This window comes from Trachurus trachurus, assembly GCF_905171665.1.
Source record: "Trachurus trachurus genome assembly, chromosome: 6".
Classification (NCBI taxonomy): domain Eukaryota; kingdom Metazoa; phylum Chordata; class Actinopteri; order Carangiformes; family Carangidae; genus Trachurus; species Trachurus trachurus.
The window spans coordinates 1196163-1263332 of record NC_139897.1 but is presented as its reverse complement, the minus strand read 5'-3'; the positions used below and the strand labels follow the sequence as shown (position 1 = coordinate 1263332).

At 40.8% G+C, this 67170-nt stretch overlaps 4 protein-coding genes across 6 annotated transcripts in view; 1 reads left to right on the top strand and 3 right to left on the bottom strand.

Moving 5' to 3' along the window:
- Window positions 1-6314, bottom strand: part of taf3 (TAF3 RNA polymerase II, TATA box binding protein (TBP)-associated facto) — a 7687-nt gene extending 1373 nt beyond the window's left edge. The window contains exons 1-6 of one of the 2 annotated variants that reach the window (XM_083973696.1): window positions 5968-6314; window positions 5243-5485; window positions 1916-3741; window positions 1749-1831; window positions 989-1259; window positions 630-736 (exon numbers count right to left, since the gene is read on the bottom strand). In XM_083973696.1, the coding sequence (XP_083829822.1) occupies window positions 630-736; window positions 989-1259; window positions 1749-1831; window positions 1916-3741; window positions 5243-5485; window positions 5968-6133 (2696 nt within the window). In that variant the 5' untranslated portion in view covers window positions 6134-6314. The remainder of the gene's footprint in view (window positions 1-629; window positions 737-988; window positions 1260-1748; window positions 1832-1915; window positions 3742-5242; window positions 5486-5967) is intronic. The other variant, XM_083973697.1, reaches the window with a different exon arrangement.
- A 5716-nt stretch (window positions 6315-12030) lies between these two features.
- tasor2 (transcription activation suppressor family member 2) lies at window positions 12031-32439 on the bottom strand. Of its 2 annotated transcripts, XM_083974318.1 has the most exons (22): window positions 31438-32439; window positions 30987-31135; window positions 30731-30826; window positions 30568-30640; window positions 27049-27140; window positions 26396-26533; window positions 25983-26116; window positions 25844-25860; window positions 25419-25518; window positions 25226-25320; window positions 24968-25074; window positions 23248-23320; window positions 23059-23127; window positions 20773-22929; window positions 19652-20393; window positions 19044-19497; window positions 15057-18542; window positions 14526-14642; window positions 14283-14436; window positions 14067-14172; window positions 12976-13157; window positions 12031-12742 (listed from the first exon to the last, which is right to left on the bottom strand). In XM_083974318.1, exons 1-22 carry the CDS (start codon window positions 31469-31471, stop codon window positions 12645-12647), a joined length of 8673 nt encoding a protein of 2890 aa, XP_083830444.1. In that variant the 5' UTR covers window positions 31472-32439; the 3' UTR covers window positions 12031-12644. The 2 variants fall into 2 exon arrangements, with proteins under 2 accessions (XP_083830444.1, XP_083830445.1); XM_083974319.1 differs by lacking the exons at window positions 12031-12742; window positions 12976-13157; window positions 14067-14172; ... (6 more) ...; window positions 23059-23127; window positions 23248-23320 and having other exon boundaries at window positions 24967-25074; window positions 25226-25279.
- A 5707-nt stretch (window positions 32440-38146) lies between these two features.
- Window positions 38147-51819, top strand: LOC310987438 (ankyrin repeat and SOCS box protein 13-like). Its single transcript, XM_083973698.1, has 6 exons — window positions 38147-38588; window positions 40180-40379; window positions 40499-40649; window positions 41445-41579; window positions 50319-50510; window positions 50599-51819. The coding sequence occupies exons 1-6, from the start codon at window positions 38546-38548 to the stop codon at window positions 50745-50747; spliced, it is 870 nt and encodes a 289-aa protein (XP_083829824.1). The 5' UTR covers window positions 38147-38545; the 3' UTR covers window positions 50748-51819.
- Window positions 51820-54769: 2950 nt separating this feature from the next.
- On the bottom strand, window positions 54770-62213 carry LOC310987860 (neuroepithelial cell-transforming gene 1 protein-like). Its single transcript, XM_083974320.1, has 12 exons — window positions 61936-62213; window positions 60515-60581; window positions 60281-60340; window positions 59450-59557; window positions 59168-59335; window positions 59002-59064; window positions 58820-58916; window positions 58649-58725; window positions 57504-57761; window positions 57107-57277; window positions 56802-56988; window positions 54770-55610 (listed from the first exon to the last, which is right to left on the bottom strand). The coding sequence occupies exons 1-12, from the start codon at window positions 62079-62081 to the stop codon at window positions 55279-55281; spliced, it is 1734 nt and encodes a 577-aa protein (XP_083830446.1). The 5' UTR covers window positions 62082-62213; the 3' UTR covers window positions 54770-55278.
- Window positions 62214-67170: the final 4957 nt, after the last annotated feature.

Here is a 67170-nt window from a genome sequence, read left to right as displayed (position 1 = left end):
TGTTGCACCTGAACAGTTTGGCAGTGAGAGCCGTCGTATCACAAATGTAAATGAGAAACCAGAGGTGGTAGATTTCATTAAGATTGATCATTTTTGATGTATTACGGAACATGCATCTACTACAGAGCTGGACTCCGACAGAGACACTCACTGCTGATACTCCAAGACTAGAGAGAGTAAATATGTCAATTTGCTATTTAAACAGAGCAAAAACTGTCAAAGTTAAATTGTGCTCCTTCATCATAAATATAATAAACTCCTCTTAATGGACTTTTTTCCCCCATCTATGTCACATTTGCAAATATACACATTACAATATGTAGTAATAAGGCTGGAGCAACAACATTTCAGTTGTCTAATTGTCATAATTGTGGTAAATATGGGACCATTTTAAATTTGAGTTTTCACAATGAATGGTAAAATGTTTTATGTAGTCGTTCTTTATATGTACACAAAAGTGAATTTTGGCACGAACACAATCAGTGAATTATAGCTGTAATCAACGATAACAGCTGCAACTAAATTCTGCCTTATGAAAAACTGTAACCGTACATCAAACACAATGTGGCTTGAAGTGGGTTAATGGGCTGGAAAAGGAAGAGAAAGTACAAGGAGAACATGTCACTTACCAATGATACCAATCATCACAATCATCACATCCTATCATGGGACTGCCATCATCAGGTTTGTTACATCCAGGACAAATCCAGATCTGGTTCCCCCACTCATCTCGAATCTTTGGTGAATACAGACAAAAACAAAAAGCGTTACCAACAGACTGCTCGCTGACCTAGTGGTTGCTGTGGGAAAAATGCACATTAGTTAATAAATGGGCGAAATACAACATGCATAACCACATAGACCCATCTGTCTTGACATGCACATCTACATCTCTACATCTACATCTCTACATGACATGCAGACTGAATAAAAGCAATTAATCACAATGCAAATGTAAGAAATAAAAAAGTGGAGTGCAAGCACTCACCACATAGGTACTGACAGTCTCTGTGACTACGCTGCGGACCGGCGTTTTGAGGGAAGCGGCGGGAGACAGCAGGGGCCCCAGGGACAGCAAAGACGACGGAGCAGGAGCCATTGGAGCTGGAGGCGCAGGTGGGGGCAGAGGCAGCACAACTGGAGAGAGTATTGGTGGAGGTGGAGGCGTCCGAGGGCGGTTCCCAGGTCCAGACTTGGCGGCCGGGGTCTTGGGCGCTGGCGTCTTGGGCTCTGAATTTGGAACCACCTTGCTGATAACGCTGGTGATGGAAAGACAAATACAGGTCAGCACAGACACACAGTATACCACCATGATTCATATACTATTTGAATGAATTATCTACTTTGTATCATATTTCTTTCAAAATCAGTGTCTTGTGCATTTTCTTTATCCGTCTCCCTTGAATATGAGGTCTAAACACATCAGTGTCAACACCTTCAGTTAAGATCCCAAACATTACTTTTTACACATATCAAAAAAACATGTCTTGTCCTTCAAAAGTGTCTTTTCATGTTAGAAAGAAGCAAAGTGTTTTCAAATGTGGAGTGCAAGACCTTTAGATAATCAAATAGTATAAAATTGGCAACATTTTAATTCAGATCAGGACCTATTATGAGGAAATAAGGTCATGGTAAAACTGCCTTTCGGTTTTGTTTCAGTCTCAATTGTGTAACAAAAGGAGAACCTCATGCGCCAAGCAGCGGGTGTGATGGAAGAAGTAATGTTGAAACATTTGTTGGCTGCTTACATTTTGTCCTGGCCTGCTCCCACCCTGAGCGTCAGTCTGGGGATGACTGGAGACGGGAGAGCAGCCGGAATTTCCACTTTCACCTGAGGAAACGGGAATGAGACAGGTCAATCTACATGCCACACTAAAACTGAGACATAGTGATGAACTGAGCAAAATGAAGTTACCTTCTCCAATCGAATTCTCTCCTTTTCTTTCTCTTTTTCCCGTTTCTCCTTTTCCCTTTCCTTTTCTTTCCTCTTCTCTTCTTTCTCCCGCTCCTTTTCTTTGGCCTTCTCTCGCTCCTTATCCTTCTCCTTGTCTTTCTTCTTCTTCTTCTCCTTCTTGTCTTTCTTCTTGTCCTTCTCTTTGCTCTTTATTTCTTTATCCTGGAGGATGGGGGCCAGAGGAGGGAGCATGGAGGGGATGCGCAGGCAGGCGGAGGGGCTGAACAGTGGCGGGAGTTCACTCAGAGCGAAGGGGGCCAACGCCGATTGTTTCCGACTGTCGTCCTTATTTCTGTCTTTACCCTTCTCTCTTTTATCTTTGTCCTTTTTACTTTTTTCCTTATCCTTCTTTTTATCCTTGTGTTTTTCCTTCTCCTTCTTGGGGGCATCTCCATCTCTGGATTTTATTTTAAGGGAGCCCTCAGGTAGAGTAAAGTCTCTGGGAAGGAACAGCTCATCGTCCTTCAGTCCAAACTCCTTCCAAGGCATCTTAGCTTCCTTGGAAAACTCCTTGTTTTTATCCCTGTTCTTATCCTTATTCTTCTCTTTCGTCTTGCCCTTATCCTTTTCCCGGTCTTTGTCCTTCGGCTTATCTTTCTCCTTCTTCTTCATTTTCGTTTTGAGCTCCTTCTTCAGCTTCTTCTTCACGTCTACCGACGACACAATCTTGTTCTTCTCCTCAAACACCTTGAGAAGAGGTTCAGGGGTCGGTGGCGAGGCGGATCCTGATGAGATGTAGTCTCCTTGGCTTGGCGGGGGGGCTGCGGAGGGCCCCCCCTGGTTGACCTTTCGAATCACCTCGTTGATTGAATCATCCATAGTCCAGTTTCCTAGTCCTGCGTGTGCCTGCGGGTGAAGTGGCGTTGATGTGTCTTTTAGAGAGTTGCTAACCCCGATCGGGACTTTGGGCGTTGATGGCTCCATGATGGTCAGTCTCCTGGGGCTGGAGAACCCATTGCTGTCTGAATCAGAGCCAGATGAGAAAGCGAAAGGATCGGGCTCCCGCTCAGCACACGCTCTGGCGATCACAGCGTCGATGGAGTCGTCGATAGCCGTGTTCTCGGGCTCCAGTTTCTTGAAGGGCCCCTCGGCTAACTCCCTGTCCTCCACATTCTGACGCATGTGGATGTTCTCCTTGCCCATCCTCTCGCTCAGCGCAGACAGCGGTAACTTATGCACACTGTCCGTCTTGCTCGGCGGTTGAGACGCTTTGACCGAACCCACTTTGGGGCTCTTGGGGCTTTTAGGGCTCTTCGTCCTGCCTGGGGATTTCTTCCTTTCCTTAGATGGTTTGGGAGACTGGATGGGACTACCACCCACTGGAAGAGGAATGACCCCTTTAGGGGACTTAGTCCGTTGTCTGCCAGGGGACGAGACCTTGGGCTTTCTTCCCGGAGTGGTGAGGCCCTTTGGATCAGAGTGTTTTGGTACTACCGGCTGAGGTCTGAAGGAAGGCAGGACTCCGGGAGGGGTTTCGGGGGACAGGGGGTCAAGGCTATCGTGAGAAGGCAGCATGCCTGGGGGAACGCGTTGCGGGTTGAGAGAAGTAAGGGGCTCCCTGGGCTCAACCCCCCATTCTGGACTGAGGCCAGGGTACATGCGTGGTCTCTTAGACGTAGGCATCATGCCGACGGTTGCATCGGGGCTGTCGAGGTGCCTCTTCAGCGGGTGGTTCTCATCATTGACCGTCTCATCTTCCTCCATTTCTTCCTCGTCCTCTTCCAGCGCCACCTGCATAGCTTCAGCCGAGGTGCCCATGTCAGCGAGGACCTCCTCCTCCTCCTCTTCTAGAATGGAAAGGAGCAGAACATTAGTGAGTCACTGTGTACAATTCATCTCCCTGAATTCTCACCAACACAGGTGCCCTATTGACACAGATGTAAGTTATCAGAGTGGCCAATCAAATCTGATTACCTAACCCAAAGATATGAGATGCCAAGTTAATAGGTAAGCCTAGCTGAAATTAAACTTAATGTCATGTAATACAATTCTTCTCTCATGAATGATATTATGTACTTCAAAGTAAACTGTTTGAGATGGCTGCTCATTCAACTTAAAGGATAATTACCGTTTTTTACAATCTGGACCTTATTTCTAGCATAAAATACAATCATTTACTCACCCAGATAACTTTGGTGTCATTACAAATCGTTCTGACGAAATTAGATGCAGCCGAGAGCCGCGCATATCCGTATAATGCGAGTCTATAGGGCAGCGCAAAGCAGCTTCTAAATAACACATTATCTGCCGCAAAACTAGTTCATTTCACCAATATTTTATTATGATACACTAGTGCTATTCCCCTCTGAGTCCGGGGTTAGCTGTTATCAACATCCGGGGTCTGTAGGTTGACCTACTGACCTCTGACCTGGATGATGTCATCTCCGACCGTGGTGCGGCTTGTTGCTACCGTTAATGCTATGGTTCATTTCTGCGTGTTTCTGACTTGTCAGAACAAAATGAGCAGCTGGATGAAGTTCAGCTTCCACAGGCTTCCTCTCCTCAACCTGGACTCACTAAAGCTCCGGCTAGTTGAGATAAAAATGGACCCGAATGCTGAAGCGGAATCATTATTATCAGAATGAGCCGGGCAGCAGTCGGAGATGATATCATCCAGGTCAGAGGTTAGTAGGTCAACCTACAGACCACGGATGTTGATAACAGCTAACCCCGGACTCAGAGGGGACTAGCACTAGCGTATCATAACAAAATATTGGCGAAATGAACTTGTTTCGCGGTGGATAATGTGTTATTTAGAGGCTGCATTGTGTACCCTGTGTTCTCGCATTATATGGATATACGCGGTTCTCGGCTGGATCTAATTTCGTTGGAACGACTTGAAATGACACCAGAGTTATCTGGGTGAGTAAATGATCGTATTTTATGCTAGAAATAAGGTCCAGATTGTACAAAACGGTAATTATCCTTTAATGGTGGCTATAAAGCATGTAGTTTGTGCTCCAACTAATTCATATTATAATAAGGATGATAAGTGTTGATAAGAATTGGATCCACCATTAGTGATCATATATGGAGATAAAACAGTGGAGACAAATAAAAGAGAATATTATGGCCAACACGAACGTATGATAAATCAAAGAACTGTTGTACTGGACCACAATGGTCTTCGCTACATGAAAAAAAAAACACATACTGATAAACTGAATGGATGTTTGTAGTCTGTATTGCTGGGAGACTATTTGTTGCCCCCACAAACAAACTCTCAACCTATGGAAAACACCAATTATGCACAGTGTATACGTACATTATGTCTATGTATGTACTGACCTTCTTGTAAGGAGACCAAAGGTGGCATATGATCTGGAATGTAGTCTTTCCTTTCCTCTGCATCTCTGGCTCCAGCCTGGGGAAACTGCAGGACGTTGTTTTTGCTCACAGGAAAGAGTGGCGTTTGCTGGGCAAAGGCCACGGGCTCCAGGTTGTGGACATAGTCCTCCAGTTCACTCAGACTCACACCCAGCAGCCTGAAGGCCTGGCTGACATCATCCAGGACTGGATCTGTTCTTCCATCTAAAATGCAGCATCAAAACAAGCCGTTAAACCTCTGCACGCCTTCTGCATGTCTTATGTCAGTGTAGCCATACTTATTAAAGCCAATAATGACCTGGGATACGGGTTTTAATGCATTCTTGTACTGGTGTTGCACATACTATTGATGTATCTGGACTGATGTTGACATCCAAGCTAGTCGCAGGTAGTAATGCTCAACAGGTTCCACACTGATACTGACGCATACACAGATAATACAGCACTTAACTATCTAACACACGTGATGTGAGCTTGTCAAATTGTGTGACCACAGACGGAAAGCATCATAGTCACAGTACAAACAACACATGGAATCCGCTTAGCTATGTAGCAGCTACTGTACTTTTTGACACATCAACCTTTGCTAGGGGGCGCCAGCTACGAAACCACTCAACAACAACGACTACTTCAGGCTTACGGGTTTAAAAAAAAAAAGTAATCCAGATAATAAACGAAGCACTTACAGAGCTCAGAGTACCGATGGCAAACCCTGGCCAACTGCTGGATGTATCGATGCAGCACATCGGACAGCAGGTCGCACGCAGTGAGCTGAACCGCATCCCAGCCCAGAGCCTGGCAGATCTGCGCCACCGACACACGCAGCAGCGAGCGGGCATAGCTCTCACACATGTCGCTGACTTCGTTTAGGTCTTAATCCCAGTCAATTCCTCTTCCAAAACATGTTCCCGGTCTTCATGTTTCACGGAACCCCCGGGGGGCTTGAGAAAACCCGCTCCTGCGGTTAATTTTGGACATCTACTTCAGTAAATATATTGGCGCTTTTGCCAGAGTCGCCATCTTGATTCCATCGATAGACCCATCCCCGAAATCTAGACCGCGCGTGCGCAGAGGTTAGCGGCCGCCCACACGGCTGTGGTGCGTTCAGGCGCCTCATCAGCGCCGGACGATGCGCAGAGAAACGGTCCGAGACAGCTGCATGGGGCGCAGACTGCGGCAGACAGACGGTCAACCTGTTGGACCGATAAAATGTCCGCTGTAGTTAAAGTTGTGGCTCCTAATGTCTTAGCTTGTGTTTAACCATGACCACAAGACAACACACCGACAAATTAGGCTGTCTACATCCGCTGAGTCACGTTGAAACCGGAGAAAGGGCCAACGGTTTGAGACCACCGGATAACTCTCACGAGGGGGCCGCAGCTAAACCTGTTGTTGTCACGTTGGGCCATGCGTTGGGCCCTATGGTTGGGCCATTGTAGGCCCCTATTAAACATGGCGCCTGCTTTTTTATCGCTCTTCCTCTAGTTGGCAACAATGGACGAAAATTTACGTTTTTCCACATTAATCTTCGCCACCTTACCACTTTTTATGACAGTGGGCTAAGTTACTCAATATTTTGATTTTTATAACGGTTTGTCAGAAACAATGAAGCAATTCCATGATAAATGTTTATAATGCTTTATGTCAATGATATAACTCTGGCTTCACATATGGGTGGATGACGTGACATGGCAGTTTTGCTGTCTTCAGTGTCAAACATGTATGAATAAAAAATATATTTGCCAAAAACCTTCTCAATATTGTGCAGAGCATCATGCTTTATGTGAACACACTCAACATTTAAACAGTTCATCACTCATTCTTTCAGAATTTTCAACCAAACATAACAAAACTCATATGGTGTGACTGTCCGGCACTTGTTTCTCAAAGTGAGAACTTGAATAAAACTAAGAAAAATAGGTGCAAAAATTCTCAAAAAAATACAGAAAAATAATAGAGATGTCTATTTGTGAGCCTATACTCTTTTCACTGTCCAAGCATAATGTTTTGAGTCAGTTCTAATCAAAAAGATTTTGTCACACAAATCAAAATCATATGGTGTGACACTGTTTTGGGATATTTCAAAGGGCAAATGTTTTGATACCCTTGGGAAGGAGAGGACCCTCTTCAAGAAGACTGTACAGTAGGCTACTGGCAATGTATTGCTAGTAGGCTACTGTACAACCTGAGTTGTGCCATCATTTTTATTTTTTACAATAAATCAGATCTTGTTGGCACTCTGACAAAGGTCCCACTTCCAGATGTCTTTTGGTGTGACACATTTTTCATAAAAATGCAAAAGAAATTGTATTATTTTGTCATATTTACATGTAAACCTATGTTGCTTTGTTACATCTAGCATGTTGTTAGTATGCTAATGTGTAGCTACAAGACTCAAGGTTGTGCTAAGTGCAGAAAACATCATATGGTGTGACACTTGATCATAATGGTGTGACATGTCTGCCTGTCACGCCATATGATTTGATTGTCACACCATATGATATGAATTGTAATTTCCTGCAGTTATAACTATAAATAAAGTAAAATGTATGTTTTGTCCTTTTAAACATTTATTTGGGCCCATCCATCATCACATAAAGGCTGTAATTATCCACAATTTATTGTGTTTAGTTTAGTTTAGTTTTATTCGGTGATACAGATTTCTAGTTTATCAGACAGACACAGCAGACCCCTTCACAGAAACCTTAGAATGCTGTTTAAGTCTAAACAACGTTTTGTCTTCACCTCAAACCATATATTCCCTTTTCTTTGGTCAATTTGAGGCAGTAATGGTGACAAGTGCAGAGAGGACAAAGAGATACAGGGAGAGACTGAATTCTGACCCTGCAATGAGAGAGGAGTTGCTGAGGAAAAGAAAAGAAAAGTAGCCTAAACAACAACTTCCTGTTTCTATTCACTTACCAATAGGAAGGTCTGAGGGAGGGTTTTAGGGGGTGCTTTCACTGTTGATTCAAAAGGCAGATTTCTTGAAGCCTGGCAATAGGCTACATGATAGCTAAAATATCATAGGACTACAACACTGTAGGCAGTGCAACTAATATAATAGTAGTAATAATAATAAAAATAATAATAATAATACATGATAATAAGTAGGATAATACATGGTTTGCATTCACACATACCGACATGATCATATGGTGTGACACTATATCATTTGGTGTGACATTCCAAATTGTGAAAATTACTTTATTAATGATAAAACGTGAAAATGTTAAAGGGACAACGAGGAGTTTCTATTCGGTTATAAAAAAGTATCACGTTAATGTGGATGAATCTCCGCTACCCACACTTGTTAATGGGCCCATTTTCGATAAATATATCGTTCTGTCTCTATCGTTATTTTGTTATTATTAGTGGTGGCGGAAGTGCTGGTCGAGCCGACCAGCGTTTCCTTCGTTGCGAATCATGAGAATAACGCAGCCGCATCGCCGTTTATGGTCGGAACTCCGACGGTATGTGAACCTCTTTGAACCTCTGACTTTAATTATTGATGAATGAAAACATGAGTCCGTCTTGCGCCCGGTCAAAGAAATGTACGGTGCGCGCGGAGGCTCATAAATGTAGTGTGAAAACGCTTCGCTTTTCCAAAACTCCTCGTTGTCCCTTTAATGGAATACATATAAAATAGTATCAGCAAGAGTGACAAATATTTTTTATAATTTTATAGCAATGTTTGTCACAATGAATAGAAAATATGTTGAAAGACCGACAGCAAAGGACAGCCCGACAGCAAACACAAATTTAATTAATTTCCACAAAAGTATAATGGATCACAGTTTAGTTATGGTAAATGACTTTGATAAAGTGAGTAACTTAAGAGAGGTATAATCCATTTTCAGTTTATATACAATTATTTTCATGTCACACCATATGACGATTTTAGGCGCTAATAAAACAAATTGTCACATAAATTCTGATTCCAACTGAAAATCTAAAGACCACATATGTTTCTATAGAGATGAGAGTTAGAAGAACAAAAGTCAACCATTTCCATGCTTGTTATTTGAAATTTTTGAAAAAACACTTTTTTCTGGTATATGTCACTGACCCATATGCAATGAAATTAATCTTAGGGTGATATGACCCTGGTCCGATTATGGAAAAGTTTTCTTTGAGGGTTAAACAAAGAGCAGCTTGAGCAATTTGATAATACACAAGATAACGTTATACAGAGGCTATTTGATCAATACAAACTAAAACATTAAAGATCGTTAAACTAGATTTTGCCAAGGGGTCGGTCTGCAAGAGCAGGGTCTGATGGAGCCAGAGGAGTTCTGGCCCCTACGTCAGCAGTTAATGAGCAGCACACAGGTAGGCCACTAATCTCAGTGATGGAGCTCAGACCTCCTTTGTGAATGGATGGGGGGAGCTTACAGCATCTTCAGATTTTTCTAATTTTTTAGCAACTTGTCAATTTGAGCACACCGTGTTGCATTCCTATCGAAGTAGTATGAACACTGATGCATAGGTACAATATTTTTTCCCCCCTGCCCTGGTAGCCCAGAGCGATTGATATTGATAGTTATATCAATTGCTCTGTGGTGATTAGCAGCTGTGAGGTCTGTTGATCATGTAAGTTGTAACATCACAATGGACTACATTCTGTTAGTTTAGAAAGTAACATTTGATCCTGGGTACACAACAATCCAGGAATACAATTCATTTTACAACACACACACACACACACACACACACACACACACACACACACACACACACACACACACACACACACACACACACACACACACACACACACACAAAATAATATTTAACAATAACTAACATAGCCTACTGGTGTACAGATCAGATAAAACAGGAACATCTGGAATGACAGTGTAATTGAAAGTAGGCTACCATACCCTAAATGCAAAAGTATAAACTAGATTATCCAAGTTCACTGAAAGAAATCAGCACCTGTGAAGTGACCAAGCGAAACTGGAGTAGAGTGGACACTGTGGATCTTAAAATAGATCAAATGCTCCAGGCAGGTCAACTATAAGCCCAACTTCAGCATATGAAGGCACACATTTATTTACTAAGTGATGCCATGTGAGAAAAGTCTAATTTTAAATATCTAAAATGTCTTTCAACTGCATATAAATAGATTATTTTAGGACATATTATAATAAGAAATGTAGGTCTACTTCCACCCATAACTGTGCATGTAAGGATTTTGTCATCAGCAGCAGCCCAGCCTTCAAAAAGTTTCCCTGCTGCCTGGGAGATGAAGCAGCTGCATGGAATATGGACAAAAAATGAAAGTAGAACAGTTTTTGAAAAAAAAAAAAAAAAATGTGGGTTTACATGAAAGGAAAAAGTATCCATAATAATTTCACTCAAATCAAACATTTATTATATAATATATATGTATATATATTTATTATATATAATATAGCCTAATATTTTTGACTTGAGATAGGTAGGCTAATACTACTTCCACTCTTATTAAAACCTACCACCTGACTGAGAAACAGGATATTATGCTTACTATAGTCAATCATCAATTCACACCATTTATCATTTATTTCAGCAACTTGCATCAGTGGTCTCTGTTGAAATTTAGCTACTGTCCCACTAACGAGAATATGATAGCCTACATTACAGCGAATAGCTAATAAGGCAGTAAAATATTGAGGATTGTTTCAAAATAGAATTAAAATAAGGATTGTGTTGTAACGCAGACCAAATTGCGTTACTACACATTCACCACCAGGTTGCGCTATAGTTTGATGATTCCATTCAGAAATGACTCAAGAACAGCGGATGTGATCAGAACATTTTTACACAAACTGTCTGTTCTTCTCCCTAAAAGTTCGCAACTTTTCACGGCTCTTAAAAGAAAATAGTTTTCTTTTGACCATTTATGTGTGAATAATTGGAAAGTCCAAGTAAATTGCTGTTTTTAATATATTGAGCGTCTTTTTCCTCAGAAACGTAACTCCTCGGTGTCTTTGATGTGAAACCACAGAAGACGAGTTGAAACAGCGGAAGAAAGTGAAGTAAAAATGTCAACACGATTGCGTCTTTAACGTATCCAAGCCAGACGCCATTTTCAGGCTGTTACAGAGTCTGCGCGGCGCCAGGGCTGCTGGGTGCTGTAGTTCACGGGTGTAAAAAAAAAAAAAAAAGCAAGAGCCTCCATTGGTCTCTGTTTCACTGTCTGGGAAATAACATGGAAGTAACCAAATAACCCCCATTCTCTTCTAAAACTGTTTCAATTAAAAATAACAACAAACGCTGAATGGACAAAATCTGAGGACAGTGCATTGTGTATAGATACTTTTAGTTCTCAGGGTAGTTTTCATGGTTAGGCTTCAATAAATGGAAAATCTGAAATGCCTGAGAATGTGAAATGCAACATGGTATTACATGTAGGCTATTTTGTGTATGAATGCATACACCAAAACATCGAGATCACTATGATCACTGACAGGTGTTGTGAAAAACATTGAGGATCTGACAAAGGCTGAACTGTGACATCAGGACGACTGGTTCAGAGCACCTGTAAACCTGCAGGTCTGAAGTGGTCGGTAGGCTAAAAGGGGTTCAAGGAAGGACAACCGATGAACTGGCAACATGTGCACGGGCAACCAAGAATGACATGCTTTCATGACTTAAGTGGCAAAGGGAGGACCTGCACAATATTAGGCAGGAGTTCATAATGTTATGGCCGATCAGCTTTTATTTTAACTTACTGTTACTATTATAATACACACACACTCCGTACAGATCCTTCATCCAGCACTGATTCCTATGATGCTAGATACTGTAAGACATCTTTATTTTCAGGTATGCTGCACAGAATTATGCCTACAAAATTAAACATTCGGCATTAAGTAGTAATGTTTAATTATGGTAATAATCACTGTCAGAAACCTCAATAGTGTATAACAATAAATTTAAATATGTAATACAATTTAGCTTTGTTGCAAGAGCATGAAAAAACACTGCAACAAAGTTTAAAATAAAAAAAATCTTTGTCTTTTGACCACAGTCGTCATCATCAAACAAACAATAGTAATGATTGTGCGGCAGTTATATAAAGTCAGAATTATCAGCTAAACACGAAAAATGTATCACATAAAAATCACAATATTTAACAAGTTTACAATTTACAGCAAAAAATGCAATACAAAAATGAATACAGTATGTACAGTGCATACCAGTAGGCATTATAGTCACTATCTACAAACTGAATGATAAAGGATTTACAAATGAAGAACATAATAAATTATGATTATAAGTAAAACAATAGGTGTAGTATGGTTAGTATTGTTTTTCCTCACATCCAGTGAGTTGTTGATGTGAGCTGCTGTGTTTTCCCTCTGACTCCGACTGGTCAGACAGTAAATGTTTCAATTGGAGAATTTATCATGAATGAGTTCACAGTCATTGTTAAAATTCCATTTTTTCCAAATGCTCCGCCTGGTGTCGTCTCTGTCAGAACAAAAACAAAAACATTATACGTACTTTCGTATGACAAGAGAACCAAAACACAGGTTTTTGCTATAGGCTATGTATTGACATGGTTAGTTTTGTTTTATTTGCCCTTCATATAATATTAGAGATATGTATAAAACCTTGTAAATAAAACCTTCAAATAAATAAATCACAAAGTCCTATGACTTGCTAAATGTCAAGATAAATATATTAGAGCATTAGGGTCTCACCAGTTATAAAAATAGGATACCGGGCAGAGATATTCTGGACCTGCAGGCGGACCAAACATGTGAGATAGTCAGGTTGATCTCTTGACATGAGGTCACACTCATGGTAAGGCAAGACCTCCAGTATTCCAGCTTCCTGACAAACATTTAAAAAATTCCTCTTCTCTTTTGCCTCTGCACTCAACCTGCATATGAATGGAGAAAAAACAATACTCAGACAAGCACATCATTTTTATTATTCATTTATAAGAGACCAGGTTTTGAGAAGTGGACAGCCAGTCTTTTTGCTAAATTATGTCAAACTATAAATCAGGGGAAAAAAAAAAAAAAGTGACATATGTATGTAAAAACATTGTTCATCACATGTATTATCATGCACCAGACTTGAAAAATATAGGTCTGCATATACTTATTTTTATTATTTTTCTTCATCTTGCTCCTTTCCATGCATGGAATGTGTGAATTATAATCTATCATGATTTTGTCATAATGTATGAATTGAAAATGTCCATGCATGGAACAAATAAAAATGAAATGAAACTTAAGATATGACTGTTTTACTGCTCTTCCTTTTGGTTAACAGGTAGCTCCTGAATGTGATTATTGAGACAAGTCTCTCCGACCAAAGGATGTATCCTACTATATAGACACAATAAGCATTGTTCTCTGTCAATGAGTGTCAGACAAATACTGATTTTTCTGAATGAGAAGCATTGCATCTTCTAAATCTCTAACTTGAAGAACTAATTGCTACAAGGTAAACATTTATGGTTTACTCTAATTTTTAAAGTAGAAAACTGTTACATGTTAAGTACATTTTCTGACAATTTTTGTAATGAAAATGTTATGTGGCATTTTATTCATAGATTTTGCCCATTTTCTTCCTCTCAGTTCATTGGTTTGTCTCCCTTTGTGTGCAGGGATTTGTTTTGTTGTGTTACCTTCTTTATTGATTTAGTGAGACATATTGTCTTCTGCAGCATCATGTGTTTGATCTTTTGGAAAAGTTAAAACACTCAAATTTCCAGTGAAAACTTTCACACCATTGTCGGTCTTGATGTGAGAAACTAGTTGCTCTTGTAGCTGACTCATACCTTGCATTTTCTTTCAGACGGCGACTGTCTCTGTAGTGTAGCATCCATTTCCATTTTCCTGCTCTGCTTAACTCTTGCAAGATTTCTGAGAACCTTTTCATGTCAGCTAAAAAAATATATATCACAAAGTTAAGATCATTAATAACATTTAAACTCGAATGAATTTGTAGATATACAGTTACATATCAAGAGAGCACACAAGAAAAATACACGTACAGATGCTGAGGAGCTCCAGTGCTGCTCTGTCAAACATTATGAAACCACCCCGCATGAAGAGCTCCTGATGGGTGAGATTCACAACATCATCTGGTTCATCAATTCCAGCAAACTGCACACCAGGTGACTGCTTCAGCTCCAGCAAATGTGGGACCTGAGATAACAGAGAAAAGAGCCATTAATTCATGATAACGATTGATAAAGACTTTTTTTTTTTTTTTTAAACAGCAGCTGATCTGTTACCTCACAAATGTGCTCTGCGATGTCTTCATTCCTGAGGATGATGAGTAGGGGTGGAGAGCTACTGAGGAAGAACTCAGATGGCTGTACAGCAGTGTGGCCCTCTGCCTCTAATTGCGTCTTTCGAAAATAAAGGAGAAGTTACTAAAAGCCATTTTTACATGTAAGCCTTACACTGCTTTAACTAAAAAACAAAAAAAATGTTGGAAATGTTGGAAAGTTGAGGTGTGCACGAATCCAGCGCCAGATCATGACAAATAATACAATGAAAAAGCACAGACAAGTCCAACAAATGTGTTTCCTTGCAATAAATCCAAGTGGGCCACAACCTACAATCTCTATTAATGAGTAAATAACCACTTGTGAATGACACCTATTTGTTCAGGGAACAAATATTACTCTGACATGTGTGCAATTTGAGTAGCATATCACTTCAGTGGTTTCAGGAGGTCCATCAACAGTAGATCCCTGAAAAACAGTTTGTAGTAAAAAAAAACAAAAAAACATTTGAAGTTAACTGAAAACTTGTCTTACCTTCGTTTTCTCAAAGAGGGCATCGTCTGATGTCATTAATATGTAGAATCTGTACTTTGTTCTACACAATTTCTTCACAACTGAGTTGAGGTTATTTCGAAAGCTCTCATCCATCTCTCTCTTCATTTGATCACAGAAGTCAAAATGGTTACTTGGTTCAGTCTTTTTGTAACCTTTTTCTGTTCTGTAATGCTTAGGTCTGGATGGGACCTTTTTGACAGCGCAAACGTCATCCATCATCGCTTCATACAACCCAGAGCATGCTGCAGTCACACCAGAAACTCCAGCATGATCCTTCATGTTGCCTGTTGCTGGAGACACTTTTTGAGGATCTCCCTCTGTTGGGTGTACCTTGCCTTTCCTGTCGGACACATCAACCGTGATTTTTTGTCCAACAATTGATGGTGAATCCGAGCGTTCCATCGAGTCCTCCTGCTCTTCTAGACTGGAAAAGTGCACAGTCACAGGACTAGAGCAAGATAATGTCAGTTTCTCTTTGGAGTCCTGTTGGCTGATAGGTCCTCTCTTACTCCGTTTCAAAAGCTGTTTCATTTTATCTGAGAAGATAAGGCACTCCTGTTCCATTGACACCTGAGTGATATCATCTTGAAGGCACCTCTGAGAAACCTCCTCCAGAAAAGAATATGGTCTCTTCCTACTTGTGTTAAAGATTGTACATGTGATCGAGCTTTGGGGTCCTACAATGATATTGTCATCTACTGTGTTATTATCTTTGTGATCCCCAAATGATGTTGATGCTTCTGAGCGGTCCCTCTGATCAATCTCACTTTGGTGTCCGTCACTTTTCTCCGATTCAAATGACTGCATGGATAGAGATGATGAGGGTGGAATCTTGATGTCCTTTCCTTGGCACTGATTTGCAGCATCTAGAAGTGCTGATTTGGCTTCATCCAAGTTAGCTGTACTGTCAATAACATCAGACAGACTTGGCTCATCATTGAGCCAAGAAATTCCCTTGAGGCATTCTGTCTTCTCCAAGGTCATAGTAGTGCATGTGGTGTGTGTTTTATATTTATTTGGGGAAGGATATTCATTTTGACCATCTTCGGAGCTGGAATATACTTGACTTTCATCACTCTTAGATGGTTTTACAGCCATGACAGGACGCTGACTGTAAGAGCGGGGTTCATGATTTAAACTGGACTGAGGCGTTGTTTTATACCTGTCTTGGCCAACACTGGGAGCAATGGTTTGCAGACACTCAGTGGATGAAATAGATGTGTAAGAATGACAATAATCTTGTCCTTTAGAGGTTTCCTGTAACTCATCTGTTCTTTCAAAACACTGTTGTGTAAGTGGTGAGTCTGAGTTCTTAAGCTGCAACTTCACACCAAGTACTTCCTCTAATTTACTCTTGAATGGTGACACAAGCAAGTGATCTGAAGATTCTTTGTGCAGTTGCTGTGATGTAGAGGCTGACACCACCATGGGATTTGAATTGCTTTTCTTCTTGTCTTGACGGACTGAACCAGTGGAGATGTGCTTGCTGCTAAGGTTAGGGAGTTGAGCATGATGGTTTTTCTTGCCAGCTGTTTGAATTTGGCTGGATTTGTCAGTCTGTTTTGATTCAGAGAGGTATTTGTCTATACTTTGTAGAACTCGTAAAGTTCTTAGTTCAAGATCAGGATGAAGACCATATTGAGGGTTGGGATCACCGTTAACTGTAGACTGATGATGCTTTTGTTCAGGATACATCTCATCCATTATAGGAGTTGAGCTTCTGCTTAAGCACTTTTGAGAAACATTTTTGCAGGTTTCACCACTAACAGCAGAAGTATTGCTCCTGGGGCCAGAACCTGGTATACACTCATATGGCCTCTCATCCAAAGTTGGCGTAGGGCACCTGTCATCAGACTCACTTCCCAAGACATCTGGGTCGGTGGTTTCATTCATGCCAAGAAGTGATATTTTACCAACAGGAAGTCCTTCCTTTTTACTGTGCATTTCAGATGCATGACATACCTCTATGGGCAAGGCTGAAGGCAGAGTTTCTGTGATTAATGGTATTTCTTCCTTTGCTTGAGCAGCTTCTTCAATTTTGCTTTGTTGGATTGGTATTTGTGGTTCTACCATTTCCTCTACTGAAATGTCCAATCCAATAAATGGAATTTCAACTCCTCTGAGACTTTTTTCCAATGCTGTATTTGTTGCGTTCAATTTGGGATTGGTTTCTTTAGCCAATGCATCTTCTGCTACACGTTTTTTCAGTACCTCAATCTGAGATGAATGGTGAGGATGTGGTTCCTCTGGAAATGTATTCTCATCCTTTTCCTTTCCTACACTTGATTCTGTTTCACCTCTACTTGGACCAAAATTGAGGACTGCTGTTACAGTGTTTTGGCTTCCTGTTTCCGAATTGTCTTTGGTCTGAGGAACAGATCCAGCTAGACAAGATCCATCTAATGAACAAGTCTTCTCATCAGACATGGGCAATGTTGCTATCTGACAATGGGCCTTATCTGTTGAACATAACTTTGAATTTTCCTCTAATGCAGGTTGATTGGAAGCAACCTCCATTTCAGATTGAGTGTTAGGAGCTTTATCTGGAACAGCATGTTCATCTGCCAGTGCACTGCCTTTTACAGGCAGCTCTCTCAGCTGCAAATCATGGCAGGCATCCGCTTCATTGTTTGCTTGAGATGACTGCTTGTCAGATGGTGGTTGGATTGCACTACAATCTGTTGCACTACAATCTGTAGTGCAATCCTTCTTTACTGAATCATGGCTTTCACACGTCATAGATATCTGTTGTTCACTTGAATCCCTGTCAACTGCCACAGCTGAAATGTTTCTGTCTTTCTCATCAAGTCCATTTTCTTTTCCAAAGTAATCAGCTGCGATCACACTGTCTTCATATTCTGTACAAGAGTCCATATGTTCATTAACATGTTCAGCCTGCCTTAGTGAGACTGCTTGAGCATCCTCCCCTGATAAGTGCTTCTCATTTTCAAAACCATTTCCACTGCAGATGGCGCCTGGATCTTTTCTGGTAGAATCATCACCTGTATCAATCACTTTTGAAGAAGGTTCCATGCTTTCTTCCTGGCATGGGTTTTCTTTCACTTTCAGGTTTTCCTTGGATTCAGTTTCTTCATTCTCTTCTATATCAACCACCTCATCTGCTTCTCTGTTTGGCTCTCCCGCTTTGTCTCTGATGGATTCAGATGAATAAGTTACATGTTTTTGAACCAAGCACTTGTCTCTAATTTCAGCATGTTCAATTTTCTTAATGGAGGTTTTCACTTTGTTGCATCCATTTGACATATCGTCAATTCCTGAGGTAGTCTGAACATTCTCTGTCACTTCTTGTTGTCTCTTCTCATCTGCTTGAAAAGATGGTACATCAGTGTAAAGCAGGCAACCAGCTTTTTGCAAAGGACTGCAAATTCTCTCATTTCCATTGATGCTTTTGCCACTTTTCAATTCATTAATACTCTCTGCAGAGGGTACCAATGTCTTGTCAGACTGGAAAAAGAAAGAGCAGAGACAATATGAGAATTACACGTTATAAACACTGTTGCTCTTTCATTCGGGACAATAAAGTACAATCCAATCCAATCCAAGTTCCGGGTCCAACAAAACATTAGTTGCTGAAACTGGAAATGTAATGAGAACAGCACAGCCTTGTGGGTGTAAGGATATTCATAAATCCAATGTCAATACTGATGTGTCTGTAGTCCTTGGAGAATGAAAGAGTCCTCTAAATTAAGGTCCTAACCGTTTTGTTGGTGTCTTTGTGTTTCCCTACTGGAAAACAGCAGGTTATTCCTTTCACATAATTCTACCCCCTTCAGTAGGTCTCTATAGCATGAAAGGTTAGTTATGCCAGTGACTGGAGGCCTTAGCCTTACCATATTACATGACACACACACACACACCAAAAACTGGCAGTTAGATCATTATATCCTGCAGAAACATCTGATAATCAGGACAGTAACTTAAGAATTCAACATGAAATGTGCTTACCTCCTGTTGTCCCATAGGTGACATGAGTGCGCTGGATGTTTCAGTTGCCTCTGTCTGTTCGCCAGACACAGAAGTCTCTTGTTTGTTGACTTCTGGATCTGAACTGTGGATCTCTGAGCTGGAGTTTCTCAGTGACAAGTCCAAAATTGCAGGTCGTTGGTCCATGACAGAGTTAACTTTTTTACTGAGGTCCAAAGCTTCTGAAATTGAGGGGTCTTGAGTGCCAGCTACACTTGGGGAAGGATCAAATGAAGTTCCTTTGAGCTCAGGCTGAGCTGGTGCTGCTGCTTCCATTTCACTAGATGTTCCCGCAGAATCACCCTCTTTTGAACATGCAAAGTTTGAGTCCACATGGAAAAATCTTGGTGTTGACCGGCTATAAAATAGACCTATCCACATGTGGACAATGAGCCGTAGTTCTTCAGTGGTGTCTTGAATGGAAAAATCCCATGGGCTAGAAAGGATACAAAAATGAGCAGCTTGTAGTGAAATAACCTCATCTGATCAATGTTACTGCATATTGGTGACGTGTCAACTAGATACAAGTGAAGCATTGATATTATATTAAAATAAACGTTTTTTTCTGCAAATAAACACAATATACGTACCCATGTAAGGCTCGTACGATAGCTCTGTCTTTTGTGTCACTTGAAAACTTGCTGTCTTGATTAAAGTCATAGTTCTCCTTCCATTGCCTTGTGACTTGGACAGATGAACCTGTGTTAACAAAGGTGCGGGAGTAACTGAATTTTCTCCTGTGCACCACATGTTTTTTCAGGTTTCCAGGAGTCCTGTGGTTTCGTTCACCCCTGTCATCCTGACAAACAGAGGGGTGTAGTGTTTGTATGCCATCGCCATACAACTGCTGTTGAGGGTGCAGCAGTCTAGTGGAACCACTTAAAGGGGATACCTGGAAGGGTGTACCTGGCAAACCCAACAGCAGAGGAGAAGATGGGGGCAATGAGTAAGCATGTTCTTTAGTTATTAAATCAACCAATTCACTTCCACTTGGTGAAGGAGACTCAAAAAGCTGAATGAGTCTAGCTGCAGGCTGTCTAAGCAGAGCATGAAGAACTGACTCTTGTTCAGCAATGGCAACATCTTTTGTAAGGCCACACTTCTTCAAACTTGTCTCAGGAGTTGTTTCAAGTGCTGGGTCTGGTTGTGGTGGGGCCTGGTCATTATTGGCACTGAGGGCCAAGTCAGCAAGTAAGTTCAAAGCATCTGTAGATGTGCAAGCACTGTTCATTTTTTCCTTAACAGTCTTCCTGACAGAATTATCCCTAGTACATTCTTTGTTTCTGAGTTTGTCAGTGGAAATACAAGCTGGGCTTTGAAAATGCAACCACCCTGTGGAGACAAAACAGAGGAGAAGAGAGAAATTGCATGAAGATAAAAAAGTAGCACATTGAAAGCATTTGAAATATACCAATACATTACTCAGGAACTCGTAACTAGCATGTTAACTATCTGATTGTTCAAAGTAATTCATTTGTTAAGCCATCTTTGGGTTCAGATGGATAGTACTGGCAAAAATGCTGCACAAAGCAAGCAAAGAGCTAAGAATTAGCAAACACTGAACAGAGTGCAATGAAAGCATGCTGAGGAAAGTTGCAAAGGAAACAGCCAAGAAAAGGGTAATCAGTTTTAATGTCATGCACAATATTAGCAGGGATTTATTCAATAATAGAGAGAAATGAATTACAATTATTTTTGAAATACGACTTACATTTCTTTTTAATATGTTCTGCTGAAAGGCCTTGATGCTTCTTGAGTGTTTTTATCCTTCCACCTCTTGGGAAGATTGATGGAGGCTTATGTATGATTTGCGGTGGTTTGACCAGAATGGTTTGTTCTTGTGTCTCAGATGAATCTTTCCTTTGTTGAGAATCCTGCCCCTCACTTTTCTGTGACTTATCTGGTCTCTCTATAGGGGTCAGGCCTAGGGCATATGCAAAAAGAATATCTACCGATTGCATCTTTGAAACTTCCTTCACACCCACATTTGTGTCCTGGACAATTTCATTATTACTCTTCAAAGCCTCAATGTCAGAGTCTTTGCCCTTCTTGAGACAAGGCCCGGTGCTCTGGGCAGTATCTGTAGATGTTTTCTCTGGCACAGGGGAATCTGATTTTCTTTTCCCCCTTAAAAGAACTGATTTTAGTTTACTCAACAGAAATTCTCCCTTTGATGCACTCTTTCCGGGGGAGGAGCTGTCAGTGTGCTTTTCTTTAACTGTTTCTGAGGGGGGAGTGTCTGAAGAATGCTCAATACTCTCTGGATTCAAAGGCAAAGGATCATTGTCTGATTGTCTCTGAGGTTTATGGACAGTATTAGTATGACTGCCCACATCATTTTGAAGATGGCTCCCTTTATCCTTGGATGTTGTGGCCTCTGTTTCATCCACTGCTGTCTCTGGAGCAGTGGTCATGTGTTGCTGCATTTCTACTTTGTCAGGAGTATTCACAGAGGCATCATCCAACGTTTTTTCAAGATGCTGTTGACCACTTGCACACTGAGATTTATCTTTTAAATTCTTTATCTGAGCAGCAATATCTACAGTGCCAAAAGGAACTAAAATTCTCCCGCAGACACTAACAACCGGTTTCAAGTCCCAGCGCTCAATTTTCTTTCTAAAGGGAAAAACTTCAAGTTCCATTAAAATGTTGTCCTTCATGCTCTGCTGCCCAGGAGCTGATTTTTTCTCATTGGCTACTGCTAAACCAACAGTAGATCTCACTTTCTTATTTCTAGATGATAATTTTCCAAATATGCGTTTTCGCCTTGGTAATTTTCTCCGATCAACTTTCAAAGGATTATTCAGCTCTAAGTCCCCTGATGATTCCTTCACCTGATCGTCCTTCCGACTCTTGGAGATATCCACTTTGACAGTTTGTGAATTAAGAGTCTCAACACTGTCTTTAGATTCCTTTTTCAAACCTATGGAACGTCCCCTTCGTAGTTTCAGTCCTTTTGTTTTTGCAATATTGGTGACACCGGGGCAGTCTTTATTTTTTGTTCTGACAGTCTCATTATGCACAGCATTTGCTCCTGCTGATTGCAATTTACCTGCCGAAAAACTAGAAAGCTGAAAGTCATTTTCCTTTGTTGCTGACACAGTACTGATCACATTTAAACTCTCATTAGCAAGAGTTTGCTCTGCTGAGGTGATGCTGACAATCAGCTCTGCAGAAAGGTCTTCTGATCTAGGGGGAGTAAGGAGATTTTCTGTCCCCATGTTATCAGTTTTGACTGGTGCAGACAGGTCATATGGTTCATTGTCTTTGGTTGCATCTCCAGCCAGCGATTCATCTGCTGCAACACTATGAGGCACAGCTGTGAAGTCAACCTGTGCTTCAGTCCTTGTTACACCACTGTCTCCAGATGTCTCAACATTTACTGTACATTTCTGGTCAGCTGGCTGGTCCTCTGACCCCATGTCAACCTGATTGGCTGGTGCCTCCTCAGGAGATGACAGACAGATGTAGACATCATCATCAAGGTCTTCTCTTCGCTCTTCTTGCCCAGCTGCCAGAATTTCTGAAGACTTGGACACTGGTATTTGAAAGGAGACCGGTTTGCTCAGGTAAGACTTAAAGCCCGTCCATGCCCTGTCAGTCCACTCGGGAGATGAGTAGAGGTTTTTGTGTGCCTCAGGCACATCATACTGATCTGGAAAAATGCTTACATCCCTTGAGGGACTTAATTCCAACCCAGGATTTATTAATGCTGCATAACTCTGCATATGCTGCACCAACACTTCACAGAGTTCTTCACTTGGGTCGAATGGCTTCTTCTCAGCTTCCCCCAATGCATAACTTAGAACTGGGAGAACCCGCAGAATTTCAGATGACATAGTTGCTTTCCTCTGTTCAGATTTTGTACCTGTGATAAATCAAAAAATGATATTTGTTTTATCTCTTCTACTACAAGTGTCACTGAAAGACAGTTTCCTGTTAATTTATGGCATGTGAGAAAGATTGAATGAAACTAGCAAATGCATGCCAACTTTACCTCTGTATATAGCCCGGGAGACTGGAAAAACAAACATGCCTTGCAGGACCTCACTCGAATTGCTGGTGTCTATAAGAAACAAAGTTATGTTGGTAAAGCTGAATTGTGGTTGTTTACAAAACATATAGTTGTGGCAATTTTGTCATGAGACTGATAATATCATATGCTGTCATTGTTTTTATATCTTACCATCATATGTGAGGAAATGGGAGGAATTCAACAGGATAAGAAAACCACCATCATTCAGCGGAACAGGGAAAGCCTGTGCGAAAATGGGTTTGAGGTAGATTTTTTTAACATTACTTATCAAGTCAAACCCACCTTACGCTATATGCAGTGCTAATTATATAAAAAGGAGATCAACTGCTCTAAAGTATTGGACCTGAATTGACAGAAAAGTAATTCATAAGTAATAAGTGAAAAGTAATTACCCCTCAATTAAAGCGACCCCCCACCCCACTGTTTCCCAGTGTAATCAATATTGGCACCACAGTCCTAAAAGGGACTATACTATGTTTCACTATTGCTCATTAGAATGGTAACTGGCAGGAAATTTATTTTTTGTGATTTAGAATATGACGAATTGTTTCTTTCCTCTTGCTAGCTTTACTGTTGGCAATATGGCTACCACCATCAGCTTGCCTACCATCCATGACAAGAAGCAACCATAAGAATGTCAATCTGAACAAGTCTAATCTTGGTGCTATAACAAATGCAGAGTAAATAAGTAGGCATTCTTCATTAATGGTCTAGTAGAAATAATACCAAGTGAATATTGGTTTTGAACCTAATGAAGCTCTGGAGCTCTCTCCATAGTCAGACTGGCCATAGAAACTACTGGGTGAAAAACTGGGAGGCCAACACTTGTTTTACCGTGTGAAGAAGATTAGGCAAGAACCTTGTATGTAACTGAACCACATACGGTGTTGTTGGAGTGCTGACATCATCGACTTGCATTTGCATTCTGTCTGGCGTCAGCCAGTTCCAGTTTTTCATCCGTTTGCCTCTCTCCTACTGTCTATGCTCACACATACCATATTTTAATACAGCTGGATTCCCAATGAAGCATTTTCATGTGCATACTGTTGTGAGACAATGGAACAAGCTTGCAAAAATTATTGAATCTCTGTCCATTAAGATTGCAATAAAGTAACAAAGTACTGCTCTGCCTCTCCCATTTACTGTACAGAATGAATGCAAAGGGGGCATAAATGGTAACTCGCACCAAGGTTGGTCCAAAATTTGCTAGATTTGTGTCTACGTGCTCTTTTGAAAATCAAATCTCTGACTCTAGTGCCAAAAATGCTCTGTTGCCAACACTGCAATAACTGCACAATAAATGCCTCCTGATAAGAGACTGTTTGTGCCAGTTCACTTTGATAGCTGCCAATGGGGAAACTTATGGCATACGGCTAACCAATGGTGGAACTATGATCACTTAGCTCTATCACTCAATCAATCAGTAAGGAACTGAAAATCCCAATTATAGAACTGGCTCTACTGTTAAATTCATCCAAAAATCCATTAAGTTGGTCCTAGTGGATAAGTCCAGGGCTAACTTTCTCTCTGCTGGGTAGATTCAATTACCCCAATTGTACCATCAACAGCCATTTATGTTTCCTGAGGAAACCTATTGATAGCTAAATTGTGCAATCAACATTTACTGTCTATTGTCAGTTAAATTGTTGAATTGTTTGATAAAATACATTACTTCTGCTGGTTACCGTTGTAAAAAAAAAATGGGTAAGAAGTGTTTGCTTGGCTATCTGTACCATATCAGTGTAAACTGGGTATTTTAGGTTCATCACAACCAAACTGATAACACAGTTATAAAACACCACATTGGTCTTTCGGTTCATCATGATTATCATTTTTGATCTTTAATGGACAGAGTAATAAATACACTTACAAGATCTTTCTCCTTGATTTGCTGCAGAAGAAGAGAGAGTGATTTGGTTTCTTCAGCCTCAGAAGAAATCAGCTCACACAGACTGCAGTATAAGCCATCCTGAAAGACTAAAAGACAGCAAAATAGATAAATACATATACCCAAACTTGTTCCTATACATTTCTACGTCCACCAAATACAGGAATTATGTTGAAACATTTGTTTATAGTTTAACTCTTGGATGACAAGGATATTCTTGTCTGACATCTGAAAACATACCTTCACCCGAGAAGTAGTTTTCAAAGACAGACCTCGGCAGCAGCTGCATGAGATCTGACATGGAAATGGCTCTGTCAACTTTGACTACTGTAGGACTGTAAAAGAAACAAAGATAAAGAATATAACTAGCTTATAAAACTACGTGATCTAAGTCAACAAAGAACAAAGTGTATTTTGTGCACCGTTAACTCACAGTTTTGCAGGAATCAAGGCACCTCCTGCAGACCTCAGAGCAACATTGTAGAGCTGGGCGCCTATTTGAAGCTGACCCCTCCAGGGAAGGTAATGATAAACTGAAATAAAATCATCAAATACAACGACTATTAAAAAGTTCATTGCGTATTGTATTCATTAAAGTTCTTGTGTGTTAATTAAAGGTTTAGTACCCATGAGGTACAGTTGTGAAATGAAATAGTATGAATTTCATTTTAAGCTTCATAGATGTCCTTACACAACTATGTGGTATGTTTCACTACATGTTATTCAAAAAGTGACAACGGTGGGCTGAATCTGTGACTGAACTGCAGAATACTGAACCTTGTGACAGTGCCACTGTACGTCTTTGTGACAGGAAGCTTTATGGGAAAAACCCTGATGTGTTTCCTTCGCATTACTTACCCTGTTTTTTCTCCTCACTGAAAAGAAAAAAATTGGAAACAATTAATATAACTTAGTGTATTAAATGGTATTAGATCAGGAATATACTACATAATAATTATCAGGGCCAGGAGTATGTGTTGTTAATGTGTCACATTACCTTGTCTCCTGTTGTGCTGCAAGTGTTGCTTTGGTGTCTGTATATGAAAATGATACAATAGCGAAAGGACAGGCAGCACTGGGAGACTGAGCCGTTGATTTGCTTCCATCACTTAACAGCTCGTACATGTAATACTGTAAGACCAAAACAAAAGGCACGTGAGCTGCCTGACATTAATTTTTCCTTCTTATCATGCAGTCATGTACTAAGGTGCACAACAATATATGAACTGATGCACTTACACACAGTCAGATAAGAAAGAAACATAATGTCACTGACTACAACAACATCCGAGGACTGATACAGTACAATTAGTTGCATGAAGTTGTTGTTGCTACAATGACATGAATTCGCAAAACTAAGCACATCTACAAATTAAAATTGTTGATGGCATAGCACATGCTTTCTCTCACCTGGGTTCTCTCAAAAGCAAGAAAGGAGCTGGTTTGGGCTGACACTGACGGCAGCTGTTCTGACACATGGCAGTCAAACCCCTCAGTGGGTGCCGTGAAATTCTGGGTGTAGTTCTCTAAAACCTCTTTGACTCTCCCCTGGTGGTAACCATACAATGGGACAACGGTTATATTCATAAAATAATATCTTTTAAAGGGACAACGAGGAGTTTTGGAAAAGCAAAGCGTTTTCACACTACATTTATGAGCCTCTGCGCGCACCGTGAAATTCTTTGACCGGTGCAAGACAGAATCGTGTTTTCATTCATCAAGAATTAAAGTCAGAGGTTCGACGATCACATACCGTCGTAGTTCCGACCATAAACGGCGATTCGGCGGCGTTATTCTCATGACTCACCACGAAACCGAAAGTAAAGAAACGCTGGTCGGCTCGACCAGCATTTCCGCCACCACTTATAATAACAAAATAACGATAGAGACAAAACGATATATTTATCGAAAATGGGCCCATTAACAAGTGTGGGTAGCGTAGATTCATCCACATTAATGTGAGACTTTTTTATAACCAAATAGAAACTCCTCGTTGTCCCTTTAAGGCGATGGCCACTTCTCTCCATAAAACTTTTTTTTCCCATAATTTCCATTTTCAATACCTTTGTCAGCCTTATGATGGCAATGTATCCAGATTTCCCATGATACCAGCGATTCAGATCCAAACAGTCGGAGTACATTGATATGTAAACACCTGTGTGAACATGCAGAACTTTCATTATCAAATATCCAGGTAGAACTTAAAAACAGGAAGAGAGTGACATATTAAGATTTGCAGACATCATTAAAAAACTACAATGTTTAACGCAAAGCTTTGTAGTAGATTTCCACACAACTGCCACTCCTCCAGCTCAACCACACCCTGAGAGATGTTTAACAGCTGTCAAGGACACACCAAACAGCTATCAGTTATCTGAATGGCCTCACCCACTGTGCCTGCATGAACTCACAACAATGTTCCATTATGTTCTACAATATGGCTGAAGTTTAATAATTCTCGTTAATTTTAGAACTGAGTTACTTTCACTTTGTCTAATGTACACTGTTACTGATCTTTTTTTTTTAATCAGGCTTAAAAAGAGGAACATTTGGGGCCCTGTTTGCTTGACTGACAGCAGATGGCTTCAGCCAGTGGAAGGATGTGGGTTGTACACTTGCATATCGATTGGTCACTGTTATGGGCCTGAACATGTCTTACAACACAGTGCCCTTTAGGAGCCAGTTCTGAAGAAGACTGACTTTCAGTAGAGCTCTCTCACTCACCGAAAACAACACAATACAAGTCTGAATGGAGCAGGTAAAAGAAACAGCCAATAACTGGTTTAGCAAGTTAGGTGGGTTTTTTGTTCTTCCTCACATGCAGTCTACTGTCAAAGTGAGGAAAGTTACCAAAAACATATACGGTAATATAATGACAGTATAACCCGACAAAAGCCTCATTAATCTGTAAAGAAAATTAGGAATCCATGTGTTTGGTAGGTGAAGGTATTAAAGAGAAACTATGCAGGATTTTTCACATGGCTATGCTACATTTTTACCCTAACTAAGCTCTGGAGTAATTGTGATAGTTAACTACATGACTTGTGACTTGATACGAGTGAGAATGGAAGCTCTCTGCCTTCCACCTGGCGTCTCATGGCTGAAAACCAACATTGTTGCAACATCAGTCAGTACGTTTACATGACACTTGAGAAAAACAAATTTTTTGCCTTAATCCAACTATAACTGGACAACTGAGTGCATGTAAACGCTTTAGTCCGACTAATATTGGAATTCTCCAACTCCGATTAAGACACCCAGGTAATGCGATTGGAAATCGACTTTCTCTGGCATTTAGGCCTATACGCCTTAATTGGAGTTTAACTGGACAACGCATGTGCGCATGCTCCAAGCCGGTCGCAGAAACTACTGCTGTAGCGTTCCGGCTTTCTTGTCTGCCTCTCGAAATCACCATGACCACAAGGGATAGCGTGCATCTTATCTGCACAATAAGTAACGCGCACATTACGTACAAGATGAACAAAGCTGTACGATTAACCCTCTTGCTGTTGTTCAAAAATGCCCTGTCTGCCGCCTGGCTAATAGGTCAACCAGAAAACGGGCCATATGAACCCGACGCATCATCGCCACCTGGTGTTGAGGAGGAGGACACGTTCCCGTCAGTTATTCGATTTTCTCAGTTGCATGTAAAGTGGGACAAGGACAGAAGTCTGATTAGACGCCAAAATCTAATTTTGAGCATTGCTCGATTAAGCTGTGCATGTAAATGTACTAACTGTAGTACTTGGCCGCCGCCCTGGTGTCACCGCACACAGCGACACAAACGAGCTCCGTAACCTGCAATCTTTTGTTTATGACAGTTAAGACTACACAAACTTCATATATGTTATATAACATTATCCACCACTCCATCTATTGATTGTTCGCCGACTTCATTGTGTACAAATGCAAATGGCCAGGCGAAGGGTTAGCAAAACAGCGGAAAAGCGACCAGACTTGCATAGTTCCTCTTTAAAGGTACATTGTGTAGGAATTACTAACATCTAGCGTTGCGGTTGTATGTCGCAAGCAACTCAATCGTATTTTTCACGCTGCATTCACGTGAAATTGGGCAGACGGCAGACAGACGACAGCCGCTGCATGTAACGGCATAAACAAGCCTCTATGTAAACAAGTCGTTCGTCAGCACAAGGCAAAACAATACACAATATGTTGTCATGACAATGTTGTATTGTTTACCTGACCCACGTTTTACCGGCTTTCTCTCGACTTCTGTGACTAAAATGACATCTGGTTTTTTTTGTTTAGTTTTTTTTCCTTTTTTAATGGGAACAGGCATATACAATGTATAAACCGACAATACACTGATCAATGACAATGACATCTGGTTTGTTACCGACGGCCGTCTGCCCGACTGCAGGTGAATGCAGCATCAGTGTAACGCTCCATTCCTCCTCACTGCGTTACCGTGGTGACTTTTCACAGACGCCACCTCGACCTGAGCCGACAGCTCCGGTGTCTCCGCTGAGTTTCCGTGGTTTCCTACCATCACGCTGCCACTGAACGTAAAAACATGGCGACACCACATGGCAGCCAGCACCGAGCTTACCCGCTCCATGTAGATATGAATGATATGAAAGGCTAATTCAGAGCTAACCGGAACACTTCAGTTTGTTGATGGGGGGGATTACTGATTAATGAAAAACATACTTTTGAACCAAATAATCGATTTTCGTGAATAGATAACAGGAGAAGTTACACAATGTCCCTTTAAATAAGGTCTGCTAATTAAAACATGTACTCTGTACAGAAACTAAAACAGATCGAGAGAGGAACTGATGTTAACACTAGATTATCCTCATGCAACAAGACTACATTAAATCACATGTGACACGGTCTCTTTTTTTTGTGTTCCACGTCAGGGTGATTTCATAGTACCATCCACTGAAAAATAAAGGACTTTGACCAGCCAGTTACACCTTATATCTCCTACTCTTATCACAGCCTAGTGCTGGTAAAAAACACATACAGAAAATCTTAGTTAAGGCACTTTTCTAACTTAATGTTATAAGGCGAAATATGCAGATAAATAAGCAAATGCATATGTAACAGTTGCATTTCATCAGTGTAACAGAATGAAGTTAAACAGACAATAAAATGCTGTTAAAAAAAATGCTGCTGTCCTTCCCCCAACACCCCTCACATCCTGAATTTAACAAATTACACTTTCTGTTTCACAGCAGTCTTCCACTTTCATTTCTATACATTCATAGAGCTATTTAGCTTGCTTTCACTTTCAAATGCAGAGGAGCAGCAGGCCCTCAACAAGGATGATTCTTTACTCTATCTCTGCACAAGATTATTTCACTACAGACAGTGTGCTTGCTATGGACAATATCCTGGATATGACCATCAAGGTAATAACTTTGTTAATTACTATAAAAATGGCTTAATGAGTTATATGTTAGCGCAATTACATGCAAATCCAAAACGGGTGTTTTCTGCCTAGAAATAAGACCTCTTGTGCATTGCACAGCCCTAGCATACACACTTCAGGTGTGTTCACCACCGATAGATATAGTGACTGTTTAAGGGAGTAAAACAAGTCATAAATAATTTACCCTTCCATGGATCTCCCAGAGTCGTACATGCATCATTTCCTGTGCAGACACCAGTTTCCCCAAGTGCTTGGGCCTTTGAACATGTAAAAATAACAATATCAGCATGACCTTAGGATTTGTTGTCACATGTATTCTCAGGTGTGGCAGTGTTTCTTGTCTGTACCTTGTTCACATCGTCGAACAGTAAAAATCCATAGGTTTCTTTCAAATCCTCCTCGGAATATCCTGCTTCTCTTTTCTTTGCTCGGAAGTCGTTGTACTGAAGCCAAAGATTTTAAAAAAACAAAACAAAAAAATCAACACAATGAAGAGCTATCAAATACAGTGGCCTTTGTTGAGCTCCTTTCACTGAATTTAGGATAAGTTGTGTTTCCATGCTCGCATTACTCTGTGGGGCAAAAGTTCTCTGAGATACAGACCTTTTTTTCCAGAGCTGTGTTCTGGACCAGGACAGCGGACTTGTATTTGAAACACTGCTTTGACTCCTCATACAAATACGCACTTTGAAGTTGAGCCAAAATATTGTTTTGAAAGAGGTCAGAAGTGTCTGAAACAGGCACTACAAAACCTAAAAGTGGACAAAAACACTGACATGAGCATACCACACAAGCGACATGGTGAAAATAGAGAACATAGTTTTTTTTTTTTAGCCTATGAAAAAAAGTTTCACAAGACTAGGACTATTTGTCCTGGGGGACACAGCACACACACACACACACACAGACACACTCACACACCACTCGTCATTTTCTGTCGGCTCACAAACAACAATATATCTACACGGTGGTGGTTGCAAGTGTCGGAATAAAATGTCCAAACCACATTTCTGCCCTAAATTAAAGTTACGGGAAGGGGAAGAAGACTCGTCACCTTTACGCGAGGCACCACCATTTTCACTTTCCATTGCTGAAGTCTCTACGAAATCTGACGCTCTCCTTTTGCCCTTCGTAGGAAATGGTTGTCTCTAGTTTTAAACATCACAGTGGATTTACAATGTCCAATGTATCTGGTGTCCAAAAATCCTCTCAAAGTCACTCGAGCTTTCGCCGCAGTTTCGACAGACATATTAATGCGACAACCAGGAAGTTAAAAAATAGACGACAGTCCAAACGTCTAGGAGCCGATATAAACGCTTCAATCTAACTCTGTCGCTTCACCAGTAACAAATCCGTTTCTTAGTCAAAGATACTCTGTCTCCAGCGTGTTTCCATGCCTCGGTGGTCTGTGCATGCCCGATCCGGATCGAAAAAGAAACAGAAACCTATCGAGGGGACAGCATCCATCTTGAAAGTCTACACCAAACTGTGGCGGTGGTGTTGAGGCAGTTGTTAAAGCTATGACGAGCCTAGTTTGAGCCTGCGGTTTTCACTTCTCGTGTCTGCTTCCCTTTTCCATCGAAAAATGTAGCTACGATTGATAATGATAAACGGTCGGACGCTGTCAAACGAGCGCTTTTTTTTTTTATCCAAGCATGTGAATCCTGTGTCCGGTTTTGAGGGTTTACGCAGTGTATTTCGCAACTCGGCGTGGTTAAATGGGGCTGTATGAGGAAGTTGGGATCAGTTACATGACGTTCAGCCTCTCACTGGACTGTTTTTACTGTAGCTACTAATATAAATGCAGCAACTATGGGCCCCAGGTTTTATACATGTGAGCCATGGATCTATACATCCATGGAATAAACCTGTATCTGACATTATTCCAGTCACATACGTGTTTTTAAAAGTATGTTGTTAAATGCAAATGAAAAAGCTTCAAGAATATTTTTGACATGGATCTCAGCAGTGCCAAATAAACCCCAAAGTAACCAGTACCACTTCTATGTGGTTTAGCTTCCTGGCTAGTGGTCATGGTTGAGTCTCTGAGCTCTCATCGCCTATACATTTCTCCCTATGAGATATTTACTCAATAACTATTAAGTGAGATTTTAGATCATAATTTCGTATCATCTGACAGTTTTTCATTGATATACTCACAGCATTGTGGGATTGTTCGACTATTACTCCTGCACAACATTTATAAGCAAGTATGTAGCAATATAAAATTAAATCTAAACAAAAACAAAGTATTATCAACCAAGTATTGAACTAATAATGGATAAAGTTACTAAATGTAGAGGAATTAGGGCCACTCGAGTAAAGGGGAATTAGCGCCGATGGCTTTTTTACTGCAGCACAAAAAAAGTGGGTTGCGAGATTACCGTAATTTTCGGACTATAAGCCGCTACTTTTTTCACAGGCTTTGAACCCTGCGCCTTATACAAAGATGCGGCTAATTTATAGATTTTTACTGGCCAACGGCCTCCGGGGGGCGCTCTAGCAGGAAGCGCAAGTGAGACAGACATGTGGGGAAAGATTATGACCGAAGAAGACACTAGTTTTGAGCAAGGGGGCAGTTGTCGGTCTGAGAAGTGAAGCTCACTTCCGCATTCAAAAAGCTGCAATCCCCCCGGCTGTCGCTGGGGGCTGGCTCCAGAAGGGAGCAACTCCAATTGAGCCCCATGTTAAAATAGCCGATTTTACAGCTTAAAAAAACATATTTACAGCCTGGTACATTTTATTTTTTTGGTCTCAATCGATAGTTTCTACCCCCGCACACACTCTGAGGGGGGTGAATTTTTTTTAAACTCTACCGTTTTACTATTATTAGGTTTAAAGTTCTGGCCAATTAGGGAGCAGAACCGTTGAGTGACAGGTCCGGCGACCGCTGCTACGAGGCCAGTGGGCGGGCTCTCGGCCGGCCAACGGCCGCACCGCTCCAAATATGGCAAGTAGAATCCAACATGGCGCGGCTCAAACCCCCGTAGTAGCGGCACAAAACAGACTCCCCCAAACCAATGGGTGACGTCACGGACGCTACGTCCATTCTTTTTACAGTCTATGGTTTTGAGTTTGGGTGCAGTGTTTTATTGTCTAACCAGGCATGTTACTGTCGTGTTGCTGCCATTCAGGCACAGTTTGAAAAAAAAAAGCAAGAGGAACTAAGCAGGATTTCTCCCGTGGCTATGCTACATGTTTACCTTAATTAAAAAGCTCCGGAGTAGTGACTTGTTACGAGTGAGAACGGAGGCTCTCTGTCTTCACCTGGCATCTCACGGCTGAAAACCAACCTTGCAACATCACTACAGCTGCTGCCCCGTGTCCCAGCTCTCGTCTCTGCACCCCGCGACACAAACGCGCTCCGTAACAAGTAATGCTTGTAATGTTTTGTTCATGACGGTTAAGACTACACAAACACACCCGCCGTAACATCGTATGTTATGTAACGTTATCCACCGCTCCGTATTGATTTTTCGACGGCTTCGTTGTCAACAAATGCACATGGCTAAGAGCAGCGTAACTGAAACAGCTGAAAAGCGAGCAGACTTGCATAGTTCCACATCTTCCGTGCACTGTCTTTCTGTGTAAACATCTCATGTTACAACATGAAAAACCTGCGGCTTATATTGAAGTGCGCCTTATATATGTACAAAATCTATTTTCTTTTAAAATTTAGCTGGTGCGGCTTATATTCAGGTGCGCTTAATAGTCCGGAATTTACGGTACTCATCTTAGGCCCCGTCCAGACGAATCCGTTTTTTTCGAATCCGGATAAATACTTTGTCGGATTGGCCTCGCGTCCACACGAATCCGGCATTTTCAGGGGGTGAAAACGGTATTTTTTGAAAACGGGTCCCAGAGTGGGAAAATTTGAAAACGCCGCCCCAGCGTATCCGTCTGGACGGCCAATACGGATTTTTTCTGAAACGATGATGTCATGCCCCCCGCCGCCCTACCTGTAACCTGAGACACACACACACACACACACCGCTGCAGCAGCTGCACACTGACAGTCTATGCACGTAACAACAACAACGGCCGACTAACGTCGCGTCGCTCAGACGCTGCAGCTGAATCACGTCTGTTTAATCATCACTGATCGTAATATTTACTCTGACACGACTCCATGTCAACATTTAATCCCATGTCTGAGTTTGAATACAGCGAGGGACTTCTCCTATTGAATTACAGCGGGGACTTCCCGTCTTCTTCAGCTGTTTTAAGTGTTTATGTGTGGCAGCGCCACACACGCTCCACACACACACGCCTGCAGTATGTAGGTACTACAGCGTTTTGGGTCGTTTTCAGGTGATCGTGTGGACGCAGATATTTCTGAAAACGATGCCGTGTTTACGGAGATTTTTTTCAAAACGATTAAGAAAAAGATCGGATTTGGTGAAGCCGCGTATTCGCCTGGACGAGGCCTTAACCTGTTGTGAAAAGGTTGATGCTTTGCTGTTCCAGAGCAATACTGCCTCGGGGAGCATACATCAGTCCGACTGCCCACAAGTCCGACGGCTCATTTCTCCGACTACCCATTCTACAGTGTTAAGGTTAGGTTTAGGGTAAGGTTAAGGGATTAGGGCTACTTAAGTCGGAGAAATGGGAGGGCGGACTAATGGACGCAAAAATAAAGAAATGTATGGTCGGAGAAATGGGTAGTCGGACAGACGTCATGCGCCCTACTGCCTCAGGCCAGACACTAGCTCTTTACTGAGAATTTAATCTGAACATTTTCCTATTAGTGAGTTTGTGCACGACTGTGACCAAGGCCGTAGCTACCATTGAGGACACCGAGGTCATGACCTCGGTATTTTTTTCGGCCTAATGAATGAAAAAAAAAAAAAAAAAGTGCAAAGTATTAGGGAGGACAGATGGAAGGTGACTGAGTGACTCCTCTCTTGTCCAAACAATTCCGGTAGGCCTATAATGCTCTTGTTTATTGACGCCCTCACGTAGCCTACGCTGGTGTTTGTTTACTGGTCGCGGGAAAAAAGGCGATTCATTCGGAAAAAGCGAGTGATACAGCGCGCCGCGGAGCCTGTGTGCATGGAGGAGAAGGCTACTGAGTGAGTTGGCTCTAGATAAACTGCTTTTTCCAACCAGTTGTTACACTGTAAAAGTTTCGTACATGTGCACTTGAAGCGCTGTATTATTTCGGGACGGAACCTCATGTATGCGGAGAAAACAGCTGTTTAATAGCGTCAATTCAGCGCCGTTTACTGTCTGTGTCCTGCACTATGCACTAGTTGAGCTAAGTGGGGGAGAGAGACCTCTTTCCTGCAGATACTATACTGAGGGGGCATCTGCACTGTCCATTCTTCCATCAACTTTATGTGAAAAGCACAGTGACATGATAAATTTTATGTTTACAGACAGGGGCGTCACTAAGTTTTAAGGACAGGGGGGGCTTAGCCCCCAGGAGATGCACAAGATGTGAGCATATGTGGTGCACAAGCACAAATATTTCACAAACAAAGACTGTGAAATTGTTTCTAAAAAATGTTGGACAGATTTAACAAAGAGCATACGGTGTAAAGTTTAGGCAACCATTAGTTTTATTTCAGTCTTTTTTATTTATTTATTTATTTAAAGAAAGCTAAGACCGGTGAGATTACTACAGACATGTCTGGAGTAGGCTACAGTAGAAAATGTAAATTTTTCATCTCTGCCTAGTAAGAATACTAACAAAAATCACATTAGAGTAAAATCTACCTTTGAATCATGGGATATCAGGCAAATGAATAAGTAATGTGTAGGCTAACTGTGTAAAAGTAGATGCTAAAAAAATGAACCTGAGCAATTTTGCAGCTGTTTTATTATCAGAGATACGTATGTCCAGGTGGAATTTGACCTTTGGAAAACTAATTAGGCTATATTTCACTAATAGCCTGTGTCATAATATTCACTCCATCCAAATACAACTGTTTTTGGCTCATTTTGATTTCACCTAGACCTCTTCATATTTTCCCATTCAAAGAAGACCATACAACCGAAATGAAGTTTGACACCAATATTTTACTAATAAAAAATATGCATAGAAATGTGAAATACTACATAGCTAAACAACGTGAATAACCAATTATAACACAAACCAAAATTTGCTGCAACAAGGAGCAGTCAGATGTATGTTTGTGGTAACTATAAGGAAAAGCAAACAAACTTCCTGGGCCTGTTTCAAAGTGAGGAACACAGCTGACGCTCCAGAAGGAAGTCACCCAAAAATAGTAGGCTATAGCTATGGTAAAAAAAGAGTGCACACTTCACCCTAGAAACGTGTTCATCTTTATGTTAACAACCAGGACCATCACATTGCATTTCAGACTTTTTTTTTTCGAGCTGGAATTAAACTTTATAATATAATATTTTTGCTACTCTGTGGCTGCTACGAGTGTGAGGAGCTAGTCTCCTGTTTGTAATAGGTGGTGTGTTCTCATCAGAATTCAGTGAAGTTGGGTCTTCTCTGGATGATCACTAGTGATGATAATATCATAAAAAATGGCATTAATCTAATATGATGTGTGTAGTTTTTATCCGTCAAAGTGCACCAGATTGAAGCCTTTTTAATATAAAATTGCCCCAAATTTCTGACGCCACCCCCCCGCGCACCACGACTATGACCTCGGTATTTCAAAAATCCTGGCTACGGCCCTGACTGTGACTGTGACATTGACATAAGACTTAATGCCATAATACTGAATTCTGGCATACCAAATGTCTCTGCTTGATATAGGCTATGGTTACAACAACATTTGTTTACTCTGAAAAATGTGTTCACATTTTGCTGAAACCGAAAAGATCTACTATATATCAAGTGTTGATGCATTCTCAAACACTTGGCCAAAAGGAAGTTCTGCAATAAAGAAATTAGTTTGTTGTGTTTGACCCAGTCTGATGCCCCTGTCAAACCAGAATTATTTACTTGCATGTGGGTTATGGTACCCTGGCCTAGACAACGGCAAATGGAAATGTTTCTACTGTGGGCTTTATTGGTTGCCAAACATGTAATGCAAGTATGGGCATTATTTTGTTGCTGAGCAGCAAGAGTTACAAAAACAGGAAATAAAGAAGCACAAAGACAACACAAGAGTCACACATCTTGTGTTGATGCTTGCTCTGGGTAGCATAAAAACCTTTGTTTGAATTCAGATGTTTTACAATAGGTGGTAGCCTAATGATCAGATTGTGAGGGAGGTTATTTGCAAACAAATAGCTTATGTGAGACAAGACTGCATGCACAGGCCCAAACATGTTTGTTTGTTTTTTTTTTTTTACCAAGGATAACTTGGTGTTTTTAAGCTTCAACAAAAGGTAACTGCAGCAAACAATTAACAATTACGTGTAGGCCCTAGTGTTTGTTCTTTGTAATCCTGATGTAATTTTAGTCGGTGTACAATCCATTATCTTTCCCAACTATGCATAATTGTGCAATCTTTAAAATGCCCAAGTTCAATTTGTTTATCATATTTTACATAATAAATTAATTAATAGTCATGGTGACAGCATGTAGTGACTTTAATACTATGGACCCCAGGAAGAATAGCCATGTTGTTAATTAAGTATTGGCTAACAGGGATCCTAATACATAAACAATAAACTAGCTTTCAAGTTAGCCATTCTAAAAAATAAAAAGAATTCTTACCTGTGCCCTGAAAGATGTCATTGTCTGTGCATTTTTGTATAATTTCACAAGACTGCATTGTTGCAACTCTTAAAAGTTTTGTTTTTACAGGTTAGCTAGCTCACTAGCTAGCTCACTAGCTAGTATTTGCGCATATGCGAGCTAGCTAAACTTCGATTAATTTACACACTATGGAAACTCTGCAGTTAAATAAGTCGATAAATGAACAAATAAAGAACTTATTTTCTTATTTTCTTAATTTCTTAGAAGTAGCCCCGTTGGTTGGTGTCCTGTTTTTGTAGCCAGTTATTCAATATTTTCCTTCTTGTTGTAGGTCAGTCGCCTACATTTCCCAGAATTCCACACCATTGTTTATTTGGACTGCACCTCGGCCACTCTGACGGGGCAGACGGCTGCCCGGCGTGATTTTTTTCTTAGAAACAATGCGGACCCGTCAGTCTTTATTTCTTTGCAACAAAATGAATCACATGTCGGTCTGAATCTCCGAGGTTCAAAGAGAAGACAGCGGTAACATGAAATGGAGATCACCCGGACCAGACCGTCCTTGTATGGAGAAATCGGTAAGTAGCTTAACGTTACAGTCTGTGACCAACAATAACTCAAGACAACCGGTGGACTGCGTAGCTGGGTGGAGGATCGGATGGGTTTGATGGCTGCGATAAGACCAGCTGTCACCAGCTTTCATTTCATGGTAACTGTCTCCCAGTATATAGCTAGGTCATCGTCAGGTAGCATGCTTTCTCAAAGTGGCTGTTAATTTAAGAGCATGGCAGCAAGCGGTAAGCTCGTTAGTGAGGTGCATGTTGTGCAACTGTATCAGCGCCTGTTATCACCAGTGAATGGAAACAACGATCCCAGAGTCAGATTTGCTCTGTGACAGCAAATGTCACTAAGATTGTTGTTGCAAAGCATCGACTCTGTGAGTCAGTGGACCCAATACATAGGTCTTACAGTGTAATACTTCAGTAACACTGCAGTGCTGCCTTAGTGGTTTGGATCATAAAGGGCCTGCAATGATTTGTCAGATAAATGAAAACAAAATTGATTGTCAGATCAGTTTTACTCATTTTTTAAACAACGTTTTGTATTGACCTATTTCATGGTTTCAGGATTTGCCATTTGTTTGACTGCTGATCTAATTACAGCCACATAGTCAATGGGAATATTTATGTTTTTAGACATTTTTGTGACAAATTATCCATTAATGAGAATTCGGGCTTTGACCATACTGTAGCCTAATGAGGAGGATGTTCTTGATTTGCAAAACATTTTATGCTTATACTTTTGTGTTAAAGCAGAAGTAAGCGATATTTTTGTGTTAATAAGTCTTAAATAGTTATATCTTCCAACAGCAATCACTTACATAGAGTGTTTGGTCTGAAACACGGGTCTGTCAGTCACTCTGCTCTGCTCTGAGCCGAGGAGAAAACTTTCTTGTATCCTACAATTTTTATCCAATGAGGAGAGAGAACGGCATGAAGGGCTGTGTGTGCAGCCAAGGGATGCGCGTGAATGTGGTGACGTAGGGACGAGGACCAATAGATCCATGACGAGGGCGGGGGCTGCTAACTCCATCGGCTGACAAGACGTTATGGTGCGTTCAGGGCAACCCGTAACTCGTGTTTTTCCGACCTGTGAAGTCGTACCAGTTCGATCTGGTGCGAGTTCACGGGTCGGAAGTTACGAGTGGCCGTTATAGTGCACTTCCACAGACAACAGGTCGGAGAAACACGAGTAGCGGGTTGCCTGGAACGCTACAAAGTCGTAAGTCGTGACTTGAAGCCGTAACTTACTGTTTCAAAAACCTGCCTGGAACGCAGCATTAGCCAAAACGACCAGATCGCTTACTTCTGCTCTAAACAACAGTTGTTGGGGCCATTTATGTAGATACTGAAAATACAGACAGTCCACCATAATAAGGTCTTTCAACTAAAGTTAAATTACTATCAAATGCTAACTGTCTTGTATTTTATAAGGGAAAATCTCACTGTGGCTCTGTTTCCCCACATTGTGGGTAAGCTTGATAAAACAAACACTATTTCAGCCACGTTTGCACAATTGGATTTATCAATTGAATTTTAACAGTTGATAAGGCAACATTAAGAAAACTTCATAAATGGACAGGTTTGGTTTGGTTTCACATATTTGCAGCTCATGGTCTTGGATTCTGGACCGACCGGTCAGCGGTGCACGAGGCCGCTGCACAGGGCAGAGCCCACCAGCTGCAGCAGCTGATCGCGGCCGGTGCAGCAGTTAACATCGTGGCTGTAGACTCCATCACCCCGCTGCACGAGGCATGTATACAGGGACAGACCCAATGTGTCCGACTGCTGCTGGACGCTGGTGCGCAGGTGAGTCAGCGGGAGGAGCGTTTCAACAATAAGAAACGTTTCACAAGAGAATCAAGTCAAGTTCTTGGGTTTTCTCATTGTGAGTCAGTGTGACTTCATCCTGCCTCTGTGTCTTACAGGTGGATGCTCGTAACATTGATGGCAGCACCCCACTGTGTGACGCCTGTGCGGCCGGTAGCCTTGAATGTGTTAAACTGCTGTTGGAGTATGGAGCAACAGTTAACCCTCCGCTGTTTACCTTCTCACCTCTTCATGAGGCGTGCATGGGCGGTGCGTTTTTACATACAACATACAGACAGGAGAGCACTATGTATTTGTGCCTCAAGATGTCTTTGCTGCTCCACTGCTATCACATTCCCAGACACAGTAGGCAGGAGAAAATCTGGGAGAACTGGTTCTGTCTTTGTAGAAGAAAGGGAATACAGGTCATGAAGCTGTCAAATAAATTAGAGTAATGAAGGCTGGGCTCAGCTACACAAAGTTCCCCTGTGCTTCTTAAATAGTGTGGGAAATATACATTTTACTCACCACATTAACAGTCACACAAACACATTTGTCTCTTGACATGTCTCTTGTAATTACAAATATAGAAGGTGAAGGGTGAAAGATGAAAATAGAATAAAGAGCTGAACAGAGGAAACAGAATGCAAACCTCTACCAAGTACAAAGTGTGGGGCTCTCGGGACTCTTTAGCTCTTGATTTGTATTTAGAAGACTAAGATGCAACGACAATTACAATAATAACAGTAAAAAAAAAAACAATTACCAGTAAGATCTTGGTCCCACAGTCTTACTGGTAGTGACCGGAACCTACTGGGGTGAATGTAGCATTGATCTGAACACAGTAATGACCGCTGAGGAGAAAGCAAGTGAAACTTCAGACAAAATCTATTCAAGCTGGACAACAGCCACTGTCCTCTGTGAAGGACAAAAGCACTAACGTTTTAGAGCCACAGGAAATGACTCGTAGGCTTTTTTTCCCACCCAGTTGTGCTTAAAGATATGCCGCAGAGTAATATTTAATATGTTCTAAAAAGAAATACATTTGTCTTTCTCTCACAATAGGAAATTCTGCTTGTGTTCAGCTCATGATTGATCAAGGAGCTTTCATGGAGGCCCATGACTGCCACTATGGGACTCCACTTCACGTAGCTTGTGCCAGGCAACATTATGATTGCGCCAAAGTTCTCCTCAATTCAGGTGAGTGCACAATAGGGTCAAAGTCTGGATATAGATATTTTTATGGCAAAGGCATAGTGCCAACGACCAGTGGTCCAACTGTCCATAATAACTCTCATTCTCATTGACACAATACCTCAGTCAGACCATGGCTGATCTGAGTCACATTTTCCAGACCTTCTACTAGGACTCAAGGATGAAGTGACTAGATTTAAATGGTCAAACGTAAAACATCAAGGTGACCTCACACAACATGTCATTTAACTACTCGAGCAAAACCCTTGAAATCTGAAGAAAACTTGGACTTAATGACAAATTGGTTCGATTTTGGTGTTCAGAGGTCAAAGGTTCACACAGGGATTACACAATTTCACACAAATGGTTATGTTGAAATATTTTATGTGTAGGATAAATAGAGCTGTTCCCTGAAAAAGTGGGAGAGTCATGATTACAACAAGGCCGTAATTCTGGTGTGTAAATTTTTTAGTACGCTTGGTATTTCTCAATCCATCAGCGCTAATAGTGATCATATTTTGATGATCATAGCTGAGATACGTCAGTGAAAACGACCATGAGTCATGATATTACAGTAAAATGAGATGACAAAGATTGCAGAATCATTTTCTAAGTCACCTTATTTTAATATCTTAAAGTGACTACGAGGACTTTCGGAAAGCGAAATGTTTTCACACTACATTTCCCATGAGCCTCCGCACGCACCGTGAAATTCTTGGACCGGCGCAAGACGGATGAAAACGAAAGCATTTGCCAAGAATGTTTTCATTAAGCAAGAACGAAACTCGGAGGTTTGAAGATGATCAGATACCGGCGTAGATTCGACCATAAACAATGCCAACTAGCGATCCGGTGCCGTTATTCCCATGACCTGCCGGAAACCAGGAAATGCTGGGCGAGTCGACCACTAAATAACAACATCAAAATAACTATAAAGACAAAACTATATATTTATTGAAAATGCATTACCAAGTGTGGGTAATGTAGATTCATCCACATTAATATGAGACTCTTTTATAACCAATAACAATGCACTTCTCGGGGTCTCTTTAATGGATGTGATCTTTAATTATTTACATAACTGACAGTCACTGTACCCATTATTTCCATGTAACTGTACAATTTGCCACCAGCATTAGTTATTTTTTGGACGGGCAAAGTGATGCGTTGCAGTACATTTGTTATCTTTGTTTCGTTATCTAATGGTTGAACCAGTCATTTATTACACTAGTTAGTAATTAACAGTCACACAAATGAGGCCTTGGCCAAAAGTGGGTTTTCATGTTCTAACTACCATGTTAACAATTAACACTAAAAGAGTAACACTACACGGACTGATCCCACCTCCTCGTTCATGTGGTTTTGTGCCCATTGTATCTGTCCATTGATCTCACAGATACAGACCCCAGTCATACAAACTTAGAGCTTGCTCACTGTGGCGCCCTGCTGCTTCACTCAGTCAATTTAGCATTGCTTCACACTTCACATTGTTTTTTTTTTTTTTTTTTTTTTTTTTCAACTCTCTTTATTGATTTTTCTCATTTTGAACATAGAACACATCAGACACAACAGACATCTTACACATTTACACGTACACGTTTACATAAAAAGGGTCATTTAAATTGTATTAACTTATGTATCTCAAAATGAAAAATAGACAGATGAAGGGGATTAATTTAAAAATAAAAAAAGGAAATAAACAAGATTATACGTAACCAAATGTATACATTCTTCAAAAGTAAAAAAAAAAAAAAAAAAAAAAAAAAGGGGAGACAAAAACTAAACAGAGACAGGGAAAAATAAATATTTGTATATATATAAAAAATAGAATAAAATAAAATACAAAGTCTTTCCTTCGAGAAGAGCATTTCTATAGCTTGCCCTCACACTATGTTGTGGTTAAAATAATCAATAAACGGTTGCCAAATACTATAGAACTTTCTTTCCTGATTTTTCAGTGAAAATCTGATTTTCTCCAGCTCTAAATGTCTCATAACATCTGTCATAAGATTTGTATAAGTTGGAGCTGCCTTTTGTTTCCAATTAAGTAATATCAACCTTCGTGCAAGTAGGCTGACAAACGAAACCATGTTATGCTCCCTGTTGCTTTTCGTTATGCTTGAATCAATAATTCCTAGAACCGCCACCAATGGATCTACATTAATAGGTCTATGTAAGATATTTGATAGAGTCTGAAAGATATTGTCCCAGTAATTTGATAACTTCGGGCAACTCCAAAACATATGGCCCAGTGTTGCTGGTCCAAGTCCACATCTGTCACATGAAGGATCTACTGAGGGAAATATTTTATGGAGCTTTTGTTTTGACCAATGTAAACGGTGTATTATTTTAAATTGCAGGAGGCCATGTCTTGCACATATTGAAGAGCTATGAGTTTGTGTTAGGGCTCTCTGCCATTGATCTTCTGTGATCCCCCTGCCTAGGTCATCCTGCCATGCCAACCTCAGATGATCCATAGTATCTTTGCCAGCCAGATTTGACAGATTTTCGTATATCTTGGATATTCCTCCCTTTCTAGAAGGATCTTGCATAAGTATCAAATCCATTGAGGATCGATTTGGGATATTTGGATATGATGGATTATTCTTAATAACAAAGCTCCTTATCTGCAAATATTTATAAAACTGTGACCTTGGAATATTATATTTTACCTGCACCTGTTCAAATGTTGGAAAAACTTTATCTATGAATATATCCAGGAAGGTATGAATTCCTTTTTCAAACCAATCCTTAAATAATGTATTAGTGAATGAAGGTGCAAAGGTGTGATTTTCGATAAGAGGGCTTTGAAGTGAACAAGACTGCCAACCATAAGATTTCCGAATTTGAGACCAAATCTTGAGTGAGTGGGAGACGATTGGATTATTTAGTGAGCCAGGGTCTACAGTGGGCAGAGCTGAGAGCAGCATAGCTGGGAGAGAAGAAGGGTGACAACAGGCATTCTCTATACTTAACCATAGCGGAGGCCTTTTTTGTAGCCAGTAGGTCATCATTTTAATGTTGCTTGCCCAATAATAAAATTTAAAGTTTGGCAACCCCATGCCTCCTACTGATTTTGGTCTCTGTAAAAAGCTCATCCTTAATCTAGGTTTTTTCTTATTCCAGATAAATTCTGAGATTATTTTATCTATGCTTTGAAAAAAACCTTTTTTGATATATATGGGAATACACTGATATAAAAAAAGAAATTTGGGGAGGATGGTCATTTTGATTATGTTAATTCGACCTGCTAACGTTATGGAAATATGGGACCATCTCTGCAGGTCTTCTGTTGTAATGTCTAGTAATTTTTGAAAATTCTCCTTGTATAGATCTGCAAATGTTTTGGTAATATTAATACCTAAATACTTAAACTGAGTTGAGGTCCTAAAGGGTAATTTATCAAGGAGTTGTTGGTCTTTTATGGTCTTTATTGGGAATAATATACTTTTGCTAATATTTACTTTATATCCCGATAGTTGTCCAAATTTGTTCAAAATTGAGATTATTGCGGGGACTGATTTAGAAGGATCGGAGATGTATATTAATAAATCATCGGCGAACAGTGAAACCTTGTGCTCCTTGCCTCCTCGATGAATCCCGCTATATTCTTTTGAAGCTCGCAAAGAGACTGCAAGAGGCTCTATTGCCAGTGCAAAAAGCAGCGGAGATAGGGGACATCCCTGCCTAGTGGAACGTGTTAACCTAAAGTACTCCGATTTAATCTTATTTGTCTGTACTGAAGCCATTGGGGATGCATAAAGGAGCTTGATCCATGAAATATATTTTGAACCAAAACCAAACCTTGACAGGGCCGAGAAGAGATACCCCCACTCGACCCTGTCAAAGGCCTTCTCCGCGTCCAATGATAATAATATTTCAGAGAGTGAGTTGGAGTTAGATGTATATATAATATTGAATAGTCTGCGGATATTATGTGTCAATTGTCTGTTTTTAATAAAACCCGTTTGATCTACGTGAATTATTGTTGGGAGTACATTTTCTAGTCTAATTGCCAATATTTTAGCTAGAATTTTAGTGTCTATGTTCAGCAGACTCACTGGTCTGTAAGATGCTGCTTCCAGTGGGTCTTTACCTTTTTTGTGTATTAAAGAAATTGTTGCCTGATAGAATGTTGCCGGAAGAAACCCTGTCTCAGATGATTCGTTAAAAACTTTCAAGAGAAGAGGTGCAACCTCCGTGACAAAAGTCTTATAAAATTCAGGTGTATACCCATCCGGGCCTGGTGCTTTCGAGCTTTGTAAACTGCGTATTGCTGAGGTAACCTCCTCTAGAGTTATAGGCTCCTCCAACAAACTCCTATCATCCTGACAGATGGAAGGGATCTCCAAGTTATCAAAAAACTCTTGTATAGTTCCAGAATTAACTCCTGTTTCTCTTGTATATAGTTTAGAATAAAATTGTTTGAATTCGAGATTTATTTCGGATTGGTCTTTTGTTGTATTCCCAGAACCGGTGCGAATTTCAGTTATATGTCTAGAGGCCTCAGATATTCTTATCTGGTGAGCCAGTTGCCTTCCTATCTTCTCCCCATGCTCATAATATTTATGCCTGGAACGATTTATTAATTTAGTTGTCTCAGCTGTGGATAGGAGATTGAACTCGGTTTGCAGACTTGTCCTCTTAGCAAGTAGGTCGGGAGTGGGAGACACTGCATACTGTTTATCCAAATCAACAAGTTGTCCTGTTATATTCCTTCTTCTCTCATTTTTTGTTTTGATCAATTGGGCCGAATAGGAAATAATCTGTCCTCGAACAAATGCTTTTAGGGCCTCCCATAAAATACTTTTAGAGACATCAGGAGTCTCGTTGGTTTGCATATATAAAGCAATCTGGGATCTGATAAACTCTACATGGGTTTCGTTAGCTAGTAAACCGTTATCCATACGCCACGTTTTGGCTGAATATTTACAGGGAAAGTTTAGTTGCAATCTTAGTGGGGCATGGTCTGATAAAACAATGGCTTCATAATCTATATATTTTACTAGTGTAAGTAGTTTCGAGTCTATAAAAAAGTAGTCAATCCTGGAGAAGGATTTATGTGGCTGAGAGAAAAATGAATATTTTCGTTGGCCCTGATTCATATATCTCCATGCATCTATTACATTAACTGACTTTAAAAAAATTTGTAACAGTTTTGCTGATTTAGATAAAGTATGTTGTTTGTTCGATGATCTATCGAGCACTGGATCCATTACAAAGTTAAAATCGCCAGCTAGAATCAGGTTGTGGGTGTGAAGATTGGGTAAGGAAGCTAGTACTGAACTTATAAACCTCTCGTCATCAAAGTTGGGGGCATAGACGTTCGCTAGAATTATTGGAGTGTTATAAATTTCCCCAGTAACTATTACGTATCTGCCATTTGAGTCAGAGATTACATCTGATGTAATTAAGGGAATATTTTTATTAATTATAATGGCAGTCCCACGTGATTTGGAATTAAAGCTAGAGTGAAACACTTGTCCCACCCAGTTCCTATGTAAATGTTTATGTGCATGGTTTTTGAGATGCGTTTCTTGTAAGAAGGCAATACCGGCTCCCAATCTCTGCAGATGTGCTAGTACATTACCACGTTTCACAGCTCCATTCAACCCTTTGCAGTTCCAGGTAATTAGCTTCACCACACCTTCCTCATCATTCATGAAGGATCTGTTTGGGTTCTTATCAATGGTCTAATCTGGAAAAAAAATATGATGGCAGCATAGATGAACCTGCATCCATACAGAGGAAAGAGAGAAACAAAAAAAAAACAAAAGCAAACAAACAGAAAACCACAAGACATGTACGTGTAGTAACTTCTAACAATCTCACATCATCTAAACTTTCGAACTTTACATCTACCCAACCCACCCCCCGACCCTTCCCAAACAAGTGGTGGGGGAAAATTTTTCTTAATAAAGTCCAAAGGCACCTTGCCATTTAACACACCTCAAAAGAGGGAGAGAAAAGAAAAGAAAAAAAAAGACTTGGTCTCTAAGCTCCATTTAACTATGTTTCTGTATTTAAACCTCCAAAATCTAGTTTTTGTTGTGTTTACCACAAAAGAGGAGCAAATAACAATAATAACAAAAAATAGATCTGTAAGTGAAGTGACTCATATTCATCTCTCAAATGACCTTATAATTTGTGTAATTAGTTGTCCACCTTGTTAAATTATATTACAGGTTTAAGAATGTATACATCCGTAGCCCAAACAGAAAACGAACGCGCAGTGATGGACAGTGTTGATAAGAGAGAGGGATGAAGGGGAAAAAAAAAAGAAATGATCAATAAATCAAATACAAAATCAGTTACTTCGAGTATTTCCATATCCTGAGTCATTCACAATAGTTATTGATACCACAAATTTTAACATAAAGGGTATCAAACTCAGATCTCTACTGTTACTTGCGTTTATGGGGATCAGTCCACTTTGGCGATCTTCTGGTTGTAGAAGTCCTCAGCAGCTTTCGGGGAGTCAAAGGAGTGTCTAATCCCGTCCAAACTGACAGCGAGCCTGGCTGGGTAGAACAAGCTGTAGGTGACGTTGGCCTCCCGGAGCTTTCTCTTCACTGGGTTGAAAGCGGCGCGCTGTCTGCTGACCTCCGGGCTCATGTCTGGGAAGATGTACACCTGGTCTCCTTTGTATGTCAGTCGCCCTTTAGCTTTGCCCAGATCCAGTATCTTCTGTCTGTCTGTGTAATAGTGAAGGCGGACGACAATGGCCCGGGGTCTCTCTCCGTTGGTCGGCCGCGGGGCAAGTGTGCGGTGAGCCCGGTCTATAACCACCGGGGATCTGAAGTTGTCGGCTCCGAGCACAGTGGGGAAGAAATCCGCGAGGAATTGAGTCATGTTGCCTCCTTCTGCTCCCTCTGGAATGCCGACCAGCCGTAGATTTTGTCTCCTGCTTCTGTTTTCTAGATCTTGGCATTTGTCCAGCATTTTCTTGCATTCCTTACTGATTAATTGTTGTGACTTCTCCAGCGCAGTTACTCTGTCCATCGTTTCACCGAGCGCGGTTCCCATCTCTTTATATTCGTGAGCTGTCTCAGCCTGTGCCGAGTGGAGTCGTGTTAGCTCGCCTGCTAGCTCGTCTCGTATGGCCCGTATGTCGGCTTTTGTTTCTTCACGGAGTGAAACAATGTCCGTTTTGATTTCTTTAAACGATGTCGCGATCTCAGCTTTTATCTGGACCAGCACCGTTTCTCTGGATGTCTGTAACTCCTCTCGAAGCATCCTCAAAGAGAGCGTGGTCTCGGGCGTGGTAACAGGTGTTTTCTCCGGCGTATTCACTGCTGCGCTGTCGGCCATTTTTGGGCTGCCTCGTGTGAATGGAGTTATCGTTTTCTGTACCTGCTTTCCTTGCTGTTTCGATTTGCGCGAGCTCTTCCTCATATCAAGAGTTTGTTTTCAAGTGGTAAAATATTAAAGTTGTGTTCAGTTTTTGGAGGTTTTTCGTTCAATAAGCGTTTCTGTGTCGGAGCTCTTCTCCTCTGCTGCCTACTCCATCAAGCCGAAACCGGAAGTCCCTCCACATTGTTTTTTATGTGTAATCAGGGCCGTTGTATAGGGGAGAAAGGTGATAATTCTAGGGGCCCAGCGACCAGTAGGGCCCCAAAACAACCCTAGTAGTCTAATCTTTGTATGACTGATTTATTCTGCATAAGACCCTGACTAATACTCATAGTAATGCTGCATTAGCATCAAAACAAAGTAGGCTAAGTAAAAAATGATAATACATACATATAGTCTAACGGGGTGTTCCCACCAAACACGATGACGCTTCATCGCGCGTCGAGATTACATGTAAAGTCAATGCAAACACGCGATTTGACGCGTCATCGCGCCGGGCGATGCGATGGACGCGATAGCGCGGCGCGATGGACGCGTTGGCCACGAAAAATCGCCTCCATCGCGTCGCCCGGCGCGATGACGCTTCATCGCTCGAGTTGAAATAATTGAACTTTTGCGGCGAATTCGCGTGAAGACGCGCCGCGACAGCCTATCAGCTTTGAGATCGTCACCGACGTGCTGACGTACGGACGTACTGGTGTTCCCTTGGCAGCTTAGTCAGAGCGAGTCTATTGACAATATTAGAAGTTTTCTGGTTTAGTCTAGTTTATTATTCAGATCCCCATTAGCTGCAGCAAAGCCACAGCTCTTCAGTGTTGCTTTTCTTGTTTGGATATTTGGACCTGAAAGCCCGTTATCACTGCTGTTTTCAACCAGCGGGCGCTGCGAGCCGGCCGCCCCGTCCCAAAGCACTCAACAGGTGGTCAGTCACACAGTAATGTCACGGAGCTGTCTCCACTGCAGCCAGAGACCCACACCACTGTTCCTCTCCCATCTATAGGGACAGGAACAGTGCAGCGACGGTGGTTATCTCTGCCAGAGAATGAAATAGTGGGAGAAATGTTGTTGTTTGGGCGGGCTCGTCGCGCGACGCGATGCCGTGACGAGGCGTTTTTTGCATATTGAACCAGCGTCAAAACTGGAGCATCTAGCGCGACGCGATTTCATTTGACGCGCGATTCAATCGCGTTCATCGCGTTTGGTGGGAACACCCCGTAAGAAAAAAAAGTGGAAAAGTCAGGGGGTAGGGGCCCACTTTAGTATTCTTTCAGGGGGCCCAGCAACGGCCCTGTGTGTAATGCAAATGATATTCCTTTATATGTGCATGCGTAAACACAAACGCTGCAGACAACAGAGCTACTTCTGAAGCCGTTCTGTATTTCCTTCTCTAAGGGGCAAATGTTAATGCTGCCAAGCTACATGAGACTGCCCTTCACCATGCAGCCAAAACAAAGAACATCAACCTGGTCGAGCTACTTGTGGAGTTTGGGGGCAACGTGTATGCCAGGGATAACCTCAACAAGAAGCCCATCCACTACGTCAGTCTGGGATCTCCCTGTCACCATTGCCTTGAGTTCTATGAGAGTAAGTTTCCTCACATAAAGTGTCCACCGTGTCACTCTCTGTGTGTAAATCATCATCAATATATCCTCTGTTGTTTTGTCTTGTTTAGAGACTCCCCTCAGTCTACAGCAGATCAGCAGAGTGGTTCTCAGGAGAGCTCTTGGCACAAGAGCACGTGATGTTGTTTCCCAGCTGGACTTACCCAATCGCATCATACGTTTCCTTTCATTTACGCCACCTCCAGTTATTGAAATTTAATCACTATGAGAAACCTGAGGCGCAGCTCCAAGAGGGTTAAATCTAGACCTGTTACGCCTGCTCACTCTGTGGATATCTACTCTGAAAGTCACATGATAGGATGTTGACATTGGAAGAAGAGGAACGCTGATGAAAAATCTGAACACTGCCAGACTCCTAAGGTCGCAGATATTTCATAAGATGAAATACTCAGGCTGTTGATCCAAGCAAACTAAAGAAGACTTAATTTGCTTGATTCTCATAGTGCTACATTAATAGGTTTTCAACAGCTAGGGAGGAGGAAATTAATCCATCCTGAATCTGATACACCATCAGTTTATCAAGATATTATTGCCAACCCATTAGCAGACAACCGCTCGCTCGCACATCCAACAGACGCAGGGTACCGATGGCATCTGGCTGGAGTCGGGTTTCCCGGCCAACAGTATTTACCTACTCACCAGAAGCCATTCATTTACTTCAACTCTGCTGTTTCATGGTTGGAAGATAGTAAAAAAAATGGCTGTCTATGGTAGAGAGAGGACTGGAAGACCATGACAACCAACTAGTAAAGGCCATACACACTGCTGGTGATAAACATCCACAGGTGATTTGACTCATTCTGGCTGATCAGATATCCTCCATATGTGGGTGTTTTTATAGACTCCATTACCTTCTTGCTCATGTTACAGCAGGACAAAGTACAACTCAATCAAATAAGTGCAACACAAACACATAGAATACATATAATGATTCCCAGCATCGCCCAGCCCCCAAAGCATCGTCAGCCACAATGACTGAACATCTCGAACGGCGTCAATTCGACCACATGATTGAGCATTTCACATCACTTGTAGTCATTTGAGTCAAAGTTACTGTCAGTATTTGTTTGGTTTCATTTCTTACTGGAGCTTGCAATAAGAAAACATGTTCTTTGCCTGCTCAAGATGACCAACTAAGTGTGAATGTAAGTGTGATTTCACCATAGATCCTGTAATATTTTGTTTATCCTTAAGGGTACATGAAGTGGTTTGAATAGGATTTATATTTATTTGTATATATTCTGTAACTATTTATTTTTAATGTAAATTTGTAAATAATACAGATGGTTCTACCTCTAATAAATTTATGTAAATAAATAGACCAAAACTAAAATGTCTGCGTTGTGTCTTTTTGTGTAATTAAATTTAAAACTCCAGAATTCAAAAGTCAATTCAATTCAGAATGCAAATTCAAAAGTGAGACCTCCAGAATACTCAAGTAGCTAATCAATCAACTAATTAATTAATGATAACAGCACAGTCATCGCTCTCTCTGCTTTTCAAATAGTGGAGAGGTGGCAAGTAGACCGCTGGTATGGATATATGAGAGAGTTTGGAAAGAACTCAGTCAGTGACCAGCTGCACCAGCCCAGTTGTGAGATGTGTTTTACAGCAAGTTACGATTTTTGGTACAGGACTGAATGAAAAACCTTGTGAATCAACAGTGAAAAAATCCAAATCCAACAGGCCTTTAACAGGCATCACAGACTTGCTTTCTGGCACATTGAGTTGCCTTGGTATGAAATGCGCTATATAAATAAAGATGCCTTCCCTTGCCTTGCCTTGCAGTGAGAAGCACATTGAAAGATAAGAAAAGACGACCAATGTCCTTGCCAAAGTTACCACAGAAGCCACACCCAGCACGTCAGGGTCCTCGCTTACGAACTACTGAAGATTAGATGAATCTGCAGCAACAATCTAAAATGAAATGAGTGAGCATGTCTTAACATGAGCCGCTGCTATGAAAACTAACAGATCATTGATGACATGAATGCAAACAGGCTTTTACCAAATGTGGTGGAGTTCAGCCAGACGACTCTAGAATGAGAACAAATCATTTATTGAGCGTAAGCATTGCAAGCTGAAGCACAGCATAGGTATCGTTGAGCATGGCTGCAGCAGGTTTGGCGTCAGGCTCTGTCTCGGTTTTCGTTCCCTGAATGATCTGCTTTGCCAGACATTACAGGGAATGAAGCAGACCCTCCACAGAGGATCATAGAGACAGAGCCCACAGGTGGATGCTGGAGAGGAGGTGGGTTTGCAAAACCCCATAGGCAGCAGCAGCAGCAGCAGCAGAGCCAGGGATGAGCAGGTAAGCTGGGGGGTTTAAATAACCCGCTCTATTTGGATGAGGAGAGCATGTGACTGATCAGCTGATCAGGATGGGTGCAGCTAGAGTCGTTTCCTGAACTAGCTCAGCAGACTTCACATCATTAGTTTTGCAGGTTTGTCAACCCCTCCCCTACTTAACATATAGCTCAGGCCAGTGTGGTTGTTGCATCAGGATCTCTGCATCTAATTTGCCTTTGATCGTGTTTGGGAGACTAAATTATAGATTGCATGGAGGCTGTCTGGGGTGAAGTTATTGGCTGTGTATAGGCCTATACACATTTGAATCTGTTTCTGCAGAGTACGATCTGTCACTGTAAATTATGGGAACAGCTCGTGCCAAATTAAAGAGGAACCACAAAGCGCTGAAACAAAATTAGGTGTCAGGACAAATTTACGTGACAGATTTCAGTATTTCAAGCCCTACAACACCCAACGTCACAGCAGCTACCCTGAGCTGTTACTTCCTGTCTAACAGGACCAACTGCAATAATCAGATCAGAAGTAACAGTCCTTACAAATACACCATGATCTGAAACACTCAATACTGCAAGTCGAGTTGCATTCGATTTAAATTTCCTTGAGATAACTATGACCTGGACAAATGAGAATATTCACAGACTGAATAACCCATTCTCATTATCTCCTGTTGTTTTGATTTGTTACATTGTTTGATAGACAAACTTAAAAACCTTTATTTCAATTGTGACAACAAACATGACCATTTCACAGTTTGGGATTAATAAAGTAATTCTGATTCTGACAAGACTCCGGTAGGTGTTGCAACACGGTTTCAGATTCATGGCACTGTTTCATCATCAACAAGGTAGGTAATGATGACGACAGAAGTAATGCCAAGCAGGTTCGAAGTGAGGAACCTGCTTGGCAGCTCTTGTTATTGAATGCTCTTAACTTCAAGTCACAATCGGGCATTGATCAACAGGTTCCCCTGGTTTGTGAAACATCTGTAAAACTACCAAGGTTAACCAAATTATAGTAAAACTTCTTCTCTTTTTCCATCAAAACATTTTCACTTCCTTGATCTTGCCATATAATCCTACATGGTGGTGGGGGCCAATGGTCTTCTCGAGGGGAACAAGGAATGTGTGTGGGAAGTGGACATTGGGGTTGCCGTGGGGAACCACTATTAGCCACACGAGCAAGAGGAAGCACAAAGGGGCCACACTGAGAGACTGCATGGACTTTCTGCCACGACCAGCTCCTTTTTCAGCAGAGAGTGGGTATGGGCTAAAAAAAAAAAAAAAATACTAGAGGTTCAAACCGACACTTTGTTATCAGTACAACTTTCTTCAAGTGTCACTGTGGTAAAGGAAAGTCACATAGAACAAACCAGACAAAGACTGACATTACAAGAGCTAATCATTTAATTACACACAACAGAGCAGCTGGTAGCATTTAGAGACAGTGAGAAGATAGAAGATTGGAGTCAATGTGCCTCTGAATTCAAAATAATTTCCCTCTTGAAGATTCAAGTGGAACAAATGAAGATGCATGGATGCCTTTTTTTTGGCAACTGTATCGTTTTGAAGAATGTACACGATTACAACATAGATGGACCATTTTTAACTGGCTATGAGAGGAGTCAAGTTCGGTTTAGCCGAGCTTCTGTGTGCTTTACAAATGTTGCGACACACCTTCAAACAGCTCTGTCAACAGTAAAAGGAAGTGCAGGCGGGTCAATGTACAACAGAGCATGTGTTGTAATAAACAAGCTCGCAGTGAGTCACACTCAGGACTCTTCAAGTACAAAGTGTTTATTTTCAAAGATTGAGAGTTTTCCACTGAACACAAATGAATACATCAAGACTTGTTCGTTTTTTTTTTTTCCCAAAAAATGTTTTTACCTCTTCATATCTATGATCAGTGCTCAGCTCATGATCTTGTATCTAATCTCAAACATTTTTAGCTTTGCCTCACTCAGCAGCTTCCTGCTCTGACATCTGAGGCCATCATAATTTCTCCCTCTTGCTCCTTTATCTCTGCACAGATAACATTTACAACATACATCTGCTTGATTACAGCAAAAAAAAAGGAGAAAGCTTAAATGTGTGGCACTGAAATTAACAATGATAAGAAACTACAAGTGTATAAGGTTGTTTTAGCTTAGGTAGACACAGAAAACCCTAATTCTGCACACATTAAGCCGATGTAAACATACATTTCAGTCACAAACTAATAACACATTTTAAGACTGAATTTTGATATACATTTGGACGGAAATGATTGGAAAGGCTTTTTTCCAGTGCAGCTACAGGGACAAAGCAAGAGCACAAAATCAGTGGTTGCATGGAAATTCATTGACATGTGACACACAGGACACATGTTGAGCACAGACAGTCTGACGGGAACCCACTGGTGAACCATCAGGTCGGGTCAAACGTCTACACTCCAGTCTCCTTCCTCTTTACTGCGCCTTGTAACTTATGATCCAGTCTGGTTTTGGAGAGTGTCTGAGGCCTGAGCTTAGGGCCGGGGACAGGCGGACAGTTCTCGTCTGTCTCTTCATCGTTGACGGCGGCTGAGAGCGTGGAAGAGCGCCGTTTGGCTCGGACGGCTTCTACCTGCTCGACTCTAGGTGGAGCCTCCTGCTGCTGGGCCATGGCAGTGCGGAGGCAGTTGAGCCACTGCTGTTTGTGGTAGACGTCGTTGACATACAGGGTGTGGGACTGGCCATGGGATGGATCCAGGGAGCTCACACGGAAAACATTCTTCACTGGAGACAGAGAAAGCAAAAGGGAACACAGTCAAAACACAGATAAAACAAAGAACAGATCTCTTAAAGGAGCGGCGTTTGAGATTTAGCAGCATCTGCTGGTGAGGTTGAAGATTGCAACCAACTGTATGCAACTCCTTTTACCTTCCCTCACCACTCCCTCTCAAGAGGATGTAGGACAACCTAGATGTTACCTTCAGGTAACATTAAAACACTCTGGCCAGTGTCTGTCCATTCTGGGCTACTGTAGAAACATGGCAAATGCAAAATGGTGCTATATGGAAGAAGATATGTGGACATGTTGAGCTCATTTAAGCTAATTAACAAATCCAGCAATTCATGGTTTCAGGTGATTATATTCACAATCTTGGGTAAAAAATGGAAGATGGAAAATTAAGTATGTGAGTAGATTAAAGATAAAATATATATTCTGATGAGTATAGATACTAAGCTACAGTAACAAGAGCAGATACAGTGTGTATTTATTTCTCTGTCTAACCACTTGAGGGTATGTTTTCATGTTGGCTCAGGTTTGCTTGTATAACAGCAAATCTAATGTTGTAGGAAAGAGGAGATTCAAGTTAAGCTTAGTTCCACTGTTGAACACTGGAGCCACAATAAACCGCTCCCGTAACAGCTCAGGGCATGTTCACAGTGGAACAGGGTGAAAAGTTTGGAAAAAAAAAAATCAACGGATTGGGTGACTGGGATCGGGCAATATAAAAACAATCGCCTGCTTCAACGGGGTGTTGCAACAAATGATTGTGATTAATGTGTTAAGGCAAAAAAGAGGAATGTGGCACACTCCGTAGCCTCGGATGCAAAAACTATTTATTGAAGCTTACATACCAACGTTTCGACCAACAACGAGGTTGTTATCTCCTAATGATTTAATCTCCAAATATATTCCCTGAGCAAAAAGTTACATCAATTCAATTTATTTTCTCTGACCAACACCTAAAAGGTTGATTGATTTGTCTATCTCTGCATATAAAGGGAACAAATCAGGACAACTTAACCAAGATGCCTCTGTGCTTTACCAGCACACTCCTTTGACGAAACTGACACCACAAATGTACAGTGACACAAACCTCAAAAAGAGCAAATTCACCAAATGCTGCATTGATGAAACAAAAATAGTAAAACAATCTGAGGAAAGTACAAGATGAAGTACGACATCAATCAACGCACCTTTCTCTGTGTTGGTGAAAGCCCCTCTGAACGACCCCCCCATGCGGATCTCTCCGTCCTGCAGGTCCTCCAGGGCCAAGTCCCGGACGGGGATGGGCTGTCGGTACACCTGGAAGCAGCTCCTGTCGTTACGTGTCACCGGCCGGGTCAAAACCAGCAGCTCAGAGAAGAGGAACACGTGCAGCCTCTGGAGAGAAACACGTTCATACAGAATGAAAATCACTTTGATACAAGACAAACTGTTTGAAGACATGCCTTCATAGCATGTGGGTGATGATAATAAAGAGAGGAAGCCTAATTCTCACCGAGCCACTCTTGTTCCGCAGCTCTCCATGACAGAGTAGGATCTTACAGTTGTCTATGAGAGGATCCCGCTGCTTTTCATCCAGGTACTCCAGTTTGTCTATATAATACTGGCACTCAGACTCCCCTTTCCTCACGTTGATATCAGACAGAATCTCTTGGATTATACTGATCTGGATAATTAAACAGAGACTCATAAGACGGCTATTTGGGAAAACACAAGAGTTAATAACCAGAGAAATGTTTACTATAAAATTCATTATTATTATAAGCTACAGCAGTGATATGATAATACACCTTATTGGCTACAGATATGGGGTTTATCAGATTTTTCAGAAAAATACAGTCATCAATAGTTACATCTATGATATCAACAATGTGTAAATATTGGTAACGTACAGCTCTGTCCAGATTGACAACGTCTGGGTGATCAGGGGGAGTGTGTCGGAGGATCTCTCGTAGCAACAGTGGGTATTTGACCAGGCGTGACCGGGGGATGTCCAGGAAGCTCCAGAGGTCAAGCTTCCTGCTGAAGGGCGACTCCAGGCAGCGCTGCAGGAAGTCCTGCACCCGCTTGTCCTGCTTTTTCTGGTCTAACAAGGCTTTGGCTGCAAGCTGGTTGCTGCAGTAGTTTTTATAAGCATTCAGACCAGGAAGCTGTGAAGATAAAACACCAGGGTCACACTGTTGTTTTTTTGTATGTATGAAGAATAAAGATCTGCACTTCACTTCCTCCAAAAAGCCTTTCATTATATATATTTAAAAAAGTCTTCAATATTTTCACTTTTATGTGCCATATTAATTTTACAAAATGTTAAAATATTTAGTTTTCATCAGGATGATCAGAGCCAGGAGATGTTTTGCACCTCTAGGTTCTCAGTCCTTTTTAGTTTAGTTTCAGCAACATCCAACGAGCAGCTAACTCTGTTACAACTGCGCTGCAACTGTGATTTCATATTTTTCAAATGTCAATTCTTGCCAAACCTTAAAGGGATACTTCACCCAAAATCTATAATTCACCTCGAAATGAAAAAGTTGCTTGGAAAAAAAGAATTTGATCTCTGTTTTTAGCCTTGCTGTAGCAGTATGGCTGTGCGAGATTTGCTGCGGGATGGTTTCCTGTATTTACATCATACATCCAATGGTGTAACGAACATCTGGTAGCAAATCTCGCGTATGCGCACAAACGTCAACAGAGCCATTGGGAGCTACTACTACAACAAGGCTAAAAACCTGCCTTGCCTTGCCTATGAAGGTATTTGGATGTTTCATAGTGTGTGTTTTGGACAATTCAAAAGTGAGCTCTATCCACCGCCATGACGGTGAGTAGAAAATTGGAGAATTATCGATTTCCCTTTCCCCTTTAAATAAATCCATGATTTTTTAAATTGTTCATACATACATTTTATGTAGTTTATGCATGTCAAATCAAATTATTGTCATCTATTATATCACTCAGAATTACTGTTATATACTGCTAGGAACTATGTGTTATTAAAATGAGCCATAATGTGTGTAAGGTAAACATCCTCTACCATACGTACCCAGTCTATGACGATCTGTCCGATCTGAGCTACTGTTCCATCAGGTCCAGTTTCCACCGTCAGTTTCATCAGTAAGTCTGCAGATACAATACCGTACACATGGTTAGAAACACACATGGTTAGAACACATGAGAGCATTAAGATGAAAAATAATGTTTGGTAATATCTTACCCTCATGTAAGGGGATGTATGCATCCAGGTCCCCAAATATATGAGCTAGTTCCTCCTCTGTCATGATGGAGAGCTTAAGCATCGGATCATGGTACGCCTGAAGGAAAGAAAAGAGGTTGCTGACAAAGAAGGTAAATGTCTTATATTGTTTTATATAAATGTCTTAATTTTAATTTTAGAACCTTTCGTGCAAGTTGGAGATCTTCGATGAGATCCTGCTCTCCCCGGTAAAGCTCATGAATTGCCTGCACAGGAAATGTTAAAAGAGGGAGAAGCCATAGCAGAAGTTAATCTTTCCACTCCCTGTGTTTTAATGTTGAACATTCTCTCGAGACTGAAGCACACAACCTCTTGTCTCTTGATCTCTTTGGCGGAGAACGTGCTCTTCTGATGGACGTCTAGAGTCTCTGACCACAGCGTACTGTTTCTGCGTTTAGTGGGGGTGGGACCTGCTGCTTTGCTGCTGGCTCTGAGTGACATCCCTGGTGATTTGTTATCACTACGTAACGACATTGACTAGGGGAAAACAAAACAAAAAAAAACCAACCATATCAGTTACACTTATCTTACATGAATTTCTACCTAGCCAATTTGTGGAGTTTGTGCCACAGAAAAGTCAGTGTCTTGTACCTGGATGGTCTGGCCAAAGCGTCGCACTGCCCCATTCTTCGAAGGAGATATCAAATTGACGAGGGATGAAACTTTGGCCAGCGGTCGTACACGCTTGTTACTGGGCTCCTGTGAATAATAAAAATAAACTCATTATGCTGATGTATAAACTGCAGCAGTGCTGCAATATCATGGGTAATGTGGTATTCTTTAATACAGTGTTTTCAAGCAGAGATTAGGATATTCAAGTTTACATAATTTAAACTATTAAAATATACTGATTACCAGAATGGTTGGGCCCCAAAAAAAAAGATGAAGAAAAAAAGTTTTTTTTGACGATGATGTGATTTTTATTAGGCCATTTTGGTTTGTCAGGAGATTATGATTTGTAGGTCAGGACGTCTCTGTAGCAGCACAGTTATGGTGCTGACAACGCACAACAAGACTGTGACACATTTAACTATCAAAAAAAAAAAAATCTCCTGAAATTTGGAAATTTAACTTGGCCATTGTGTGCAATTTAAACCATATTTCGATTTATTGCGCTGCCCAAGTGTTTGTGTATAAAAAAAATGTGTAGTAAACCAATCAATGAGTGTTACAAGACTGATCGTGTCGAGCACAAATGAGGCTCAAATTTTCTCTCATCATTATTATTTCAGACACAAACTGCTTGTGCCAGTTTGAGAGATAGTGGGATTATCCTGAGCACACAACACATTAGAGCGTTCATGGCTGCCTGTGCTGAGTACTTGAGTCATGCAACAGTGAGAAGGATTAAAGATTGACTGATTAAAGCAGGTCTGACGCTGTAGGGTGATACACCAGACCTGCACCCAGTCCGACTCTCACCTTTAGGTCGAAGCTTGACAGACTGACTGTGTCATCGTCCTTCTCTTTACGCTTTCTCTTCTGCAGAAATATAAGAAAGGCATACACTTGTCACTTTCACAGGACCAATGAGAATATCAAACATCAAAGTCACATGTTGGCTCGTGGCAGTCATGTTTTATTTTCCATCTTCTCAACACAGAGTGTGTATGTGACCACATGATAGCATCATCATCATTCTCATCATTAACTCACTAGACTGAAGTCCCATGGAGTCCCTGGTGTCAGGAAGGTGAAGGAGCTGCCTCTCTGCAGGGGAGGTCTGCAAGAAAACCAGACTCATCATTATGGGCTGTTCACAGTGAAAAGAAGCTTATATATAACTACTTCACAGCTTGGCCAACTTTATGTCTCTGTTTTACTCCCCATCAGCTGTCTGTCAACAAAGACATTTGGGAAGGATGTTTCCTTGTTTTCTACTGATAAAGAAAATACAGACAGAGTCTGATAAGCTAAGATAAGTTATTATTATTTTAAATAGATGTTTTACAGATGTTAATGTGACAGATGGCTTTTGTGTCCCAGTTGTGTTTGAGTCACAGCTATGCTTCAAATATGTCAAGAGCTGTGGATTATGATGGAGAGATATTAACATTTAAAACCATATAAGGCGTCTGACTGCTCACTGCTGCTGCAGGAAAAAGTCAGTTATGGTGACAAAACAATGAAGCTACAGAGAGATACAATGTGTTCTTAGAGTTTGACTCCCAGAGGGTGATGTCAAGTCCAAGGCCGGCTTCACACACGGCTACACACAATCCACTTCTTGTGCTCATGCCTTTAGGACATGCTGAAAATAAGTGGCAAGTGAAGGATAAGAGAAAGTAATGAAAATAACTTCCTTAAAAGTTACATTGATGTACAAAAAAAGTGATTTGTAGGGCACATTGAAACATGTAGAGGAGTGATCACAAACTCAACATTTGGCACTTTGTAATCAAAAATGGGAGGCAAATACTAATACCAACATATCTGCAGTCTGCAGATGTCAACTCTGTTCACATTTTAACAAGTTAACATGCATCTACAGGCAGCTTATTAATGATACTGGAAGATTAATTAATTAATTAACATGGCAATGGTTGATATAGGAATAAGATATAGCTAATGTTATTGAATTGCCTTTGGCTAATCAAAACAAAATCAGCAGAAAAAGACAGATGACAGATGGCTGAAAGAAAATCAATTTGCAGTAAAGCTAAAAGGATTAACGTTAGCTCATTCACTGATCAGATGACTCCCAAAGAAACAGATCAGCTATTATGTTTAATGCAAAATAATATTCAACAAATAAATGACGATGAAAACAAATCTAAACTGAACTGTCTCCACTGTTACATTTACTTTTGATTAGTTATGACTAATTAATCACTAAACAGATTTATTTTTGCAAAACTTCACCACATGTCGTTTAAAACTTAAAACTTGTGTTTTCCGAGTCGCACCTGAAGGCATCCTTTGCCAGTTACAATATCAGTTTTACCCATGGTTTTACCAGTCACCCTTGACTAACCAGGTGACGTTACCGCTAATAAAGAGTGCAATCACCACATTATATTGACACAGAGCTACCAAATAAAGAATCGTTTGTGCATTTAGAGACGTGAGTTACGTACTTTTTCGAGTAGTTTCTCCGGAGTGTTTGTGGAGAGGGCTCTGCATCGTTGATGACACTGGCGATGGACGTCCTCGATGACACCCTGCGCAGTTTCTGCTTTTTATTTCCCACCGTTCTTTCACAAACCTCTTCATTTTCTTCCATTTTGCGAGAGGCTTCGTTTCAAAATCCCTTATACCGAGACGTTTTGTAACCAAAGAAGCAAAAGACGACAACCAGCCGTGTAAAACCCGGTCCCAGTGTGTACAAAGAAAGCAGGAGATCGATGACAACACAACTCACACTGTGGCGGAAGTTTGAATATGGCGGAATCTTGGAAATGGACCAATCAGCAGAGGGCTCAGAGTTCCGTTACCATGGGAGAGGGGGAGGGGCCAGTCAAAATGATAAAAGGACGTCGAATGACCGCGGAGAATAGTGAAACCAAACCATGCTCAGTCTCTGGTATGGCTCCAGCTACGTCCATTACTACTAGGCTTCACACACACACACACACACACACGCACACGTATTATTATGATTAGTACTAGCCGGCTACACAGTAGCTGCTGCTACATAGTAACATTGAACTACACCGTTAACCCTTACAGAAGCAATACTGGATTTACAGTCTGTGAATATGCATTAGTTTTGCATCGTTAATTGTAGTTTTTATTTAGTTCTCGTTTTTGGAAAAATGGTCATTTTTATTTCAGTTTACCAGATACATTTTTCACTGCTAGTTGAGACAGGGATGAAAATATGAATAAGAATAAATATAACCAGATGATTTGTACTTGGCCTGTCCACCTGCTGGCTTAAATCAACATCCCTTGTTTTTTAGTTTTTTATTATGTTTTTATCTGAACTTTGTATTATAAGTATTTTAAACTATTTATTGCACTCACCACACTTTCTTTCTTTCTTTCTTTCTTTCTTTCTTTCTTTCTTTCTTTCTTTCTTTCTTTCTCTTTTCTTGGGTATGTTTGCCATCATTACTGTTGATTTGATTTGATTTGACATCAGGATGCCCATTTGAAACTTTTTTCATCTCATGCATTGCATTTGACACATAGGCTACTTTACAACTCAGAACCTTATTTTCATTTCAATGAGAGAAACACATGTGAAATTTGGCAAAAAACAAACAAACAAAAAAACCAGCAACAAGTAATTCTGTCTCATTATTTGTGTTGCTGTTTCAGGAATGATAAATGATCCAATGGAAGTCTCCCCCCCTGCATATTGGGATCAAGAACAGACCCCTCCGGTCTGTTTATCTCCCAGCCATCAGTCAAACAGGACATGATGCTCCTTGGACCACAGCTCTGTCCTTGATGAGCACATCATCATCGTACCTGTCAGTGTCATGATATTACGGTGCATGACATCACTGCTGAAGCATCTTTGTAAAGCAGGGATGGAGGGGGTGCTTTGAAATGCACAATACCTTCATATGTGGCTCCCACTCCAATAAAACATCCCTAATAGTTTGAGTTTATAGTTGAATAATAAAAAACAAAAGATATAAAGTGAATTTAGTTTAGATGTCCTGGAACTTTCAGTGATAATGGATGAATTTTCCTCAGCAGGTAAATGCTTGTATTTCTAGTTCCCTGAGCTTGTATTGTCCATGTTTGCATTGCAAGTTGAACCTGAGAGTTAATCTTTTAAATATGAAAACATTATTTGACAAATTAGTGTCACTGCAAAGTCCATTTAGAAATGAGCAGCTGTTGACAAAATAACTTTCAAATTGCACTTGGATGTGCAACTGAATATGTATAAGTAAGGCAATACCTTTATTGTGATAAAAAAAAGAGTTTATTGTAATGGTGACATTTGACATCACAGAATTGATGAATAAAGGCAGATTCATGATAATAAACACATACTTGAGTCGATGTGAGACGCAGGCAGGGAGAAAAAGAAAGCAGAACAGCAGCTGTGACCAGTTATGGAGCAGGAGGGTACCGTTATTTACACAAATGTGACCTACTTTTAGGCACCATGACAACATGCTGTATTTCAGCTCATTCATACAGTCTGTACATGCTGATAGTCCACCTCCCAGAACACTGATTTCATATGGTGCTAGAGACTGGGTACAAACATCTATGTCACCAAATGAAATCAGTTTCTGAATGCAGTCGTCTGGTTGTTATAGACAGCACACTGGGCTACAAATATACAGTACAAGATGTGTTGGATACACAGAAACAGATCCTTGATATTGTGTAATAGGGGATGTAATAAGCCTTGTGTTGCTAAGCGGATGCAGATGTAGGTCAAAAGTTGTCGTTGACTGAAGAGGGAAGCTGTCCCGTCCTGTACTTGCTCGTCTCCTCCTCTGACTTCGGCACGTTCTACAAATGAACAGCAGAGGGTGTGGTTACTCTGGAAGCAGAGAAAGACATTTAACCTCATGGATTTCAAAGAGATATTTTTGTAAATCAGAAGAAAACAAAACAACCACAACATGAAAGCAAAACTTGTCCGAAAGTCCCAGGTGTTTCCGGTCTTTCACCTACCTGAATCAGAATCATCTGTGGGAGACCAAAATCATCACACACATCATCACAGTGAAGAGTCACAAAGGGCTTCACGCTGACATGGTGATGGACTACTGAAGAAAGACTCACTTTTAAGCAGAGTTAGACAAGATCATTGGTATGTTGCAATAACACATATAGTCAAGCATGTTTTTCGTATCCATTTTAAACATATCTATCTTTTAGACATATTTACATGATGTATTATTAATATGTCTATGAGCTTTAGTATGGATATATATGTGCATATCATGTATGCAACAAAAATATATGCAATATATGCATATAATATATACAACTACATACAGTTTTTTATTGGTGAAATCTATGTGACATGTATTTAGTATAATAACCCTAACTCTATGACATATGTTTTTACCTTCTTTGTACATACAGATTATTTCATATATGGAAGTTAAATGTACATAAATGTTATATTTGCGTATCATGTTAAACTAATGAAGAAATGGTCCCACTGCATACAAGGCAGGTTGAACACTCAGACACGGCCCTGCTGATGTCATGTGAACATTAGTCATCTTCGTACAAGGAACCCTCCTCCTTTCAGGTTTGTCTATAAGACAAAGCACTGGTCTAAACAGCTTCAGGGTGTTGTTGCTGTTGCCTATAAATGACTACTTTTATATGAAATACAAGAGCTGTAGCAGAAAACAACAGGTGCTGCACAGAAACTGCAGCACAGAAAATGCATTAGTTTGTGAGCTAAAAACAAAAGTCAGATTGTTGACATTAAATGTGCTACATAAAGGTATCAGCAGGTTTAATAATAATGCTTGTACCATATGAGCTGTGAATCATGTTTGTTCCCAGATGGCTTCACTGGAAGAGGAGCTGAAAGGGGTGAATGTTTATCATATGACACACCGCTCATCACACCTCCTCTTCCCCTTCCTTCCCACCACGTTCATGGGCTAAATGTAAATCTGAGTAAATATTTTTTTTAAAGATACGGGTTGATGTTTCACTGATAAATGTTTTCATTCAAGGAAAAGATCTGTCACCATGCAATCTTGCCACATCATGCTTAAGAGAGAGGACATTAAACTCTTGCTTTGCTGGTAAACACTCTGCATCACCAAACTGGGAACAGTTAAATGAGAATGCGTCCCCAGGGAATAAGCAGAGAAACTGTAGTCATAAATTTGCCTCTCATCTCTACAATATTTGTGTCTGGTGTCAGCAACCATCTGAGAGCGAGAGTGAGTCAGTAGGTGATCACTCAGCTGTGAGGAGCAGGAAGTCAGTGGAGACTTGTGGTTGAGGAGGATATGATGGCTGTAATGTATCATCCCGCTGAGCTCATCCCAAGCTGCTCTGTGTCCAGTTGAAGCTCCATGTTGGTATCAGAGTGAATGCTCCTCAGCATGCTTAAGTGAGTTCATACGTAGGGCAGGCAGAGCAATTATCCTTAATGGTGGAGGGTATAACCCCATGAAAGTGTGCAATCACGTGCTCGCCCCGGCAAAGAAACGAGGCGAGAGTGAATCTGGCGGAAAGGTTCCCTAATATCCATCATGACGAGGACGAGGAGGACTGCAGATCTGACGTAAAAGCTCACTAAGTATCGACCAATGAGTCGGATCAGTTTGAACATGAGTCGGCCACAATATGGTGAAACTAAAACCACTTATTTGACGCAATTACTCTCCAAAATGACAGTTTTTTTTAATACAATAAATCAGGAAGAGGAAGTGATGACTCATCTTGAAATTGTTCTACTGATGAAAAGTATTTTTCCTTGACAACACAGACAGATATCAGCATCATTCAGAAAGTTAAAGTGCAGGGCCGTTGTATAGGGGAGAAAGGTGATGATAATTCTAGGGGCCCAGTGCCCAGTGGGGCCCATAAAAAACCCCAGTAGTCTCATCTTTGTATGACTGATTTATTCTGTGTAAGACCCTGACTAATACTCATAGTACACTGTAAAAACTCAACATCTTTCCAATAATATTTGTCTTATTTCTTGTCCAAATGTCTCATTTCTAGTCAAAGCTCATCTCTTTCCACTTAAAATAAGACTCATCACCTAAAAATTAACTTGTTTTTAGATCATTTTCACTTGTTTCAAACAAATTTTCACTTGAAATAAGTAGAAAAATCTGCCAGTGAAAGCATGTTTTTTGTGCTTGTAATAAGGAAGAAAAACTTGTTTCACTATCAGATTTTTTCTACTTATTCCAAGTGAAAATATGCTTGAAAGAAGTAAAAAGTGTCTAAAAACAAGCTACTTTTAATATGATGTGTCTTATTTTAAGTAGCCTATAATGATATTTGTTTTGACTAGAAATAAGACAAATATTATTGGTAAGATACTTGCGTTTTTGCAGTGTAATGCTGCATTAGCATCAAAACAAGGTAGGCTAAATAAAAAATGATAATACATATAGTCTAAGAAAAAAAACTGGAAAAGTTAGGGGGAGGGGCCCACTTTAGTATTCTTTAAGGGGGCCCAGAATTCCTAGCAACGGCCCTGTTAAAGGGCAATAGGTTATGTAGATGAAGAGAATGAGACTTCTGTCATGTTTGTCAGCTAGTTGGAAACACACACTGTAGCTATGTTATTGCTTATAGATATGACAGGGGTATTGATCTTCTCATCAAAACAAATGGACATTTCGCCCCTAAACTATTAAACTACTGCATCAAGGCGGTCGGAGAATAGTGAAACTCCGTCGACA

Bases quoted from the DNA above. Each gene is read 5' to 3' on its own strand.
- tasor2 (XM_083974318.1), bottom strand. From the start codon at position 31,471: ATGGAAAGTGAAAATGGTGGTGCCTCGCGTAAAG. The intron at 20,394-20,772 runs GTAAGTCGTATT...TTGTCTCCACAG, and splicing joins AGAACATATTAAAAAGAAAT to GGTGGTTGCATTTTCAAAGC. The intron at 18,543-19,043 runs GTAAGCACATTT...TTCTTTTTCCAG, and splicing joins CACCTATGGGACAACAGGAG to TCTGACAAGACATTGGTACC.
- LOC310987438 (XM_083973698.1), top strand. From the start codon at position 38,546: ATGGAGATCACCCGGACCAGACCGTCCTTGTATGGAGAAATCG. The intron at 40,380-40,498 runs GTGAGTCAGCGG...TGTGTCTTACAG, and splicing joins TGCTGGACGCTGGTGCGCAG to GTGGATGCTCGTAACATTGA. The intron at 41,580-50,318 runs GTGAGTGCACAA...TCCTTCTCTAAG, and splicing joins CAAAGTTCTCCTCAATTCAG to GGGCAAATGTTAATGCTGCC.
- LOC310987860 (XM_083974320.1), bottom strand. From the start codon at position 62,081: ATGGAAGAAAATGAAGAGGTTTGTGAAAGAACGGTGGGAAATAAAAAG. The intron at 59,065-59,167 runs GTTGTGTGCTTC...TTTCCTGTGCAG, and splicing joins AAGAGATCAAGAGACAAGAG to GCAATTCATGAGCTTTACCG. The intron at 55,611-56,801 runs GTGCGTTGATTG...CTCTGTCTCCAG, and splicing joins TTTCACCAACACAGAGAAAG to TGAAGAATGTTTTCCGTGTG.